Source organism: Rattus norvegicus, chromosome 1 (genome assembly GCF_021556685.1).
Source record: "Rattus norvegicus strain SHRSP/BbbUtx chromosome 1, alternate assembly SHRSP_T2T, whole genome shotgun sequence".
Taxonomy (NCBI): Eukaryota; Metazoa; Chordata; class Mammalia; order Rodentia; family Muridae; genus Rattus; species Rattus norvegicus.
The window spans coordinates 106,118,394-106,185,905 of NC_141534.1; the positions used below are offsets into that span (position 1 = coordinate 106,118,394).

The window sequence follows — 67,512 nt, forward strand, 5'->3', positions numbered from 1 at the left end:
TCATCAATAGACCAGGCCTGGGGTATTCCCCTCACTCCAAGGTATGGCTTTCCCATGAGGCCCTCTAAGTTGTCAGCGCCTGGGTCTCAGCAAGGCCCTTCTACACTGGCCACACCAGATCCTCTACACCAGGCTCCAAGCACTTCATGCCTCTCATTTGCAGTTGCCTCTCTCCCCAAGGCAGCTCCTCACTCTGGGGCTTTCCGGAGTCCCGCTCTAGACATCCATACCCTTGATTACAAGTCTGAGCCTGGATCCCTACACTGGTTGTTGATCCCTGCATCCTGTAGCTCCTCTCCACACTGCAAGTTCCACTCCCTTCAGAATCTTCCAGATGGGTGTTTGCTTTCTGGGCTCATGGTCGAAGCCCCGTACACGTTGCTTGCTGTTATAAGGCAGCATGGGGTTCTCAGGAGTGCAGAGAAAGGAAAGATCACCTCCTGTCTCTCCCCCTTGAGGACCAGTCCTTTTCTCCATGATGAATGCTTGCACACAGTCACCCCATGGGCTGTGTCCAGTATCGAGTGCCTACAGTCACCTCAATAGCTGTATCCAGGGTTGAGTTCTTGCACGAAGCCATCTTGCAGCTGTGCCGTCTCAGGCTTGTTCCCCGGAGAAGGGAGACAATGTGATGTCTCGGTCATCTACAGGAGCAGGGGCTCCCCAACATGTGGTATCTATAATGAAGAGTATACGATTGGTGTCTACAAACGGCACTGCTGAGTAGAGAGAGCCTGTGCCTGGGGGGTCCTGCAGAGTGAGCGTGGGCCCCAAAACTGCCTCACTGGGTGTCTTGTGTGGCCCCTCGAAATCAACCAGGTCTCCTTACACCCACCTCGTAGGGTCACCAGGGCCTAAGAAAGCACGGGAGCTTTCCTCACACCCAGAATGTTCAAGGAAAGTAGCTAATATCTCGTTAAGCTGGGAGAGGACTTGTGTGTGTTTGTGTGTGCATACCTGTGTGGGAGGCAGAGGACACCGTTGGCTGTCATTCCTCAGGCACTAGCTACCTTGTTTCTTAAGACAGAGCCTCTCACTGGTCTGGATCTCACCAATGAAGTAAACTGACCGGTCAGTGAGCCCCAGGGACCACCCTTCTCTACCTTTCCAGTGCTGGGACTACTAGCGTAGGCACCATGACTGTCATTTATTTATTTATTCATTTATTCATTTATTTATTTATTGTTAGCATGGGTGCTAGGAAGGACCCATCAGCCACAGAGGGCTTGTGCTTGTGCTTGTGCTTGCAAGAAGTCATCATGTCTAGTCCCTGCAAGATGGCATTGTAGACAAGAGGGTATTGTCTAGGAGGGCACATAAGGCTACATAGTGCATATATTATTATGTGCAACAAGTTTAATGAACCTGATGTTTCCCAGACTCAGGGAAGGGAATAGCCAATGAGACGGGACAGGCCTTGGTTCTTGGTTTTACTCCTAGCGAAGGGGCTCTTGGTGAGTGGCAAGGAAGTGAACAGGAAACTCTATTGTCAGTGAGAGCATGGTCAGGGGTGGGAGGAGGGTGATCAGACCGAGGCCTGAGAGAGCCAGTCCACAGAGGGCACCAGGCAAAGAGGAGCTGGTGCAGAGGTGCTGGCGTGTGAGCCCTCTGTGGCAGGAAAGCCCTAGGTGAAGGACGAAGGAGTTGAGCAGTATCAGGACAGTGCCAGGATGGGGACTACGATTGTTAGATGTGTTGAGCACCAAGGGCTGCCCTCAGAGATAACCCAAGGGTAATTGCTTGTCACTAAGTTCACTCCAGCTACCCTGAGGAGGCTGGCCCAGAGGGATGTGACAGTGCCCATGATCAGGCCAGCGAGGAGACCTGAAGCTTGCTTTAGGATACTGGGATAGCAGAAGTGATGGAAGGGGGTGGAGAGATGGCTCAGCGATTAAGAAGTGATGGAGGGAAGGGACTGTTGGAAATGAATACCTATTGTATGTAGTACTGTGGGGATGGGGGATGGGCTGGACCCAGGCAAGAGTAAAGAGATTTCCTCCATTCTCTCGTCAGCTGAGCCGATGGTGTGCTTCGGTATAAGCATGGCTGATGTAGAGCCACTGTGTGGGCTGGCAGCACGGCTGTGCAAACTCTGCTTGGCCTACCAGATGTGGAAGAGTTATCAAGCATCTGTGTGTCCAAATAAAGGAGGAGCTGGAGCAGAGATCGGACTGGAAATGTATCAAGTCCCTAAGAAGTCACTGCAGAGAGGGACCACCTGGGGGAGAGAGGGAAGAGCAGAGAGAGCTTGGTCCCTGAGCTCTGTGTCCAGGGTTAGGGGCCAGAAAGGAGAGGCAGACTAAGAAGCCTTCTGTGGTGATGGAGGACTTAGAGAAGTGCCCATGGAGGTGAAGAGAAGCACTCGGCAAGGACAGGAGCCAAGAGCAGACGCTGGATCGGCCCTGGTGTGATGGTGGTGGTGGTCTAGAACAGAAGGCTGAACCCTAGCGGGTGTTTGGGGAAAGAACAGGAAACAAAGGCAGAGGTGATGAGACATTTAACCATTTCGTGGACGTGAACAAGAGTAGGGTCTTTGCAGAGAGGAAGCTATAAGGAGAAGGAGCTTGGAGATGGCCATTTTTGAAGACAGGTGATACTTGGCAGTCTTAAATGCTGTGCAGAGGGAGAGTGTTATGCTGGAAGGAGTTATGCTGCCTAGAATCCCCCAGTGAGGGGCTGGAGGTGACAACAGCCCTCAGTGTTCACACAGCTCATCTCCCCTCACACGCTCCCAGGCAGCATTCAGGTACATACAACATTGGAGAAATTGTGGTAAGTGTCCATAACCCACTGTCAGGGACCTTCCTCATTTCTGACCAAACACCTGGCAAAAAACAATACACAAACAAACAAAACCTTCAAGAAGGCTGTATGATTTATGATTTGAAGAGGCACAGCCTGTCATGACGTCTAACATCTAACAGTCCATCTAACAGCAGTGACAACAGCTCTTTGATGCTTCTAAGGAAGCCCAAGTTCATACCACCCCAGTTGCCCAAAGACCATCTCCTAGGCCTTTAAATAGAAGCTTCAGAGGCTAGCGAGATGGCTCAGCAGTTAAGAGCACGGCTGCTTTGACGAGGATCCGGGTTCAATTACAGCATCTGCATGGCAGCTCACTACAACTCCAGAGAATCTGGCACCTTCTTCTGGCTTCCATGGGCACTGCACAAACATACAGGCAGGCAAAACAGCAGACATATAAATTAAAAGTAAATAACTTTTTTTAAAAAAAAAGTTAAAGATTCTCTAAACCAAAATGGCAACAGGAGCAACACGCTGTACCTGGGTGATCTCTGTAATCTCAGACTAGAGCAGGTTCTCTCCCTCCTCCTCCCCTCCTCTCTTAAGGAACTGAAGATTGAACCCAGGGCTGCGAATGTGCCTGGCACGTGCATTACCACTGAGCCACGCCCCCAGCCCCTCACTGGAGGATTCTAGGCAGGGGATGTATTCCTGGGCCACATTTCAGCTCCTCCCTGGGGGATTCTAGGCAGGAATTACCCAGACTTCTTTTTACTTATTTTGAGGTAGGGTCTTCCTAAGTTGCTCAGGCTGTCCTTCAACTCATTCTGTAAATCAGACTGGCCTTGAACTTACAGTCTTCCTGTCTAAACCTCTCGAGTAGCTGGGATAACAGGCCTGTAACACCAGGCACAGTCTTATTAAACGGACTGGTATGTTGGTCATCCTCAAGAATGCCCCATCCCCTGGATTTGCTGGCTGATCCTTCACAGTGTCTAACTTTGTCCTGAGTCTGACAAGAAGCAGCTTAAGCACTCACAGGAGGACTTGCTTGGCTCCCAGTTTGCAGGTCCAGTCCGTCATGGAAGGGAAGTCAAGGAGGTGACTATGTTTCATGGCTGTGCTTGCAGAGCGTGAGGCAGCCTGCTCACATGACTGTAGCTCTTCACATCTTGGCAGAACAGGAAGCAGAGAGAACTAGAGGCAGATTGTGTTATAAACGTCAAGGCTAAGGCATTCTCGTGCTCATGGGCTAAGGCAGGACAATCAGGGGTTCATGGTTATCCTCAATTACCTAGGGAGTCTGAGGCTAGCCTGGGCTACTTGAAACCCTGCCTCAAAGACAAGCAGAAGATGCCAAATGTCCATGATGTATCACTGTTTCCATAAATGCACTGTCATAATGGTGCCGGCCATAATAATGTGTATATGTACATAACACATATACACATGCATTCACATACACACACACACACACACACACACACACGCAAACACAAAACCTTTCGTTCTTTTTGACTCTCACATTGTCCCCATATTTGTGAGTGGGAGCCCATTCCAGTGGGCTCTCGTGTCCTTTTGGTGTGACTGACTATTTATAGCTGTGCTTTCTGGTACAGTAGCTTTCTCAAGGTTACTTGATATTTGCCCTACCCTAGAGAGGGAAGCAGTCATTTCCCCAAGACTTGTAGGAAATATCGTGGAACTCAGGTTCAAGGTGGTATGCCTGCTCGCTCCAGCCACACTTTGCACTCCCTAAAAATGGCTTCACATTGGCCAAGATAAAGTGAGAGAGCTCCGTGTTCTTCACTGCTGTCCTCACTGACTGCCGTGTAACAGCAGACCACACTGCAGTACTTAGTGGCTCCAAATAGCAAAACCACCTCATTCCGTCCTAAACTTCCTGTAAGTCAGGAATTAGGGAAGGGCTTGGCTGGGAAGTTCTGGTCTTTGATTCCCTAAGGGAGGGCTAAAGACCTAGAGCCTCTCAGTGAGCAGTTGAGCTTTCCCCCAATATGGCAACCTTGAGAATTTTATCAGCTCAGAAGCTGGCAAAAACCCAAGGAACGACAACCAGGCAAGTGAAGCAGACGCTGCAGCCCCCCCACCCCCATCTCACCATGAAAGTTGCAGGCCACTGGCTGAAAGGCCACATGATTTCTACTCAAAGCAGTAATTTGTTTTGCTGTGCAACACAGCACACACGTTGAGGGCAGAGACAGCTTCGGGGAGTCAGCTCCCCTACTTTCATCACGGAGGTTCCGTGAATCGAGCTCAGGTGACCAGGCCTGATGACAAGCCTACTCACTGAATCATCTTCCCAGCACCCCCTTTGCCTTTCTGATGTGTTTTGACACAGGGTCTTAATAAATAGTTCAGGTGTCCTCCTGCCTCAAACTCACAATGCTGGGCTTATGAACTGCCTAACTTGGTTTTGGTTTTGTTTATGTCAATGTGTGTGTACATATATGCCTGCGTATGCAGTTGCGTTTATGTGTAGTCATGTAGTGTGCATGTATGTGCAAGTATGTATATGTACAGGCATGTATATGTACAGGTGCATGTGCACATACAGTGCAGGTGTGTATGAAGGCATGTGTTTACATGAACATGTGTGCATATATGGGTGTGCATGTTGTACATGTGTAGGTGTGGGTATTTGTTCCTGTATGCACAGGTGTGTTTATGTGCATATGTGTGTGTGTGTGTGTGTGTGTGCAAGCATGTATGTAGTTGCATACATGTGCATGTGGAGACCGGAAGTCATTGCCAGATGTCTTTCTCAGCTGTTCTTTGCTTTTTATTTTATTTTTAAAATTGTATGTGTATGAAGGCTTTGCCTTCATGTATGTATGCAGATGCGTCACATGAGTGTCTGGTGTCCTCAAAGGCCAGAAAAGAGCATTAAATCCCTTGAGACGACATTAGGGACAGTTATGAACTGCCATGTGGATACTAGAACTTCACTGCTGAGCCATCTCTCCAGCCCCTCCAGAATCTTGTGAGCCAGGGTGTCTTGCTGACCCTGTTTTGGCTGAACTGGCTGAACTGGCTGCCCTCTCTCCTCTTACTCAGTGCTGAAATGTCTGGTGCCCACCACTGTGCCTTTCCATTTTATCACCACGGCTTTCCCACAGATGCTGGGATGAATGCAGGTGCAGAGACCTCGGGAAGTCCTCTAGCTGGTGTTTTGACATCATGTATATCTTCAAGCCTTTCTGACTGAAGGATTACTGCCACTGTGTCTTACTACACAGCTGGTCTGATGGTTTGGGAACAAAAATACAAACAACTTATGGGGGGCACTTTCGCTCATAGTTCCTGAGGAGTTTTAGTGTATACTACGGGGAGCTGGCATTGGGGGCTCTCAGTTTGTCCTGGGGAAGAGGCTTAATGTGGGGGTCAGTATATTCTGGGGGCTGATGTTGGAAGTTTCCGTGTGCTCTGGGGAAGAAGCCCAATGTGGGATCAGTGTGTCTGGGGGCTGATGTTGGGGGATTTCACTGAGTCCTGGAGAAGTTTGGTGTTGAGGGGTTTTAGTGCATCATGGGGGTCCTGATGCTGGGGTTTTCCTTGTTTTCTGAGAAGATGCCTGGGGTTGAGACAGGAGGCTGCAGCTATTCACGTGGCAGAAGCAGAGAACTAGACCTGCAAAGGCCAACCCCAGTGACCCACTTCTGCTAGCCATCAAAATGGTGCCACCCACTGTTGGTCAAAGCATAAGCCTGGGGGCGGGTTGGGACTTCTCAACCCCAAGCTATAAGGCCCACCCAATACAGATTCTGCCGTGTGAACCAGGGGTGAAGGGCTGAGGCTGTGACTCAGTCAGCAGAGCAGACACCTAGACTGCTCTCAACCCTAGGTTCTCAGCCCAAGTCACGGTGATACATGGCTGTCATCCAGCATCTGGAGAGTGGAGGCAGAAGGATCAGAAGTTCCAGGTCATCCTCCTTTACCTTGTGAGTTTGAGTCTAGCCTGGGCTACATGAGACCCTGTCTCAAGGTTGCCACTAATCAGGACGAGCCTCGGCCGAAGATTAGGACATGAGGGCAGAGCTGAAGGAGGACTGGGTGGCATGGAGGTTGGCATTGTGCCTGTCAAACCTGGACTCCATCCTCAAAACCGGGTGGCATGGAAGTTGGCGTCATGTTTGCTGTTCTTGGGTCTTCCTGCCTCTCTGTGTCTCCACTCCTTTCAGTCTTTCAGACAGACCCCCTACCCCCTCCACCACCACCCCCATTGCTGACATCTGATGGTCCCTTTCTGCCTGTTCCCACTCCGTCTTCAGCATCCAGGCCTGAATGTGAAGCCTCCTCTCCCCAGCCTGGGGGTCTCCTCAGCCCCACCCTCCACCACCCTCTTCCTCCTTGCCGCTCTCTTATTCTCTTCATGGTTTGTGCACCTTCTGGAACAGGTCCTTGAGTTACCCTGTCCAATGAGGGTGAGCTGCCCAGGCTCAGGGTCTTGCCCACCCCTCCTCTAGCACTTACAGCCACCCTCCTCCACCCAGACAGCAAGCCTGGGATTCCAGGAGAACCAGCAGCTTCCCCAGTGTCCTCCAGTCCTTCCCTGGGAACTCTGGCCTTGGGCCCCAGACCCCTGGTAACTAGTGGCTGGATGTTCAGGGGGTGTAGACCTTCAGCCCCCACAAGCCCATACATCAGGCAGCTGACCCTCAAGCAGAGAACCCTGCTCCCCAGCAAACAGACACAGATCTGTGGTGCTACCAGGGACCCTGGTCTTCACCAAGTCTCTCATCCTGGCTTTGCCAGGCACCTAGTAGGTTCTGTTCCTGGCTGGACCCTTCTCTCTTTGGTTGTCTTCTGTGACTTTCAGCTCTGCATGTTCCTCAGTACCCACCCCAGCTACTTGTAAGGCACCCACCCATGACCTCACCCTTCTGTGAGCTCTAGGTCACTCTCAAACATGTCCAGGCTCTCAGCAAATGACTGTGCAACCCCTTCCCTTCCAGCTCCCCTGCTGGCTGCTGCTTCAGAGCTAGGGTAAACCTCCTGTTCTCTTGGACTCCAAGGGTTTTAAGAATAAGGACCCAGGCCCTGAGAGAAGTGGTCCTTACTCTTCCCCCTTTTCCCTATCCTAAGTCAGTAGCCAGGCTTTTGAGAAGGGAGCACAAATAGGGAAAGCATCTGCCTACCTTTAATACTGGAAGAACTTGGGGTGTCTGGCTGCAGTGAAACTGCTTCCTCCCAGCCCTCCTGGGTTCCTCTGTCCCAAGCCCCTTCCTCAATGCTAGGCAGGTGAGAGCATCCGCAGAGAAGTGGAGAAGAGCAGCGCCCTTGTGACCTCTCCCAGGCATCCTGCCCCACCCCCTCTTTCCTAGGCTGGCACCAGCTTCACACCTCTCCATGTGTCCCAGCACCCTCTGCCCTCACCTGGGAAGGTGAGAGTGTAGGGGGCTGGGCCTTGCCTCTACTCTGCACAGGCGCCTGGTCACTGACAGGTCTGGGGTGGGGGGTGGGGGATGGGGGGCTCAGAGCCAGCACTCCTGATCTTTCTCCTCCTTGCCAGGCCCAAGACTGGCCCCACTCCCCCCCCCATGAGACTCCCTCCAAAGCCCCTCCTAGAATGGTGACCGATGAGTCTGGCTAACAGTGGAGCTCCAGAAAACCCAGGCAACGCTCTCCCTTGTCCTGAGCTCCCAACTCTCCCCAGCTGTACTGCCTCTCTTTACCACCCACCGGCAGGTCCTCCTCGGTTCCCTCCTGGCATCCCTGTCCTGCCTCTACCTTCTGGCTCCGCGACAGCATTAACCCTCATCCTTCCTACTTCGTTCCAGCCCTCTCCCTATACTTCTTTGGCTTTCCTTCTCTTCTTGCCATCCCATTCCTTCCCGGCCTCCCTGCCCCCAATCCCTGTGTCTCCTCCACTGCTCTCCAGCCTTCCCGCCTCCCTCTTCCCCACCTTCTCCGCAGTGCCCATCAGGTTCCCTTCATCCCATCCATTCCATGGAGGTCTCAGAGTTCTCTAAGTTCGAGCCCCGTTCCCCTCCTCCCTCCTTCACAACGCCGCTTACACTTCCTCTTCTATAACCCCTTCTCTCCTCCACTCCCCTTTCTCTCCCTTCTCCCTCCTCCTTCCCTCTCCTTCTCCCTCCCTTCCTCCTTTGCTCCCTTCCCCCTTGGCTCCGGCTCCCCTTCCCTCCATCCTCCTTTCCCCCCTCTCCCTCCCCGTGCCCCCTCCCCCTTCTCGCCGCCTCTCCTGCCCTCCCTCCCCAGCTTCCCCGGCCACTCTCCCCTCAGCGCCCTCCCTCCTCCTCTTCCCTCCTCCTCCTCCTCCCGCTCCCCACCAGCATCAGTATTCCGCTCGCGTCCGCGGGACTCTCGGCTTCTCTCGGCGGCTGCCGCACCGTCCGAGCGGGGGCCGGGCCGGGCCGGGGCCTGGGGGGGTGGGTGGGGGGAGCGGCGGGGCCGCGGCGGAGGCGGGCGGCGGCCAGGCTGGCAGGCGGCGAGCGCGGTGCGCGGGCGGGCGGCGGGCCGGGCGGGGGCGGAGCCGCGACCCCGAGGACGCCCCCGGCCCAGGCCCCGCGCCCCGAGCGGACCCCGCGGGGCATGCCGCCCCTCGCCGGGAGCCCGGAGCCCGCGGTGAGTCGGAGCGCGTGGCGCGCGGGGACGGGGCAGGACGGGGCTGGGGCAGGGCTAGATGGGGACACGGATCCAGGATGGGGCCGGACGGAATGGAGACGCAGGACCGGGATGCGGGCCGGGACCTGGACCGGCGCCCCCGGCGAGGCGACCGCAGCTGGCGGACCGGCTGCGGACCAGGGCGGGAGTCCGCTCCCCCACGCCCTCCTCCCCGCCGCCGGGGGGCGTGCGGGCGATGGGGAGGGGGAGAGGCGGGCACGGGGTTTCCTTGGTGACCGCGCCTGGCAGGAGCGGTTGCCGTGGCAACCAGGGAGAACCGGGGAGTTTGGGAAGTGAACATGGGAAAGCCAAGAGGGGGTGACTGGAGAGGGAGGCAGCTTTAGATCCCACTCCCCAGCACCGATCCTCCTCCCTCTGGCCGCGGGTCCCGCCTCTCCCTCTGCCCCAGGACCCCCTTTCCTTGGACCCGCATCAGGCCCCAGGGCTGCGGTCCTTGCATGTCTCCTTGGGACTCCAGCTTACTCGGTGCTTTTCTCGAGAGGACCTCCCCAGCCACTGCCGGCCTCCCTCACACCTGTTCTTCCAAGGCCTTCTAACTGCACTTCTCCTAATCCGAGCCATCTCTGACCCTCTCCCCAGACGTCTCTCCACCCTCCTTCCTGGAGAACCAGCTTGGGCCTGCGCTCCTCTAGGCCCCATTCTTCTCCTTGCCTTAAGCTCCTAACCTTGCTAGCTGATAACCCCTTTCTCTTCAACCCAGGTCTTTTGGAGGTCCCATTCTATGACCCTTCTTTGCCCAAACATCTGTCTTCCTTTCTTCTCACCTAGGGTACTCGGATCCCACCTACCCCCAAAACCTCAGGTTCTCTCCAGAACCACTCTGCCCGTTCTCCTTTCTCCTAGCTGTCAATCCTAGGCCAGAAGCTCAGGCTCTGTCCAGGGTCCCTCCCAGGTCTCCACCGTCAGCTTCATCAGACTCCACCTCTTGGGCCAGGGGACCAGCCAGTCTCTCCGCTAGATTCTGAGTCCCCCGATGTTCTTGAGCACCATTTCCTCTCTGAGCACTCCCACCTCTGGCCCTTTCTTGCCCTGCAGCCTCGGGTGACTTTCTCCTGGCCGGGGAATTCTCCCGGGGAGCACCCCAGCTGGGCAGTGGAGGAGCCTGGGGTGCCTCTCGCCCCCTCCCCAGCTGGGAGCTGCCGCCGCTCCTCCCTCCGCACCACCCATTGCTATGCGCCTCACATCCCGAGTCCAGCCGCGCAGACAGGAACTCTGGGCTCCAGTGGCAGCTGGTAGTAGCTGAGTAGGCTTCCCTCTTGGTCCAGGAAGCTCTCCTCCCCATACCTCTCCCAGGACCGTGACCAGTCTCTGTCCTTTGGAGTATCTTCTGCCTGCACTTTGCGGCTTCCTCTTCCCCTTCCGACTTGCCTCCTCCTTTCCTTGAGCCTTCTCTGATTCCTTCTGGTCCTCCACCTCCTGATTATTCAAATACACACAGAAGAAGGGAGAAGCCAAAGAGAAGCTCTGCGGGAGGCTGTTGGGAGACACTCAAAAGAAGTCCAGAGAGAGGAATGGCTTCTCATGCACACACACACACACACACACACACACACACACACACACACACACACGAGGATGTTGGTGTTGATTTCCCCAAAGGGAAAAGTCAGTTGGGAGAAAGGGACACACATTCCCACTAAGCCAATACAGAGAGCCAGAGTCACAGACTCAGCGAGCCTGGGACCCACGAACCACTCTGCTAGAGGTGGAGAATATTCTGCCATGCAGAAGCTGAGAGGAGTCCAGACCAACCCAGAGGAAATTGGAGTGTGCGAGGAACACACACACACACACACACACACACACACACGCCGTGGAAGAAGTCCTCACACTTGGAATCCTGTGGTCACAGAGACCTGGAGGGGAGGACAAAGGCAGAAGCCCTCCTGTGCACACATGCACATGCTCCTCTCAGAGACAGAAAGTGAGGCTCTGAAGCTGACTCTGCCTGTAACTGTACAAATGAGTAACCCCACTGTCCACACTGTTGCTATGGGCTATGATTGAAGGGAGTGTGCTAGAGGGATGCCAGGGTCTGGGGAGCTCCTCCAGCAGTTGCCCCTCATGCCCCTAAGAGCACCACCAAGGTCTGTCACCCCAGAGAACAGCTGGACTGAGTCCTTAGGCTTCTAAGGCCCCTGACTGCTGGCAGGCAGAGCTCAGGCACACTGTCGGGATCCATGTGGAAGCTGCTCTCTGCAGCATAGATAGCCTGGCTCAGGCTTGGACTTTCCTGCCAGGGCTCGCTACCCACAGCATACATTTCCCAGTGCCCACCCAACTTCTTTACCAGGGCTTCTGTGGCAAGGTGTTACCTTGTTCCACCTGTCTGCTTTTCCCAGGGGCTGACCTGTCATCCTCAGTCTGGGATTTCCCTGAATTCCTGTCAGCCTTCTCTAACAGCAGCACTGGGAAACCCAAACTCCATTTCTACTCCCTTCCCTGAGTCTCCCATATCCCTGCCTGGTCCCTGAGGCCTGTGGTTCCCTGTATTTGGCCAGGAGGAGGGTGTACCTACAATCCCAGCATTCATTAGTCTATGACAACCCAGGCAGGGCTACACAGTGAGAATCGGTCCCCCAAACAACAGGTGTCCACAGAGCAAGAAAGGGGTAAGGGGGGGCAGGGATTGAAGCAGCAGGAAAATGCAGTCACCTCTCGCAGCACCTGTGCCAATGGCAGAAAGAGTCCCTAACACAGATGCCCACGGTTGGAGTCTACCTGGAACCCTGCAAGATGCTACCGTGTCATGTGTAGCCTGTCTTCATCCACTGACCATCACTAGGGCACCAACTGCATGTCCAACAGCCTCATTCTCTGTGTCTGCTCACAGCCAATGGCATGCCAGGTTTCTCCGGGGGCTTAGAGGGCAACTGTACCTTTGCTTTGGGTCAGATTGGAGAACAGGAGCTTTGGGAACACACACACACACACACACACACACACACACACACACACACACACACACACACGGTCACTTGATCTCAACTCCAGGTCAGGAAGCAGATGTTCGCCTCTTGGTAGGTGACCGTGGCCAGTCAATAGTTCACCCATGTTCTCCCTGGACCCCTGTAAGAAGCACATGTAAGCTTGTGTCTACATTGCAGGGTTTCCGCATTCTTGCTGGGAAGAAGTTCCTGGTCCTAAGGCTAGGATGGCTTTGCCAGACAGAGGGTGGCAAGAGAGTAACTACAGTGGCAGGATACACCTTGTTGCCTGGAAACCCACACTAGGCTGTTGTCGTGGTATGTGGGGGAGGAGGGGCTGGTTGTAAAGACCTAGAGCTGGCCAGCGAGGGCCCTGCTATAGGCGGGCAGGAGTCCATCCCAGAGTGTGCTGATTGTGAAGCGGTGAGGTTTGGGCAAGTTAAGCTGAGTAAGAGCGGACAGGGAAGAAGGAGGGACAGAGATGAGCCTAGGGACTGAGGTAAGTCCCAGCATCCTGAGCGTAGTTCCAGAGCCCTTGTCTAGACTCTCCGAGGATGGTGGGATGAGGAAGGTGGGACGGTCCATGGAAGGGTGGAGCACTGCAGGGCAGGGCAGTAGAAAGCTGTCCTGGTCTTGCCTAGAAAACTCCAGGACACAAGCCTAGTGCAGTCGCAGCAGCGTTCGCAGCAGATCCAACCTACGAGCCAGCCTAAGCCAAGATTGTGTGGGGGAGTCCTCCCAATCCTGTAGCAAGTAACCCTGGCAGAGAGGCACTGCCACCCCATCCAGACTGACAGAAGAAACCGTGGCCCATAGGTGTGAAGCACCCACTCCAAGGTCAAGTAGCTACAGAAGGCCTCAGCCACTCTGTAGACAGCCGTGCAGAGCTGTGCCTCTGCTTTACACAGAACAGCTGAGGCCCGGCGTTGGGAATGTCATAGGACGTTAAAGACACATGGGCATTTGGACGGCTAAAGAGACATTATGGGTCTCAACCTGCCCTAGTGACACAAACCTGTCATCTCAGCTTCTTGGCCTTTAATCCCATCACTTGGGAGGCAGAGGCCAGCCTGGCAATATAAGAGAAACCCTGTCTCAAAAGACAAAACAACAACAGCAGCAGTATTCAGTATTCATAGATAGATAGATAGATAGATAGATAGATAGATAGATAGATAGATACATAGATAGATACATAGATAGATACATAGATAGATACATAGATAGATACATAGATAGATACATAGATACATAGATACATAGATACATAGATACATAGATAGATACATAGATACATAGATACATAGATACATAGAGATAGAGATAGAGATAGATATGGCACCTTCTTTGGGCTGGGGAATTGGTTCAGTGGTTAAGAGCACTTCTTGTGGTTGCAAAGGACCCAGGTTCGATTCCCAGCCCCCCACATGGAGGCTCACCATCTCTTTGGGCACCAAGCACGAATGCATTGCACAGACACACATGTGAGCAAAACACCCATACACATAAAATAGTAAAAATAGATCTATAAAAAAAAGGACCGTAGCATGGTTCAGAGGTAGATCCTCTGCCTAGAATCCCCCAATGAGGGCCTGGGATGCGGCTCAGTGGTACAGCCCCTGTCTAGAATCCTTCAATAATGCACGAGGGGCGTGGTTCAGAGGTAGATCTGCTGCCTAGACTCTCCCGGGGAGGGGCCGGGGATGTGGCTCGGTGGTAAGCTTTTGTCTAAAATCTCCCAGTTGGGCATGACTCAACAGTAGAATTCCCATCTAGAATCTACCAGCAAGAGAAGCTGGGGCACGGTTTGGTGAGAAAAGGCTTGCCTACAGGCAAGAAGACCTCGGTCCAATTCTTAGTGCTTTATGTATTTTGAGACGTATGTGTGTTTGTTTTGCCTGCATCTGTGGAACTGCACCACATGTGTATCTAGCACCCGAGGAGCCATTGGATGTCTGGAACTGACTTACAGAGGTCTGGGAGCCATGTGTGAGTCCTGGAAACTCCACAGGGCTCCAGGGCAAGGGAGCAAGCACTCTTACCCACCCATTTCCCCTGCCCTGCTTACGACCCTACAATTTTTTTTAATTGTTATGAGTATTTAGTTATTAGGGTGTGTGTATGCCTGGTGTGCATGTGGAGGTCAGAGGACAACTGACATCTTTCCTCTCTTTCCACCACATGGGTTCCAGGATGGAGCTCAGTGCCTCAGGTTTGGTAACAGATGCCCTCACCTGCTAAGCCACCTCACCAGCCCCACATCACAGCACTTTAAACAAGAAAGTTTCATAATTTGGGGCTCTCTGTCTCTCACGCTTGCTCATACCCAGAACCCCTGAGAGGACTCGGGGTTCCGGGCTGGCTCGGGCTTTGACAATAAGTCTATTAGGGATCTGTTTGTGGGAAGGAGACCAGGACTATGGTCCTAGGGGATCCGCTCTCCAACATATGAACATCTCTAACCCAGTCAGAAATGATGGAATTCCATATGGGGTAGGGGCTGAGTCATGGAATGGGGAAGCTTGGCCAGAGAAAATAAACTGTCACTTTTTCCAAGAGTCTGGGACAAGAAGGTTGTCATGAGTTTGAGGGCAGCCTGGGCCATCTTGTCAAAAAAAGAAAAAAACCCTAAATATGAATGGTACATTCAAATGTAGCAGTCACTGAGGGACCTGTACTGTGCCTGTCTTCCTTTGTGTTAGCTTTGTAGGGTGGGGTGGGGGACTTGGGGGCCATTAAAGAGCTAGAGAATAAGTCTGGGCTCAATAAGGCTCCCCTCCCCCAACCCTTCCTCCCAGGAGACAGTCTGAGAGATGGAAGAGGGTAGTTTCTTACAAAAAGATTTTATCAGAGCCCATTGAAGAAATGGGGTGTCCCCTATGAACAGGTAAGGCTTTGGCAATCCCTTTCCAAGGCCACATAGCGGGCTAGTCATGGTGGCGGGTTAAGTTCAAACACAGCCCACCCTGAGCCACAGCCCTGGACAGGGTGAGGCAGAGGGTTTACAGCACAGGCATGGATAGAGGGAGACAGAATCTCTGGCTGCCCCTCGGGGAAACACAGAACCCCACTCCTCCCGGCCTGCACACAAAGGAGCCGTGCGCAGCCTGGATGCTCATGTGTGTCTGGGAAAGGGTGTTGTTTCCCACGACTTTGGGATTTTTATTGCCTTCACTGTGACCTTTGGGTTTTCCCTTTTGAGACAAGGTTTCAAACACAGGGCAAGTTCACCTCAAACTCCCAGCTCTGCCTGTCTCCCAGATGCCGAGATGCTAGGTCTGAGACACCACACTCAGCTGCTAGAGCACCCTTCGTTTCCCCAAAACAGTCACAGGCCCCACAGCCTCCGCTAGAGCTTGTCCAGTTAACGCCATTTCAATATCCACTAGTTCCAGATTCAAATGTAAGTGCTCCCTCTCTTCCCCAAGGAACAGGTTTTGGAAGTCCTCATTCTACCAGAAAGCCCGCTTGTGTGTGGTTGTCCAGTAGGACTACATTAACCTTGGGCCTCAGAATACTCTTCTGTGAAATGGGCTGCCATGGCTCTGTCACATGGGTTTCTGGTAGGCCTAGATCTTCCCCCACAAGAGCCCTGTAGGAGACAATGTCCTACCATGCTATGGGAACTGAAGCAGAGGCAGCTCCAGCCAGGGCTGGGGGTTGGCTGTGCCAAGCCACATGTCCTGCTACCACTGATGTTTAAATCCTTCTCAAGTGAGTGGCGAGCTCAGGCTGGGCGAGGTCATGTCCACCCATCACCACAGCCCACAGAAGGCACAGGAGTGTAAGTTGAAGTATATTTCAACTGTAGTCACGGTTGCCAGCTGGGGAGGGCTCAGTGGCCAGCTGTGGTTGGTGGGCACTGGGTTCTCTCACGTGGCTTGGACCTTTCTGTTAACTCCAGAACTCCATTGGGCAGGGCCATGTCAGAATGTCATAGTTGCCCTGCCCTGTAACTGTAGGTCCCTGCCATGCTGCTGTGTCCCCATCCCTAACCTCCAGCTCTGTTACATAATAGTGCCGGTTTGTGCCCATTGCTCCATAGGGGCAGCAGGCAATGCCAGCAAGGGCAGATTGATGGCGGCGCAGGACAAGGGCCTATCACTCCCCCCACCCCATGGCTATTCTTTTGAGACAGAATCTTATGCAACCCAGGATGGCTTCAAACTCCCTCTGCAGCCCAGAATGACCTTGAACTCCTGATCCTCCTGCCTCTATTTCCCAAGTGCTAAGATGAGAGTTGTATGTCCCATGCCTGGTTTATTTGCTGTTATGGATGGAGCAGAGCCCCTGGTAAATGCCAGGTGAGCTCTCTACCAACTGAGTCACACTCCCAGCCTGTGTGCTTGTTTCTTATTTAGAGGGGGGGGTTGAGACAGGATTCCGCTGTACAACCCAGATTGGCCTGGAACTTAGAGCAATCCTCCTGTCTCTTATCTCCTGAGTGCCAAAGTCACAGGTTTGAACCATCACACTCAGGCTTCATCTTCCTTTTCAGAGTCTTCTGCCCTCTGCTGGGCTGTGCGTACCCACTGCCTGGCATGAGGGCAAATGCTGGGCAGGCGGCTATGCACTCAAGGCCCGTCTCTGACTTTACCTGCCCTGTGCGTCTCCCTTAATGGCTTTCAGATCAACAAAGGAACAGGGTCCTCCTCTTCTTCACCTCCTCTGCCTCTGGGTTTGATGGTTTTGCCTGTTGTCTTTTTATTCTTCTCCCTTCCTGTCACTTGGGCTCCAGCCTCAACCTCCACTGCCCCCAGCCTCCACTGCCCCCAGCCTCCACTGCCCCAGCCTCCACTGCCCCAGCCTCCACTGCCCCCAGCCTCCACTCCACCAGCCTCCACTGCCCCCAGCCTCCACTGCCCCAGCCTCCACTGCCCCAGCCTCCACTGCCCCAGCCTCCACTCCACCAGCCTCCACTGCCCCCAGCCTCCACTGCCCCCAGCCTCCACTCCACCAGCCTCCACTACCTCCAGCCTCCATCACCTCAGCCTCCACTCTGACTTCTAGCTTCTCCACTCCAGACAGAAGAGACGGGTTTGGGCTCCCAGGGCTCAATTATGCTGTCCCTGACTTCCCAGTAGCTTGCTGGCTAGAGGAGACCCCTCCTGCACACGTGTGACCCTCTGGCCTGCTGTTACTCAGTAGTGTATGAGCTCTCAGCATGAGAGCAGAGCTTGGGCCCTGTGCATTTGGGCATCTGACCCCTGTCACCTTCTAGTGGGAGACAGACAGCTGAGAGACCTGGAAATGGCTACATATAGAGGTTTGGTGACATGTCAGCTGAACAGAGACCAGATCTGGGAGGAGGAACCACCCCTGTGAATGTCCTGAGAGGTCGCCACTGTGTGCTGTAGATACTGGCTGTGCTGAGGGGTCACCTGAGTAGCCCTGGACACTCAGGACGCTGTTCTGCCCTTTTCTCAAGGATCCTTTGCTCCCATTTGAGAAGACATCAGTGCCCGGGGGTTATGTGTTCACTCTTACTCTGAAAGAAAGCCCTGGAGATGTGCGCAAGCAGGGAGCGGGCTGGTCTGCATTCATTTCCTTCCACCAGAGCCTAGACCACCTGTCCACCTCTCCCAGCCTTGCTTATGGCTGCTGTCCCAGGAGCTGTGGAGCCTCTCCTCCACCCAGAGTTGTGGAAGTCCTCCTTTAGCTCTGACTGCCACCCCTCTCACTGCCTACCCTGCAGCAGGCAGTTCCCTCTCTTGTCCTCACCTGATGAACTTACTCAGGCACAGGAGTGTGACCGACAGGAATGCTTCCTGCCTCCCTTTTCTTCTCACCCCGCCTCCCCTGGGTCCCCGAGTTTCCGATCTGCCATCTGCCTGAATCCTCTCAGGCACTGTGCCCAAGATGGAGCTGGAGCTGGGCAAGCAGCTGTGTCAGGAGGGCTTAGCATCTTGCTTGAGCACCTGGACCCTGGGGGTCTCTGGTCCCTGTCCTCGGCCCCACTCCAGCCTGCTCAGCTGTCTGGCTTCTCCATTCAAGGCCTGGCCAAGGCCTTGTCCCTAGGCAGTCCTGCCTGGCCGCAGCCAGTGTCTCTGAGTCAGCATCTCAACCTGGGAGCGGGGCTGTGGCTGAGCCTTCCAGGGGCCAGTGGAGTGTTCTGTGCTGGGCACCCTGGGGCTAGGAAGGAAGGACAGGGCTGTAGCTGACTAACAGTTGGCTACTTGGCCAGCTAAATCATAGCGACCTCTGTGGGACTTATCACTGTGGTCCCTGGATGACTCCTGGAGGCTCTCTCTCTCTGTCTCTCTCTCTCTCTCTCTCTCTGTCTCTCTCTCTCTCTCTCTCTCTCTCTCTTTCTCTCTCTCTCTCTCTCTCTCTCTCTGTGTGTCTGTCTGTCTGTCTGTCTGTCTGTCTGTCTGTCTGTCTGTCCTGTGAAGGCCAGAGGTCAACATCAGTGTTCCTCAGAGATCTGCACTGTGGACCTGTGGATTCTGGTTTCAGTGTTGGTTTGGTTTTGGCTTTTCTTCTTTTCAAACAGCTATTTATTGTTTTGTGTGTGCGTGCGTGTGTGTGCGTGTGTGTGTGTGGTCAGAGGACAACTTGCAGGAATCTCTTCTCTCCCCGAATTAAACTCGGATTCTCTGGCTTGGCCACAGGCAGCTTTATCCACTAAGCCCGCTCATCAACTTCATACACCTTGTTTTTTAACAGGGTCTCTCATTGGCCCAGAGCTCACTTATTTGGCTAGGCTGGCTCGACTGGCAAGCCCAGGGATCCTGTTTCCTCCTCCTCCTCTTCTTCCTCCTCCTCCTCAGTACTGGGGTGCAAGGGTACCCCCAAGTCTAGCTTGCCCACATTGCTTCTGGTGACTGAACTCAGCAAGCGCTTTGCCCATGGACCTCTCATCCCAAAATGATAGATAGATAGATAGATAGATAGATAGATAGATAGATAGATAGATAGATAGATAGATGATAGATGATGGATAGATAGACAGGATGGATAGATAGGTGTGTGTGCGTCTGTGTGTGTGTGTGTACGTGTGTGTGTGTGCGAGTGCGTGTGTGTGTGTGTGTGTGTGTGTGTGTGTGTGTGTATTGGCAGTACTTGCAGTGGAAGTTGCAGGAGGGCTTAGCATCTTGCTTGAGCACCTGGACCCTGGGGTTTTTTTGCACACTAGACAGGAGCTCTACTACACCCCCAACCCCTCAATGGGGGATCTAGACACATGCTTTACTGCTGAGCTACACCCCCAGCCCAGTTTTTCTTTAGAGACAGAATCTCATTAAGTTGCCCAGGCTGGCCTTGAACTTGCCATCCTTCTATTCAGCCTCTGCATAGCAGGGATAACAAGTCTGTGCCTCCATGCATAGCCTCTTTTTTAACTCTATAGTGGACCTTGACCCGGTGTCTAAACCTATCTGTTTGTGAAATGGGGAGTGCCAGCAGTTCTTAGAGGGCTGCTGCCTAGAGAAACAACTTTTTCTTCAAGAAACACTACAGAAGGGTGTGGTGTCCGTGCTGGTAACGTACTCACAGCTGCGTGCTCTGGGCCTGCTCGAATGCAGCCTGGGCCTAGAACTGGCGCAGGTGCACACTCAGAAAAAGCCTCTATCGCTTCTCGGCCGTTTGGCTAAGATCGAGTGTGCAGAAAACGCCTCTAGCTGCTCTCTGCACTAGTTTGGCCAGTGTGTAGCTCCATGAGCGGGTTCTGGTTCCAAGCAAAGATGAGACTCCCCCAGTGACAGGTTATTTAGAGGGGCGCACAGAAATGCACCCGGATCTAACCAGCCGGAAGGTACTGTGTCAAGGGGGAAGGGAGAGAGGGAGACCTGAGACACAGGTGTCCAGCCAAAGGCAGTGACCTCCTGCAGTCGAGACTTCAGGTGAATGGATGTCCCAGACTGGTGTTTGCCTGGACTGGGTGCAGGTGTGTCTGTGACAAGAGGCAGAGGTGTAACCTACCAGGAAAGGTGTGAGGCCCACATCGACACAGTGCACCCATCCCTTCCCTCACCTGGCATTCCCTGGCACCAGGATCTGTCACAGGTTTCAGAAATCAAACAGAGACCAAAGCAGATGAGACCCCACCCTTGGGGATCGTGCATTCCAGTAGATATGGTCTGAGAGTTTAGGTACCAGTAACCGGAGGGAGAAAGGAAATGCACCAGGCATCACCGTTCAGTGAGAAAGCAGTGTCAGCCAGAGTGAAGATACAGGCAGAGTGAAGAGCAACTGCGAAGCCTTGCCCCCCCACCCCCGTCTGGTGCTTCGCCCTCCCAGGAGGGAGGTCAGAGCAGAGGCTGACTGAAGAGTGAGGTTTCCAACCTCTATCTGTGATTCAGAAGTCGCTGGAGGGCCCTGAGCAGTAGGGACCTGGCTGGCCACTTGAGGGACCAGACACTATGGAACAGAGTCCAGGCGGGGGTGAAGTGACCGCCAGGAGCTAGCTGAGCCTGAGCTGAGCTGTAGTGTGAGCTTTCTAGTGTTGAGACAGGCAAGCCTGTGTCAGGGAACTACTCTCCCAGCCTCCAGCCGCTAGGGCAGGGAGCCTGTACTAACCTCCTCACAGTGGAGGACACCAGAACTCAGAAGCGAGGCCACAGGGCAAAGAAGCAGACTCAGGGATCCAGCTCCACCCCTTCCCAGAGCTCTAACCGGCACTACTTCCATTTGTGGCCCATGGTATGCTGAGCCTTGTACCCATACATAAGCACTTGGCATATGCTCCAGTGCTTAGCACATAGTAGGGGCTTCATAAATAGGTTTTAGCTAGAGTAAGGGGGAAAGGAAGGGATGATAGATGGGCAGAGATAAAGAAGTAGAAGAATGGATGGGTGGATGGATGGATGGATGGATGGATGGATGGATGGATACATAAAGGGATGGGTAGAGACATAAATGGATGGATGAACAGATAAATCAATAAATGGATGGTTGATGGATGGATAAAAAAATGGAGAGATGGCAAAGGGATGGATAGATGGATGTGTAGATAAGTGAACTTATGAATGGATGGATGGGTAGCAGAAGAAATGGAAGGATTATAAAGGGTGGGATGGACAAAGAGCGAAAAGTAGGTGAATGGAAGGATAGATATATAGATGAGAGGATGGATAGATGAGTAGAGGGTGAATATGTAGATGAATGGATGGGCAGATGGATGGACAGATGGATGAGGAACAGGTTGATGGGTGGATATATAGATGAGTGGGTTGGTGCATGATAGATAGATGAATGGATGGATGTATGGACAGATGGAAGGAGGAATAGATAGATAACAGGATACATGAAGTGAATAGGCAGAGTGTAGCTTCACAGCCTGTTCTGCAGAGGGCACCAGGAGGTGGGTATTAGTCTGTGGCTGAGGCAGGGTGGGGTGGCATCAGGGATAGCTTTCTTTGTGGCAAGAATGAGTGCTGGCCCCCACTGAAAGGTTGATGGTGACATGGGCCTAAGTTGGCTGGCATAGGTTGGCTGGGCTATTGGAATGGGGTGGAATCAGTGGCTGCATGAGGTAGTGGGGGGTCCTGGAGCAGATGCAGGACTGCCAGGATGAACCCCGATGAGGCAGGCGGGATGTCTTGGTCCAGCGGCATTGAGTCCATGCAGCCCAGCCTGGTTCTGCAGCCAAGGCTGCTGTGTGTGTGTGTGTGTGTGTGTGTGTGTGTGTGTGTGTGTGTGTGTGTGTGCCTGCCATGAGGCTCTAGCTTGGCACAGTCCAAACCCCTCTCCCCTGGCAGCCCAGCCGACAACCTTCCTCCCCCGCTTCCCCCGACCTTCCCTGACTGCCCAGAACCAACGGGTTAATTAGATAACGGAGCCTTTGATTAGCGGGGGAGGGGGAGGCCACCCCCCTGGCCGAGCTGGCTGGGAGGGGGAAGTTGAGTGAGGGTGGAGGGAAGGAGGGAGGGAGCGCCCTCCCCGCTGGAAGGAGAGAAAGAAGGAGGGAGGGGGCGGGGAGGGAGCGAGCTGGGCTCTGCACTGCCGTGTGACTAGAAATTGTAATCGCAGAGAAAGGGAGCGAGGCAGAGCTGGGAGAGGGACGACGAGGCAGGCCCCAGGACAGACAGACAGACGACAGTGGGAACCTGACTGAGCCAGGCTCCCAGCAATGACAGAGTAACAGGGACAGTGGAGGAGGAGGACAGACCGACAAGGGGTCTGGTGGTCCTCGGGGAGGCAAGACAGAGTCGGGGAGCTGGGGAGAGGGGCAGAGGCTGTGTCTGTGAGTGAAGAGAAAGGAAGCTGGTGTTGGGGGGACTAAAGTGGTGGGCACAGGACCAGAGGAGGCAAGGTTTTGCTCGTGTGGTGGCCAAGAGAAGAAGGCCGGGCTCCCCTAGAGGGTGGGGAGGGCGACAGACGGGGGGGGGGGTGCAGGGAGACCCAAGAAGCCCCTGCGCCCCCCCCCCAGCACAAGCTCAAAGGGAAGCAGTAGGAAGCTAGGGTGGCAGGGCCCCGGGGCAACTGCAGGCATGTGGAGGGGGGGGCCTGGGGCACAGAGAGAAGGCCATCGGAAGCCGAGCCGCCAGGGTGAGTGTCCCTCAGTATGTGTTCTCCGGGAGTGGGGAGACAAGGACAAGGAGATGGTGGTGGCAGGAGAGGCGGGAGGGGAGGGAAGGGAGCTGCTGCAGAAGCCTCGACGGGGTGTGCACTGGCAGCCTCGGTGGGGGAGGAGACCCGGGCGCTGGCCTGGGGGATGGTGGGCTCAGTGAGCACAGCACCAGACCCTTGGCTGGTCACTGCCAGAATATCAGGAAGTGGGGATAGTGGAGCAGTGTGGACTGAGGAGAAAGCTCACTAGCCACATGGGTGGGAACAAAGACCCCCGGCCCCTGCTGAGACAGGCCAGTGTAAGGCAGCAGCTTCTGGTGGCCAGCCCTGAGGCAGGGGGGCCTCTGTCTCTCGGTCTCTGCTTTGCTCCTTATGCCTCCGCTTCTCTGATTCTGTCTGTCTCTGCTCCTGGGCCCATCTCTCCATCTCTGTCTCTCTTTTTGTCTATTTCTCTGTTTCTGCCTCTCTGTCGTGGTCTCTGTCTCTTGGCCTCTGTCTATCTCTGTGACTGTTTTTGTCTTTGTCTTTTTTTTTTCTTCTCCCTTTTCTATCTTTGTCTCTGTTTCCATGCCTCTCACCATCTCTGTCATTTCCTCTCAGTCTGTCTCTCTGTCTCTCTCCATCTCTGTCTCCATTCCCAGCCCTGCCTTCACACACTTGCTCGAACACACCGCGGCAGCGGCACACATATTTCTATCTGGGTTAAAATCTTGGAGGCTGCAGAAGTGTGTGTGTGTGTGTGTGTGTGTGTGTGTGTGTGTGTGTGTGTGTGTGTGCTCATGCGCACCTGCATGGGGGGCAGGCAGCCCTGTGTCCATGCATTTAGAGAAGCCGTGTGAGGGTGTGTCTGTCTCTGCTGTTTGTGTGAGTGGGTGGGTGATGGTGTTTATGGGGACCCCCCTCCCTGTCTCATGGGGAGTCTATGTGTGTGAGCACTCGGGGATGTCATGTGGAGGGGGCCGTTGGGAGCCAGAGGGTAAGTCCTGAGGCCAAACCCCCTCTGCCATCAAGTGGGCCTTGACATGGCCTGACACAAAACCCAGCAGCTTCCGCCTTCCACAGGCTGAGCGGCTGATGCATAGGAAGGGCGCCTGCTGTGCTGGCTGCAGTCACTGTCCTTCCTGCGCGCCATTTGGTTAGCCTGAGTCCCTCCCCCCTGGGGCTCAGGAAAGCAGGGGACAGGCTGGGGGGTGGTGGTGACAATGACACTGACTTCCTGTGTCCCAGACCCAGACATGGGGATCCTTACTGCCCCATTCCCACTCCCTCAGCTCCCTCAGCCCTATCCTGCGACAGCCGCTGGCACGGGTCCCGCCACAGGCTGTGCTCCCATGGAGCACCTGCAATCTTGAGGCACAGGGGCACTGCTATAGTCTCCAACTGTGCTGCCACAGGGTGAGGGTGCCCCCACAGCCTCCCGCCTCTGCCAGAAGCCCAACTACCGCCCATCTTCTCTCGATTACTTCTCCTCCATGTCTAGGACAGGACAGACCCTGAGTGGAGGGGGGGATGACCCCAGGGTGGGAAGAGGGAATACCGAGATGAGCCTTCATGGCTGGTACTGTCACACCTGGATGGAGACCCGCAGGGGAGGCGTGGAGGGACGGGAAGCTGCCTCCTAGGAGACCTGCAACCTTTCAGCCTTTGCCTCACTGTCCGTCTGTTCCTCTATCTCTACACACTCACCTGTCTATCTGAAATCAATGCAAAGATGCAATTTTTAAAGTTATTTTTTTTTACAGTGCTGGAGGTGGAAGCAAGGGCCTTGGGCATGCTGGGCATGGGCCCTACACTCAGCCACATGTTGCCTTTTTAGTTTTGAACAAGGTCTCACTGCACTGCCCAGGCTGGCTCTAGCACAGGCTGGCCTGGAACTTTCAATGTTCCGGCTTCATCATTCGGAGCAGATGAAAAGGCAGCCCTGCAATCCCAGGCCTGGCAGGACCTAAGTTTGAATCTAGCTGACTTTGCCATTTACTAACCAAGTGACCTTGGGCACAAATGTCCTCTGGCCTCATTTATCCTTTCTGCAGAATGGCCCAGGGGAGGATGTGTCCTGCACAGGAAGGCCAGGTCCCTGTACCTTTGGCTCTGGTGCAGGGGTGAGGGCTTCCGTTGGAACTGAGCCTGATGAATCCTGGGCACCCTGAGTTCCTGTTGCTTACTGACCAACACGCTCTCTCTTCCCACAGCCCCCCAGCGTACCCTCGGAGTATGAACATTGAGGATGGCGCAGGCCCACATCCAAGGCTCCCCGTGCCCCTTGCTGCCGCCTGGTAGGATGTCCTGGCCCCAAGGGGCTCTCCTGCTCCTGTGGCTCTTCTCCCCACCCCTGAGGGCCGGTGGGGGCGGTGTGGCCGTGACTTCAGCCGCCGGAGGAGGCTCCCCGCCAGCCACCTCCTGCCCAGCAGCCTGCTCCTGCAGCAACCAGGCCAGCCGGGTGATCTGCACGCGGAGGGAGCTGGCCGAGGTGCCAGCCAGTATCCCCGTCAATACCCGCTACCTGAACTTGCAAGAGAACAGCATTCAGGTGAGCACGCCTCCGTCGCTGGTTGGCCCGTGGGTCAAGGCACAAAGGGTGCAAGCTTCTGCCCCACTTCTCATCCCTCTCATCCTAGAATTCCTGGTGTCTGCGCACCGCTTCTCGCGTCCTCGCCCCGCCCACCTTTGCGATGTATTTCCATGTAGGCTGTGTACGTTTTCCTGGGGTGCCTGTCACACCCCCACACCACAGGACAGGGTGCCTTGAGGTAGCCAGGAGAGGAACTTAACCATCGCTTGTGTTGGCCTGACATGGCATCTCCCAGAAAACCTCAATGCCTTCTTCTAGAAAGTGGGGGCTGGTTCCTTCCGGTCCTGGAGAACTGACTGGGTGAATGATGGGGGCCGAGGGGATCGGGGTTTAGGGTTGGTACTGGCACAGTGGTCGGTGGAGGCTGCAGGTGACTTTAGCTGTCTTTTGGCTGCTGCACACACTTCCCCATTCGGTGGGGCTAGGGGCTGTGCTGGTGGCAGAGTGAGCTGTTGGGAGCCGCCTCCCACCTCTGCGCTGTGACATTTGGAACAGGTCTTTCTACAGCGGGGAGGCTGAGGTGGAGCTGTCCTAAGTGTTGCCGAGTGCTCAGCAGTGCCCCAGCCAGCTCCCAGCTGTCTGCAGACAGCGTCTGTGAGCACAGACACGGTGCTCACCCCCTTGAGGATTTTGTTGTTGGTCGGTTGGTTCTTGGGTTTTGTTTTGCTTTTCTATCTATGTGTCTGTCTGTCTGTCTGTCTGTCTGTCTGTCTGTCTGAGATAGGGTCAGGAACTCACTTTGTATCTCTGGCTGGTTTGAAACTCTTTCTATAGTTCAGGCTGCCCTTAAGCCTGCTCTATAGCCCAGGTTGCCCCCAACATGCAGGACCCTCATGCTTCAGTCTCCTGTGTGTAGGGACTACAGTTGTGAATCACCATATTTGGCTGAAGGCCACTGCCTTAAAGGCATCAAGTCAACTCCAAGTCTTCATGTAGACTGCCTTGTATCCATGTCATCCAGGTGGGAGAGAGGAGGGCACCCTCAGAGAAGGTCCCAGACCCCAGTCCTCAGCAGAGGGCTCTGTGGCCCTACATAGCTCTTTCGAAGAGGCAGACTCCAAAAAGATTCAAAGCTTGGGGGGTCGAGGGGAAGGATGGGTTCTTTCTGGGTGTCTGGGGAGCAAGAATGGGCAAACCAGAGAACCTTGAGACGCAGTACCACCACTGTACCTGCCCTTATCCAAGACATCTCCAGCCCCACCTCACCATTTCTACCAGTTCACTTGAAGTCTGCCCCCCATCTCTGCAGCTGCAGCCTCAGCTGGGCTGTCCATGCCCCACGCTGGGGGCAGACCCTCTGCCACAAAATGGAGCTCATCAAAGGATGAAAAATAGCAGGAGAAATAAGAGCCCTCGCTCGTCACTGCTTAGGCAGTCTGCACGCCATTGCACACCACCGTGGAGGCTGCTGACCTCCCTGAAAGAAAGCTGGGGTGCAGAGCAGAAAGACCAGTGGGCCTGACCTCCATCAAGGGCCTGCCGTCTGGCGGGCAGGAGCTGCTCTAAGAGTAAGTGTAACACCGGCCTGGCATGGCAGTGTGCACCTATAATCCCAGGAAGGTAACTGTCAGGGCCACCCTGGGCTACACAGTGAGTTCCAGGCTAGCCTAGGTCACAGAGAGATCATGTGTCAAATCCAATCAACAAACCAACACACAACAAAAGAAAAAAGAATAATGGTTTTAATTATCCATATTTAAAAAAAATCAACACATCCCACCACCCAGATATAAATAACTGTTTACATTTGTTTTCATACCTTTCTGGGCTTATGTAAATGCATCTTTTAATTATTTATTGCAGAATGAATACAGATTAATTTAGGAAAGCTAGAAGATACACCTAGATAAACATATAGAGACAAAAGCTACTCACAGTCCCACAGGCTCAGATAGCTCTCTTTCCCGTCTGGAGTCCTCAAGCTGATGTCCCCAGCATGTCCTCGGGGTCCTACCTGGCCTTTGCTTGTGTGCATGCATGTGCGTGTGTGCATGCGTGCGTGCGTGCGTGCGTGCGAATGTGTGTGTGTGTGTGGTGTTTATGTGCATGTGGAAGCCAGAAGTAGATGCCAGGTGCCTTCCATAGCTACTCTCTACCGTCTTTTGAAGTGGGCTCTCTGTCTGGGCACAGATCACTAGGCTTACTGGTCAGCAAGCCTCATAGATTCATGTATCCCCCTGGCTTCCTTGCCAGCACTGGATGACAGATGTGCACCACCATGCCTGGCCTTTCCACTGGCACTGGAGCTCAAATGAACGCTGGTCTTTTGTACATCAAGCAGTTTCCCACCAAGCCATGGCCTCAGCCTGCTTTCTTCTCAGAAATGAGAACCACAGTGTTCAGTGCTGTCCTATGGTTGGGTTTTGGCACCTGGCGGTACAGCCAGGAACATCTTTCTCAGGGCTGTGTCATTGCTGGGCTTTTGTTTTTGCAATATTTGGGGAAGGAATCTAGAGCCTCCAATGTGTGCTCTACCACTAACCACTGGGGGATTCTAGGCAGGGGCTCTACCACTGAGCCACACCCCAGCCTCTCACTGGGGAATTCTAGGCAGGGGCTCTTCCACTGGGCCACGCCCCAGCCCCTCACTGGGGGATTCTAGGCAGGGTCTCTACCACTGAGCCACACCCCCAGCCCCTCACTGGGGAATTCTAGGCAGGGGCTCTCCCACTGAGCCCCACCCCCAGCCCCTCACTGGGGAATTCTAGGCAGGGGCTCTCCCACTGAGCCACACCCCCAGCCCCTCACTGGGGAATTCTAGGCAGGGGCTCTCCCACTGGGCCCCGTCTCCAGCCCTCTTTCACTTTTTATTTTGAGACAGGTTTTCACTGTTGTCCAGGCTGGCCTTGAACCTACTCTGTAACCTAGGCACGCTGTAAGCTTGTCATCCTCCTGCTTCTGGCCTTCTTGAGAATCTGAGATGTCAGGCCTGTACCACTAGATCTGGCTTAGTTTAGGGTTTCTGAAATAGATTCTCACTCTGCACCTCAAGCTGGCCTTGAACTCCATCTCCAAAGTGCTGAGACTACATACACACGTCACAGGCCTGGCTTGTGGTTTGACAAAAACATAGTATTCAGGTCATCAAGAAGGGACTAGTTAAACGGCTGGATGCCTCACTCTGGGGTGCTGTGCACTCAATACAAACAGCAGCAGAGGGGTTGGGGAGCTGGGCAGTAAGGCTCCATCCAAGAGTATTGCCTTGCCTTTGGTCCCAGCACCATGATATCTAGGATTAAAGAAAGACTGCTCACTTCTCAGTTGCAAGAGATGTTTGTGCTGCATCTTCCTGCTGGTCCAGATTCAACCCTTGTGATTTGTTCCTAGAAGTGGGCCTGCACTTCTAGCAGTGGAGCTCAAGATCAGAGAAAGACTACCCAGGGGTGTCATTTGAACACTGTCTGTGCCCTGTGCATACAGGCATGTGCACACACACACACACACACACACACACACACACACACACTCAACATGCCATCTTTAGAGACTACGCACACACAATATACCATCCTTAGAGACCACACACACATACACACACACACACACACACACACACACACACACTATTGACAAAACTGTCTTGTCAACTTGTTTTCATGACTAGCCTTGCCCCACCACCATTCCCTGATGCATCCTCAGCACCCAGAGCGACAGTGGTGAGAAGTAGTCTCTCAGCAGACATCAGAGCAGATGGAAACCTGCCCAGAGCTCTGCCCTCTACTGAGCAAGGGCCTCTGTCCCCTCGGTGCCCTCTTGTGAGAACCTGCATGGCTGAGAGATTCCCACCACCTGTTCCCACAGCAGCTTACCCTGGGAGTGTCATGCAGGGGGTGGGGGCAGAAAGGACCACACTGGAAACCTGGGACTCTGAGTATTGGCAGGATCCTCTCTAACATGTGAGCACCATGGTTATGTATGTAGGCCTGTGGGATGAGTCTCAAACACAGCACAGGGACAGTAAGTGGTCCCCATAGGCTGGAAGAGGAATCTTCTCATTTGATTTTATTTAGATTGATTGCTAAGTCTGTGGTGGTGAGGGTGGAGTGCAGAACATTTTATTTTTCTTAAATGTGCAGTTGCCCACTGGTCCCCAGTTGTCCAAATGGGCTGGACTCCACAATCTAATAGAACATGTGTCCCCAGCGTTACTCTGGTCTGGTGACAGGCCACCAGGCCCTGGAGAAGTTGGGGTGTGGGAATCAGAGGGTAGATGACCACCCCTCCATCCCCTCCTCTTTTCTGGAAGCTTCTCCGCCTGCCTGGGCTCCTTACTGAAGCACCCTACCCCATTCCCTCCCCCTCCTGCCCACAACCACCCTCACTCTGCCTCTGCCTTTCTCCTCCTCCTGCTGCTGCTGCTATTGCTGTGTGTGTGTGTGTGTGTGTGTGTGTGTGTGTGTGTGTGTGTGTGTGTGTGTGCATGAATGCGTGTGGTCAGAGGTCCATCCTCTGTGTCATTCACTGGGAGATGTCCACCTCATTTTTGAGACAAGGAATCTCGAAGGCCTAAAACTCACCAAATCAGCTAAGCTGGCTACCCAGCCAGTCCCTGTCTCCATTTCTCTGTGCCAGGATCAATACTGTGAGCTATACACCTTGGGTGCTCTTCATGTGAGTGCTGGGCACTGAAGTTAGTCCTGTGTGTGCACTCATTCCCCAGGCCCTGCAGAGTGAGCTCCATGGATGACTTCTCCCAGGGAAAGGTCTTAGGGCCATGTATGCATTTATCAAGTGCAGCTGCCTCCACAGAGGCTCTGTGCGGTCCTCGACCATGACCACTTAGAAGGTTCAAAGACTTCCCATTTGAGGATGGCCTAAGCCCATGCTCCCTCTGCACAGCTATCGCTAGGGAAGGAATTTCCTCACACCCTCTCTGTGAATTCTACATAGGTATTTACAATGGGGGTCTCAAAGAAGATTGTGAGACACTTTGGAGTGTCCCATATATGACATTGAACTCTTAGTAAGGTATGGAGCTACAGAACTGACTAAGAAGGCTGAGGCAGGAGGATTGCCAGGAGTTTAAGGTCAATGTGGACTACATAGTAAGATTCCATTTCAATCAACTGATCAGTCAATTTTACTGGGCTTTCAAAACATAGGAGGAACTCTAAACGACTCCCCTGGGTTAATAAAACTTCACAGGGAGGGGGTTTGGAGACGCGCATCAGCTGTTAAGAGAACTTGCTGCTCTTGCAGAAGACCAGGGTTCAATTGCCAGCACCCACATATTGTCTGAGAACCTAACTTTGATGTCCTTTTCTGACCTCTGAGGGCACCAGACACACACGTGGTACAAATGCACACATGCAAGAAAATACACATGTGCAAAGATATGTTAATGTTTTTGAAGGATTGTTCTTGCAGAAGACGTACACTCAGGTCTGAACACCCAAACAGTGGCTCACAGCCACATGGAACTCTAACTCCAGAAGAATCTGACGTCCTCCTTTGGCCTTTGTGGACACTGGACACGTGTGATAAACATGCACACACGCCAGCAAAACACCATACACCTCATGATAAATCCCCTTCGCTGTTTTTGGTGTTGTTTGTTTGTTTGCTTGTTTGTTGAGACAGGATTTCTCTGTGTAGCCCTAGCTGCCCTGGAACTCGCTCTGTAGACCAGGCTGGCCTTGAACTCATAGAGATCTGCCTGACTGTGCCTCCGGAGTGCTGGGATTAAAAGCATGTGCTGCCACCACCACCCAGCTATAAATAAATGTTTTAAAGAACCATTTCACAAGGAACGCACAAAAATACTACCAATGCTTCTCTCTCAAGGTTGCTCTTCATGGGGAATTTAACTTCTCCACGATGTCTTGTTTCCTAAATGTCTGCTCACTGAGAGCCTCCAATCTGCAATCAGGTCAAGACCAGAAGTAGCAGATGCAAAGCCTGCTGTGGTGGCCGAGGCCTGGCAAAGCCTGCTGTGGTGGCCGAGGCCTGGCTTCATGGGTGCTCAGGAGGCTGGGACAGGAGGACAGCCTGGGAGACTCAGTAAAACCATTTCTCAATATAAACTGTAAAAACATGGTTGGGTATAGCTCAATACCACTGCCCCTGCCGAGAAACCCCAGTGAAGGCTGGGTGTGGCTCAAGGGTAGAGCCCCTGCTGTAGAAGGGAGCAGAGGCTCATGTCTGGTCTGCCGCTGCATGGGTGCCTCCTTCCCACACCTCTCTTTGAGGAGCCTGGGAAAGGGCCACACATCTGCCTCCTGCGACTGAGCTGTGTGCTGGGTTAGGGTTTTTCTTCTCCTCCATTCTCTCGTTTTTCTTCTTTGAGGTAGGACTTCATTTACCTCAGGCTGGCCCTGAACTCAGTGCATTGCAGAACACAGGCTTGAAATCTTGATCCTTCTGTCTCCACCTCCTGAAGGCTGGAATAACAAAAAAACACCACCACACTTACTTTATATAGTATGGGGGACGAGACGGCGTGAACACTTCACCAACTGACGTTTCCCAACTCCAACCCCTGACATTCTTTAGTGTGTGTGTGTGTGTGTGTGTGTGTATATATATATATATATATATATATATATATATATATAGTGTGTGTGTGTGTGTGTGTGCAGTGTGTATGGTGTATGTGTCTGTGGTGTGTTATGTGGTGTTGTGTGTGTGTGTGTTGTACAGTGTGTGTGTGGTGTGTATGTGGTGTGTGTTTGTGGTGTGTATGTGCTGTGTATGTGGTGTGTGTGTATATAGTGTGTATGGTGTATGTGTCTGTGGTGTGTTATGTGGTGTTGTGTGTGTGTGTGTGTTGTACAGTGTGTGTGTGGTGTGTATGTGGTGTGTGTTTGTGGTGTGTATGTGCTGTGTATGTGGTGTGTGTGTATATAGTGTGTATGGTGTATGTGTCTGTGGTGTGTTATGTGGTGTTGTGTGTGTGTGTTGTACAGTGTGTGTGTGGTGTGTATGTGGTGTGTGTTTGTGGTGTTTATGTGGTGTGCGTGTGGTGTGTATGTGGTGTGTGTGTATATAGCATGTGTGGTGTATGTGTCTGTGGTGTGTGTGGTGTGTATGTTGTACAGTGTGTGTGTGTGCTGTGTGTTGTACAGTGCGTGTATCTGTGGTTTGGTGTGTGTGTGGTGTGTAGGTGGTGTCTGTGTGGTGTGTATGTGGTGTGTGTGTGTGGTGTGTGTGTGGTGTGTGTGTAGTGTGTGTAGTGTATGTGCCTGTGGTTTGGTGTGTGTGTGGTGTGTATGTGGTGTGTGTGAGGGGGTGTTGTGTGTATGTCTCCTGTTTGTATGTGTGCTCATGCATGTGTGGAGGCCAGAGGACAGCTTCAGACACCATTTCTCAGGTAGTAGCCACATCCTGTGAGGAGTCTCAGCTGTCAGCCCAGGCTCCCTGGGCAGTGACCTCCAGGGCTCCCCAGCCTGACGTGAAGGAACAAACACCTGCCACCACACCTGGTTTCTTTTCTTTTCTTTCTTTCTTTTTTTTTAATGGATTCTGAGAATCAAACTCTGGCTCTCCTGCCACCTGGGCAAGCACTTTGCCAACTGTGTTCCATTTTATAGCCCAGGCTGGCCTGCAGCTTCCCATAACCCACTTGCACGGTGGGTCTACAACCCTAAGACAGCATGCCCTTCCTTTGAGCTCAGTTCCATCCCATCCATCCCATGCCCTGACCCTGTAAACCCTGTGACCAAGATGTTCTTCAAACACAGGCACCTTCCTCCTCCTGGGACACCTTCCTCACCAGCTCATCTACCTATCAGTCCCCATGTGCTGTGTCAGGGACATATAGGGTCCATTCTCAGCCTCACACTGCCAGACCTCCACTTCGTCCTGGGTGAAGTGAGGATCACAGGTCCCCTGTCAGAGCTACTCAAGTCTGGGGCTTGGGAGTAGGGTGTGGCCCAGTCAGAGAGTGCTTACCTACAGCAGGGCAGTGTTCATCCCCCAGCTTGGCATGAAACAGGGCCATGGTGGCCCATACCTTCCATTCCATCTCCCCTCGGGCAGCTGTCACCCTGAACACTTGAGACGGCTGTGTCTGCCTAAGGGCCACGCACTCCTCACTCTAGACTTAGGCCCTGAGACTCCACCTCTATGAATGAAGTCAAAGCCAGAGCCATCTTTCCCAGCCTGTGAATTCTCATGGTGAGGAGAGGAAGGAGGAGGGGACCCACTAGCCCTGCAAGCCCTTCCTCAGCACAGACAGAGCACCGAGGCCTGAGAGAGTGAGACACTGAGGGGTGGTGCCTTACTCAGGAAGTAGAATTCCGGCTCAACCTTTTCAGCACAGCTCCTCGTACTTCCTAGTTCATAGCAAGAGGGGAACCCCCAGGCCCTGGCCCCAAGGAAGGAAGGAAGGAAGGAAGGAAGGAAGGAAGGAAGGAAGGAAGGGAGACCAGTCCAATCCTGGGTGACATGGCCCCAGCCATGTGCTAACCACCAAAGAATCCTGTGGAAGAGGAAGGCACCTTATCAAAGGATAACAGATAAATTCAAGAAGTTGCCATTGAAACACCTGGGGTTTTGTTTTTGATTTTTGATGTGTGTGTGTTCTGTGGGTGCGTGTGTGTGTGTGTGTGTGTGTGTGTGTGTGTGTGTGTGTGTGGTATGTGTGTGTGTGTGGTATGTATTGTGGTATGTGTGTGTATGTGTGTGTGTGTGTGGTATGTATTGTGGTATGTGTGTTTGTGTGGATGCATGGTATGGATGTATGTAGATGTGTGGGTGAGGAAATATGTGTGTGTTTGCTGTGGGTGTATGTGTGGTGTTTGTGATGTGTGTGTATGGTATGTGTATATGTGTAAGTGTATGTATTTGTGGGGTGTGGGGGGGATGTGCAAGTGTCTGTGTGTGCATGTTGTCTGTGTGTGTGTGTGTGTGTGTGTGTGTGTGTAGTATGGTGTGGTGTATGTGTGTTGCATGGGCATACATGCATGTGTACAGGTCAGACAGAGGCTTCTGTATATCAGGTGTCTTCTGTCCCTCTCCACCATTTTTACCTGAAGTTCATTTATGTGACTGGATTGTTTGGCTATTCAACCCCATGGATCAGCCTGCATCCTCCTCCCCAGTGTTCGGGTTACAGATGCACCCAGATTCTTATGTGGGTTCTAAAGATCAAACTCAGGACATTGTGCTTTGCATGACCAATGCTCAACCGAGTCAGCCAGCTCTCCAGCCCAGTGTCCTTTAAACTTGAAAACAAAAATTTGTGTCACAAAAACTAAAACAACCATAACTCTTGCAAACTTGCTCAACTTTTTTTCCCTGCTTCATTACATTCAGGACGTATGAAAAACAATTTATCTTAATAGCATTAGGATGAACGGTCCACTTAATCATTTTCCTACCACAGTTAAATTTTTAATAAAGGATCTCCTGACAGCTTGTTTTCTTAAAAGCCCTAGCAGAACACAGTGTGATTCACTCAACTCCAGCCCTGGTTACAGACTGCAGCGAAGTGCCTGGTGCTCTGAGAAGTCAGGCTGCAGGAAGGGCCGGAGTCTCCACTAGGAACTCAGCTCTTGAAGGAACCAGGCAAGAACCAGCAGTTCCTAAAGGACTAAGGGGATAGATGTGGGTAGCTAGGGCCTGTCATTCCAGACTCCTGGGCCTTCCTTTCTCTTTTGTCACAGCAATGTTAGGCAAGAGGTGGAGGGCTCCCTGTTGCAAGAGCCCATCACCATGGTGTCTGTCAATAGTGTTAGGATTCGCTTGAGGAACAAAATTGATGGGATGGATGGATGGATGGATGGATGGATGGATGGATGGATGGATGAAAAAATGGATGGATGGATGGATGGATGGATGGATGGATGAAAAAATGGATGGATAGGTAGACAGACAGACAGACAGGATGGCTTACAGCCTATAGTCCAGCTAGTTCAATAATGGCTCTCTACCAATGGAAAATCCAAGAACCCAGGAGTTGTTCAGTCCATGAGACTGGATGCCTCAACTGTCTGTAGACACTGGAATTCTGAAGAAATAGACCTTAATGCTAGAGAAAAAATGGACTTGCCAGCAAGAGCAAGCAGGCAGAGAGAGCAAGCTGCCTCCTTCCAGGTCCTCTGTATAGACTATGCCATTCTGGGCTTTCCCTGGGGACAGATGTGGACAGGAGAGACTCAGTCCTGACTTCAAAGAGACCATAGTATGATAATTAATTACCCATTATGGTGTAATTGTGGAGCTCCCAGCCTCAGTGGAATGATGGACCTCAGTACCCAATACTATCTGAAACAGATGTCTGCCTCAGATGTCCTCTGAGGTCTTTCCATTTCAAATGATCTAAAGAGGAAAAGAGGAAAAATATCCCTCCGAGTTGTGCCCAGCCATTTTAGTTTTAGTTAATCCCAGGTATAGTCAAATTGACAACCAAGAACAGCCATCGTAGCAGCCTAGTGACTCTGACCCCAGCCTCGGAGGACATCTGGAGGGCTTCAGATGTATTGGGGTACTGAGGCCCATCACCCCAGCATGCTGGAAGTGCCACAATTACACCATTACCATGGGCTCTGTGAGGTTGGAAATGTGTCTTTCCTGTTCATATCTGTCCTGAGGGAAGAACCTCTCAGAACATCCTTCAAAGCCAGTGTGATGGTGCCTGTTTGGGGTTCCAGGGCAACCAGGGACGTATGGCAAACCCGTCTCAAAAAAAAAAAAAAAAAAAAAAAAAAACCTAAGAAAGAAGATAGTGTTTGTCTTAGTCAATGTTCTATTGCTATGAGGAGACACCATAACCAAGGCCTTTATAACTCTTATAAAGGAAAACATTCAGTTGGGGTGGCTTACAGTGTCAGGAATTTTAATCCATTATCATCATGACAGGGGAACATGGCAGCATGTGGGCAGACATGACTGGCGCTGAGAGTTGTACATCCTGCTGAGAGTTGTACAACTGATCAGCAGGCAACAGGGAGAGAGAGAGGAGACAGACAGACAGACAGACAGACCCTGAGCCTGACCTGAGCATTTGAAACCCCAAAGCCTATCCCCAGTGACATACTTTCTCCTACAAGGCCACACCTACTCAAGCAAGGCCACACCTCCTCCAACTAGGCCACACCTCCTCCAACTAGGCCACACCTCCTGATCCCTCCAGTAGTGCCACTCTCTAAAGACTAAGCCTTCAAGTACATGAGCCTATTGAGGTCCGTTCCTGTTCAAACCACCACAGTGTTTCAAGGGCAACCACTAGAGAAAAGAGGCTGTCTATAAATTCTAAAGCAGTAGAGGGTAAATGGAATCATAAGAAACCCAGTCCACAGGAGAGGTGGAAAAGGATAGGTGCAAGCATGGTAGAAGCAATTCCTGTGTGTTCACGGTTACAATAGGAGCAAATGAGTTAAGCTTTTTAACCAAAAGGCAGAGACTTTAGGGTAGGGTTGGAGTTGAGTTCCTGGAGTGATTGCCTATCATGCAAGAAGCCCTGAGTTCAATCCCCAGCCCTGTGCAAAGCACTCACTTATAATTCTAGCACTTGGGAGGTAGAGTTCAAGATCTTCCTTGGGCACACAGTACGTTTGATGACCTTGACTGACTTCTTGAACTCGTGGCAATCCTCCTGCCTCAGCTTCCCAAGTGCCGTCACTGGGCTTCACTCTCTGGCATTGTCACCCGTACTGAAAGATGAGCAGGCAGTCCCCAGCATCCCTGGTGCTGTCTAGCAAGGGTCTGTGTTGGTAACTTTTCTCCCCATTATAACAGAGTATCTGACCAAAGCAGCTTCAGGGAAGAAGATAGATCTTGACTCTTGACCCACAGTTCTCTGGGTCCACGTCAGTAAGGCATGGTGGCAGGAGGGGGAAACAGCTGGTCACAGTGCATCCAGTCCACAGGTGCTCAGCTCACTCTCCCTTTTATTTAGTCCAGAACTCCCCAGTCTGTAGGAGGGTGTCATCCACATTCAGGGTAGGTCTGTGAATCCAATCTAGAGGCCCCCTCACAGGCATGCCCAGAGTCTTGTCTCCTGAGTGATTCCCATTCCTGTTAACCGACTACATTCCACATCACGGTGCCTTACTCTCCCTGGCCTCGTCACCTTCAAACCTTCAGTGCCGAATGCTGTGCACGCAGACCTCATTGCCACGGTCTCCTCACAAGACTCACAGTCCAGATAGGAACATGGCATGTCAGACCAGCGACAGCCAGTGTGATGGGACCAGTAAAACTGTACGTGATAAGTGGGAACGTGAGGGATAGGTGAGCAAAGAGATACCAGAGATGGCTTTCCTGAGAGTTCCAAGGATGAAGAAGAAAGAGACCGTCTCAGGAGAGTGCCAAGAACTCAGAGTATGACCAGTGAAAGGGACCCGCATGTGTCCCTCATAAGACTGGATGAGAGAATGCAAAGACAGGAGGGTGTGTGTGTGTATGTGTGTGTGTGTGTGTGTCTGTCTGTCTGTCTGTCTGTCTGTCTGTGTCTGTGTGTCTGTGTCTGTGTGCACCTGCATACTGCTGACGTCACTGCAGTCAGAACTGCACCTTGGATAACTCTGGCCACCAACTGGAAAGGAAGACGTTGGGGAAAAAGCAGAAGTCAAAGTACAGGACAGGTATTGATCGTGATCTGCTGAGTGGAACATATAGAACCAAGTATTCCTGTGGGATTGCAGTCACGACTCATCTGACCACCAAACACAGAGCCTCACATATGACAGGCAGGTGCTCTGCCACTGAGCCACACCCCCAGCCCCTCACTGAAGGTTTCTAGACAAGGGTCCTACCTCTGAGCCATATCCCAGCTCCTTTCTGGGGGATGCTAGGCAGGGACTCTTATCACTGAGCCACACCCCCAGCCCCTCACTGGGAGATTCTAGGGAGATCCACCACCACTGAGCCACACTCCCAGCCCCTTGCTGGGTTAAACACATATTAGGGCCAAGCTTCGTTATTCCCTGGTCTCTAAGCCTGCCCTCTCTGGCACACCCACAGATGTGGGCTTTACTAATCTCTCAGCATTTCTCTATGTAATCAACCTAACAGGTTTAAACACCAATTGGGATTGATGATCCCAGCACACACCTGTATTCTCAGCTACTCGGGCGGCCAAAACAGGAGGCTTGGCTCCAAGGAGAGACCTACAAAGCAAGATCCTGTCTCAAACACCTCCAAAATTTAAAACTTAATTGTCTATAACTGTGTGCACATAGAAGTAGACTGAGAGCTGGACAGACGCCTGGACACTGACGAGTACTTTCTGCCCTTGCAGAGAACCTGGGTTCAGTTCCCAGCATCTCCTTCCAAGGGATTCAGTGCCCTCTTCTGGTCTCTGTGGTAACACACACACACACACACACACACACACACACACACACACACACACACACACACACACACACACAGAGCGAGAGCGAGAGCGAGAGAGAGAGAGAGAGAGAGAGAGAGAGACATACAGACAAAATTAATCTTTTTCTAAAGAGGAAGAGAAAGGCTGAAAGGCTGACAGGGCTGCACTCCTGTATCTTTCAGACTTTCCTTGCTAAGCGTGTCTCCTTAGAAGGAGCGCAAATGATCCCCACCAACAGGAAAGAGGGGCTTGTGAACGCTTGTTCTGTTTGTGGTGGTTCTGACTTGGTATCAGTCCCATCAATGTGTCTTGAGGGACCCTCTTTCCTCTTCAGCCCCTTCTCTGTCCCTTATACTTGAAATCTCAATCCAGACTCCAGCCACCTAACCTACCACAGTGAGAGTTCCTGAGTTCTCTTCTTAAGGGCTATGGTATGGGTGGGGTTGAGACTCATAGCCCAGGGTGGCCTCCAACTCACAATAATCCCCCTGCCTCAGAGGGTGCTGGGATTAATTATGCTTGAGTCCCCCTGCTCTGTTTTCTCATCCCTCCTCCTCTCTTTCCCCTAAAACCACAACAGCTCCATGAATCATGAAGGTGCCTAGGCTGTTCACTGTCCTCATGAAATGTGCTTCTGGCTTAGCAGCACAAGTAAGGAGCTGGGGGGTGTGACTCTGTGATGGGATGAATCTGAGAGCCCTCTGGGCTCTGGGTTCCCCAGCACCAAGAAGAAGTGGGTGTCCCAGACAGGAGTTCTGATTTCAAAGGGGCTGATTTCAAACCCATTCTGCTGCAGAAGGGCAGCTCTCGTAAACCCAGAACCCAGACTCTGGTGGGTGACACACAGCCACATGGGCACCTCACACCCATGAGGGATACAACCAAGACATCCTCCAGAACAGGCAGCCCTGATCTGAGCATGGGAAGGATAGAGAAGGTAGTAGGCCGGTGCTCGGAGATGAGGGAATAGCAGACACACACAGGCTCGGAGGCAGGAGTGAGCCTGCCGTTCTGTGGAGCTCATCAGAACATTCAATAAGGAGGAAGGAAGAGGAAGGCTGTGGCTGTGGAGGATGAACTGCTTCAAGCCAGGACTGTGGCCCCTGAGGGGATCTTGAGCTAGGATGCAGTTGGTAGAGTGCCTGCCCGGAGTGCGGAAAGTCCAGGGTTGCAGCCCCCAGCACTGCTGCATAAATCACATGTTGGAGAGTAATCTCAACACTGGGTAGGTGGAAGCAAACGGGTTTGAAATTCAAATCATCCATGGCGACATGTGAATCCAAGGCCAGCCTTGGCTACATGAGACCCTGTCTCGATCATTTTTTTTTAAAGGTTTGTATGGGACATCACTGTCCCTGGTCATTTAGATATGCAGGTTGTTTGGGGTAGGAGGATATATTGTGGCAAGCTGTGAGTGGGGAAGTGTCAGGTTTGTGGGTCTAAACACCCTGGCAGGGGATGAGGAACGGGGGGTGGGGGCAGGGTGGAAGTGGAGGTAGGGATAGAGAGGAGGAGATACAGAGCTGCCTTCTGCAGGAGTTGCTGCGATGAAGGCTTTGGGTTCGTAAGCCAGGGCTCCTCCCCCTAGGGTGTCTGCCCTCAAAGCCCACAAGGGCCACAGTCACAATCCTGATGTGAAAAGAGGCTCAGGAAGCTCCGACAGCATGAGAGCATGTTGGTGGTCTCTTGTCAGCTAACTGCCTTCTGCTGCCCTCCCTTCCTGAGGGATCTCTGGACAATGGTCAGGTGACAGGTCCCGCAGCAAGGAAGCTGAGGAAGGGCTGGGAGAGGACTGCAGTGTTCATTACAACGGCAGCCTTGGTTTCTTTATCTGTCCATCAAAACAGCCAACAAGAGGGGGCAGGCCCACTCGGTCCAGCACCCTGCAAACCGGGTGGTGAGCCTCCTCTCCACCTTTCTGAACAGAGAAATGTCAGGACCGTTGAAGGGTGAATGATAGCTGCATATGGAAAGCATCATGGGCCACAGAAAAAGCACCAGTAAGTCAGGCATGAAGGCACAGGCCTGTCATTCCAGAGTCAGAAGCCTGCAGATCAAAAATTTGAGGCCAGTCTTGGGAGCTTAATGAAACCCTGTCTCCAAATACAAAGTAAAAAGACAGCAGGGGATGAAGGATAATGGTAGAACCCCTGCCTAGAATCCTCCAGTGAGGGGCTGGGGTGTGGCTCAGAGGTAGAGCCCCTGCCTAGAATCCTCCAGTGAAGGGCTGGGGGAGTGGCTCGGTGGTAGAGCCCCTGCCTAGAATCACCAGTGAAGGGCTGTATGTGGCTCAGTCATAGAGCCCCCGTCCAGCATATTAGAGGCCCAAGGTCTTGTCCTTAGCACCACATACTGATCTCTGAGTCTCATTCTCCTGCTGTGAACTGGAGAATCCTGCTGCTCCCAGGCTCATGAGGTGCATTGACACTGGTCTCCCCGCAGGTGATCCGCACTGACACATTCAAGCACCTCCGGCACCTGGAGATCCTGCAGCTGAGCAAGAATCTGGTGCGCAAGATCGAAGTGGGGGCGTTCAATGGGCTTCCCAGTCTCAACACACTGGAACTCTTCGACAACCGGCTGACCACAGTGCCCACACAGGCCTTTGAGTACTTGTCCAAGCTCCGGGAGCTGTGGCTGCGCAACAACCCCATCGAAAGCATCCCATCCTATGCCTTCAACCGTGTGCCCTCATTGCGCCGCCTGGACCTGGGCGAGCTGAAGCGTCTGGAGTACATATCGGAGGCGGCCTTCGAGGGGCTGGTGAACCTGCGCTACCTCAACCTGGGCATGTGCAACCTAAAGGACATCCCCAACCTCACAGCACTTGTGCGCCTGGAAGAGCTGGAGCTGTCGGGGAACCGGCTGGACCTAATTCGCCCCGGCTCCTTCCAGGGCCTCACCAGCCTGCGCAAGCTGTGGCTGATGCATGCCCAAGTGGCCACCATCGAGCGAAACGCCTTCGACGACCTCAAGTCGCTGGAGGAGCTGAACCTGTCCCACAACAACCTGATGTCGCTGCCGCACGACCTTTTCACACCCCTTCACCGCCTGGAGCGTGTCCACCTGAACCACAACCCCTGGCACTGCAACTGTGATGTGCTCTGGCTCAGCTGGTGGCTGAAGGAGACAGTGCCCAGCAATACCACATGCTGCGCACGCTGCCACGCGCCCGCCGGCCTCAAGGGCCGCTACATCGGTGAGCTGGACCAGTCGCACTTCACCTGCTATGCCCCAGTCATCGTGGAGCCACCCACAGACCTCAATGTCACCGAGGGCATGGCGGCCGAGCTCAAGTGCCGCACAGGTACATCCATGACCTCGGTCAACTGGCTGACACCTAACGGCACGCTCATGACACACGGTTCCTATCGTGTGCGCATTTCGGTACTGCACGATGGCACACTCAATTTCACTAATGTCACCGTGCAGGACACGGGCCAGTACACGTGCATGGTGACAAACTCTGCTGGCAACACCACTGCCTCGGCCACGCTTAACGTGTCGGCCGTGGACCCTGTGGCTGCCGGAGGGCCCGGTGGCGGGGGCCCAGGGGGTGGGGGCGGTGCAGGGGGTGCGGGCGGCTACACCTACTTCACCACGGTGACTGTGGAGACGCTGGAGACACAGCCGGGGGAGGAGGCCCAGCAGCCCCGAGGTACTGAGAAGGAGCCCCCGGGGCCCACGACTGATGGCGCGTGGGGTGGCGGCCGGCCTGACGCTGCAGCCCCGGCCTCAGCGTCCACCACGGCACCAGCCCCGCGCTCCTCGCGGCCCACAGAGAAGGCTTTCACGGTGCCCATCACGGACGTGACGGAGAACGCACTTAAGGACCTAGACGATGTCATGAAGACCACCAAAATCATCATCGGCTGCTTCGTGGCCATCACCTTTATGGCCGCCGTGATGCTGGTGGCCTTCTACAAGCTGCGCAAGCAGCACCAGCTGCACAAGCACCATGGGCCCACGCGCACTGTGGAGATCATCAACGTGGAGGACGAGCTGCCCGCCGCCTCCGCTGTGTCGGTGGCTGCGGCCGCTGCGGTGGCTGGAGGCGCGGGCGTGGGTGGGGACAGCCACCTGGCTCTTCCGGCGCTGGAGCGAGACCACCTCAACCACCACCACTACGTGGCGGCTGCCTTCAAGGCGCACTACGGCGGCAATCCAGGAGGCGGGTGCGGGGCCAAGGGCCCCGGCCTCAACTCCATCCACGAACCTCTGCTCTTCAAGAGCGGCTCCAAGGAGAACGTGCAAGAGACACAAATCTAAACTTAGGCGCGCGGGGACGCGGGGACGCAGGACGCCTGCCCGAGATGCTCCTGCTTACCCAGCAGCCCTGGCGGCGCCTGCCTGTCCTGCAATGGGAAAGGACCTGGAGATCAGGAGAGGTGGCCCCACCCTCCGCCTTGCCGTGTCCTCTGCCCACCTGCCCTGCCCGCCACCTTCCTGGGTTGAGGAGCTTCTTCGAGGGGTACCCTTTCCCCTCATCCCAACAACCCTTCTTTTATGGCTCTTTCTTTTTTCTTTATTTCTTTGTTTTTTCCCCCTTTTGCAGTTTGACGCCTGTCCGTCCCTCCTACTCCACCACCCTCAAAACACAAGAGACAGACAACTTCACCAGAGCCCAGGGGGCAACTCCGACAGTGTCCCCAACAGCGAGCTCCACTCGCGGCCCTGGCCGGCCCTACTCACCCCACAGACTCTTTTGATACTGAAGGGAGGTTTGCGTCAATCACTACCTGCTCTGTAATTACTTTAAAAAAAAAAAAAAAAACACGGAAAAAGTAAAAAAAAAAAAAAAAATTTTTTTTTTTTTGGTCATGAAAGTATTGAAGAGAAACAGAGCACAAAGCCCCTGAGGGTGGGACAAGGAGAGGATGGGCAGCCAGCGAAGCTGTCCTCTCAGGAGGGGATCGTGAATACTCCACAGCTCTGGGATTGTCCATCCCAGAGTCCAGAGAGGAACAGGCTCACCCAGCACACAGCAGCAGGTCCCAGCTACCCAGGAATGTACTGGGGGCACAGTAGCTGTCCTTCTATGTGTCTCCATCCCCATCTCTGGCTGTCATTCCTTTCTAACTCTGGTGCCTCCCCCATCACACGCACACAGCACACAACCCAAGCTGGAAGGAACCTGGGACTGCAAAGCTCCAGGGTATCATGGAACAACAGAACTGTGCGATATTAGGGTTCTGAGTGCTCTAAGTCCAAGACCACATGCTAGCAGGGCTGGGCTCCCTCTGAAGCTTGGGCAGGAAAGTTACACCCCAGCTTCTCCTGGTGCTCCATGCATGCTTCCCCAGAAAAGGGATGGCATCATGTTGTTCAGCAGCAGAACCTCTCCTAACCAGACCATCTGCAGGCATGGCTGTCCAGGAAGGCCACCAGTGACAGTCTGAAGGTCAGGGCAGCCACAAAACTTTCCGGGTGACACTATTGAGCAAGTGGTTGTGTCCCCACAAGAGTCCCCTCCATTTCACACACATCCCTGGCTACTCAGGAGACAAAGTTTGTACAAGGGAGGTACACAGAATAAACAGGTCTGGACCACATGAGGAACACTATAAGCAGACCAGGGTACATGGAGGGCAGAGTCACCTACAGGTCTGCAATTACAAAGGAGAAAAATGTACAGCCAGGCCAGGACCAGTGCTAGAGTGGGGACATTAGTGACATCTTAGAGTGGCCCATGTGTCCAAGGTTTAACCTCCAGAAAGCTAAAGTTGCCTGGGAGGTCTTAGAAGGCCTAGGGAGACAGAGAGATAGCCAGAGTCAGGAACACAGCACATGGACTCCTGGGCTGGCCTAATGCAGCCTGCCTGTCATCCACACAGCAGACCTAGACCCTTTGTGGACACAGAGGCCCCAGGGTGCACACCTCTACCAGAGATGGGCGAGCAGAGCCTCCCTTCCAACTCCTTGCACATTGTGTTCCTGCCCTTTTCCCTATCCCCACCTCTTCCTGACGTTTCTAACTGCCCCCAACCCTGCATCTTCTCTCTCCCTCCCCAGTGCAAGGTGGATTCTTTATCTGTGACAATTGTCAGGCTCTGGCCCTGTCTCCTTCCCCATCCGGCTCCTCTCTGTTGATGGAGTCTGGGACAGAGCTGTTGCGCATGCACTTTAGGCTCTCCATCTTTTCTGCTTTCTCTGCAACCATCTCGGCTAGGATCCTGGTTACCATGGCAACACTGCGGCTGAACCAGGTGGCAATGGGGGCAGGGAGCTGGCCTGCTGCAGCCTGCCATGTCCCATGCCAGGCCTGCCAGCCAGTGGCTGGGCTCATCCTAGGGACACTTAGCGACTCCCCCACCCACGCATGTCCCTTCCTCATGGATGGGATAGGAGGCAGGAGAGGGGGCAGGGGACCAGGATACAGATAGGCAGGAGATTGTGGCCTCAAGGTGGGATGAATGGTGAACAGTTAAGGTGAGCTCAAGGGCAATTAGACATTGGAGTGAGGGAGGGGACTCCAGCCAAGACTGAGGGGCATGGAGGACTGGGAAAGACAGGACACGGGTGGAACATGCAGGAACACATACATTCCAGCCAGACCTTTCCACTTAGACTTTAGAGGAGAAAGGAAAGATGAGAGGTCTGTAAGGGGCCTGGTGGAAGATCTAAGTTCCTGTCCCCAATTCTTCCCCTATCCCAAGCAAAATGCAGTCTCCATGACAACCTGCTGGCCAGCCTGAGGAAGGGGGATTGCAAAGGGAACTTTCTACCTCGGCAGGCATGGGAGAGTGTGGGCTTTACAGGAGGCAGTGGGGTAGTAAGCACACAGGGCCACACAAGGCTTCCAAGCCACCATGCCAGCCAGCACAGGAGGGCAAAGGGCTCAAAAAGGACACACATCCCCATTCTGCTCCCTCCTCAGTGGACAGAGTCAGGGTCAAAGTCCAAAGATCATTCACTGCTCAGGCCTGGTAAAGGGGCCAGCAAGCACAGCAGATCCCCACAGCAGGATAAAGGCCATGGACGCTAGTATGGTCCCTCGAGTTCCTCACAAGGTGGGGGTGGTGGGCTATGGCCGCCTCGGTAAGAGCTAGCCTGGGGCCTCCTTCTATGCCCCTGTTCCTAAAGTTCTAGAAACATCTCTGCTCCCACATATCTTTCACCCCAGCCTGCCAGCCTAGCCTGCCTTCTGCCCACTCATTGGGCCTCCCTCCCTCCCTCCTTCTTCTCTCTGCCTCCCTCCCTCCCTCCCTTCTTTCCTCCTTCTCCCTCTCTCTCCCATTTCTGCCTTTCCTCTTGCTCTCATCTGTGTGCGTGCATGTGTGCGTGCGTGTGTGTGTGTGTGTGTGTGTGTGTGTGTGTGTGTGGTATTTGTCTTCTAGGTCTCTGTCTCTGTTTCTGTGTCTCTGTGTGTATGTGGTGGTGGGGGTGAATCTGTATCTCCCCAGCTCTCTAGGTTTCTATGTATTCTGTCTATGTGTCTGTCCATCTCTCCTCTCTGGGCTTCTGTGTATTCTGTATGTCTCTTTCTGGGTCTCTGTTCCCCCACTCCATCTCCCTGACTTGGGGAGTCTCTGTCCTTTTCTTGGGTCTCTCTAGCCCTCCCTTCTCTGCAGGACAGTCCCTTGTGTCCCGCCTTCTGGCTCAGGGATCAGAACTGGGCCTAGAACTTGTTTTTGTGTGGAACCGTGACCCTGGACGAATGGCAGGGAGTGTGCCCCCTGCCCTGCAGCTCGAAGACCTCACTACACTTGAGGAAAGGTCAGTGGCCCACAGAAGGAGCCTTCCCAAAGCTGCTTCTGCCTCTCTGTGTCATATAACTCTTTGACCCTTTCTGAGTCTCAGTGCACATACAAATAAACTAGAATGCACCCACCATCCCACGTCCCTTCCAAGTCAGGATGAGCACTGATGTTCCTGCAAACCCTGAGGAGCCTAGGAGACGGGAGACCTGATTCTTCTCCAGGCCCTCCCCCTCCATGTCTTTCTTCCCAGGCACCCTGACCTTGTGGTAGAAGTGGCCCATCCAAAAATAATCCATGAATCTGGGGTACAAATCCTCCGTCATGCAAACCTTCTGGTGAGCCTCCTCACCCCTCAGTGAGTCCCTCCCTGTGCTGGCTGCATCCCACCCTCCAGCAGTGATCTGGATCTTGGCCTTGTCCCAAGGTGGGATCCCCCTCAGCTCTCGCTGACCAGACCACAGAGCGGCAGCTCCTGGAGGCTTCAAACCACTGGGGCCACACGGTGTTTGTGGCCCGAGGGGCCCTGTGGGGTTGTGAAGACATCAGCAGATTGGATGCAGCCGGAGGCCTCCAGGTGAGAACCATCTGGGCTGCAACCAGAGGGAACATGTAGGAGTCTCTCTCACTCTTCTGACCCTGCCATTGCTTCCAGAGCCTTCGAGTCACCATGGCCACACATCCTGATGGCTTCCGGCTGGAGGGACCCCTGGCTGCCGCACATAGTAGTGGGCCCCGCACAGTGCTCTATGAGGGCCCTGTGCGTGGGCTCTGCCCCTTGGCCCCCCGAAACTCCAACACCATGGCAGCCGCTGCCCTGGCCGCTCCCAGTCTAGGCTTTGATCGTGTCATTGGGGTGCTTGTGGCTGACCTTAGGTGAGCAAAGGGAGTAGGTGGCATAGCTGTGTACACTCAGGATGAACTGACTGCTCTTCTCTGCTGACTGCAGCCTCACCGACATGCATGTGGTGGATGTGGAGCTGACAGGCCCCCCAGGGCCCACAGGCCGCAGCTTTGCCGTGCACACCCACAGAGAGAACCCAGCCCAGCCTGGCGCTGTCACTGGCTCCGCTACTGTTACAGCCTTCTGGCACAGCTTACTGGGTGCGGCCAGGCCCCTCCAACGGTCCCTTGGCGTTTGTGCTCTGCAGAACTCACGTGTTGGGTGTCCCACCCCAGTTTTCTGTCTTTGCCCATCCTTAGTTCTCACTCCCAGGCTTTATGAGCCTCTCTTTCCCCGCCCCGCTTTTTCTCAGCGTCTGGGTCCCCCTCTAGGTCTCTCTACCCACAAGGTACATCTCTGAGTATCCTCTTTGGGTTGTACCACATTACCATTTTCAAAACCCACGTTCACCATGGCCACCTGCATGTGTCTGTGTTGTCATCCTAGTTTTTCATTCTCCCCACAGGCTGCTGTCAGCTTCCCTCCAGACCTGGGATCCGCCTCTGCTGAGTTTCCTCCCCTACCCTTGCTGTCACCTTGACTACTATGGGTCCCAGTAAACATCAGAATTCTGCCCGCTGTTCTCTTTGGCCTCTTTGGTTCCTTGTCCCCACCTCCATGTCGTCACGCTTCGGCTACACACCGTGTATGACGCCATAGCAGCAGCGTGTGAGCTCATACACAAACCAGCCCCCTGAAAGCTATCGCGAGATCATTGGTTACTACATCTCCCAGGAACCTCTAGGCAGCAGTGGGTCCTGAGAGAGAACCAGAAAGGGCTGCGCCGTCCGATGGGAGTTGTAGTCCCATGTGGCAGAGCGGCCCCGGCGGACTTCCGGACTGAGCGTTCTATTTAGTCGCCCTACGGAGGCCTTCGGGAATCGCAGTCCGGCGCGCGCAAGTTGCCGGGAGCTGTAGTCCGTTCCGCCTGCTCAGTCAGCGTGGTACCACCCGAAAGCCGCCTAGGGAATGCGAAAGCGGCCGGTCCCAGGGAGCGGAAAGGCCGGCGGGGTGAGGGCCAGGCGGGCGCCGAGCAAAGTAGGGTGGGAGCGTGCCTGGTTGCCAGGTGACAGGAGGGGGAGTTCCTGTTGCTTAGTGACTGGGAGAGGGCCTTGTCAGGTGAAGGGAGGAGAGAACCCTGGTTATTGACAAGGGGAAGTCTTTCGTTGCTAGGCGACCAGAAGAGACCCTGTTACCCAGAGACGAGAAAGGAGGAGTCCTCCATTGCTAGGTGATCAGAAAACGGACCGGGTTACCAGGCGGGTGGGGTTGTTCTGTTGCTTGGGAACCAAAAAGGTATTGTTTCCTAGGGACAGAAGGGGCGATAGTCCGTTGCTAGGTGATGATGATCCAGACCCTTTTGCTTGGAGACATGTAGTGGGGGTGGGTCTCTATTGCCAGGACAGCAGATAGGAGTCTATACACCACCCACCCCAGGACTGGGCTCTAAAGGTGTCTCTGTGCTCTGGAGACAGCCTAGGAACAAGGCCTTGCGTCCTTTTAAGCTAGCAGCAGTGCCCACCTCAATGGCCATTGCATAGGGACACAGGAATCTAGAGACCCGGATGACCAAGATCCTAGGTGCCTAACACCTCCTTGTCCCACCCCTAGCAGGAGCTGAGGAGGGCATGTCTCAGGCGCCGGAAGCGAGACCAAGATCACCCTCAGTGTATCACGAGCGGCAGCGGCTAGAGCTGTGTGCCGTTCATGCTCTCAACAACGTCCTCCAAGAGCAGCTCTTTAGCCAGGAAGCTGCCGACGAAATCTGCAAGAGGTGACTGCCATTAGCCTGGCCCTGGAAGAGCAGAGCTCCAAGAGGCACGCCTATAGGGGGGCCAAGGGCTCAGATCCAGGAGCTGTTGCCTGCTCTTCCACCTGCTCTCCCACCTGCTGCTTCTCAAAACCTCAGCCCCAGCTTTGGCCTCAACCTCTCTTCTCTGAGCCTCTGTCACAACCTCCCAGCTGTCTGTTTTTCTCCTCCTACCCATCCTACACACAGCCCCCCAACTGCCTGCCCCCTCTTCTGCTTCTACCCCTCTTTGGCTCCCCAGCCCTCTTAGGGAGTAGCCCAGGGCCTTCAGGCTGAACTCCAAGGCCTTGGGTGCTCTGGTCTTTGTCTGCCTTTCTGCAGTTTCATCTAAACTGCTCTCCTAGGCCCCAACCAGGCTGTTCCCCTGTTACACAAGGCTTTTTTTTTTTTTTTCTTCTTGGTCATAGTTTTAGTCATCACTTTCTTTTTTTTTTTTTTTTTAAAGATTTTATTTATTGTATATGAGTACACTGTAGCTGCCTTCAGACACACCAGAATAGGGCATCAGATCTCATTACAGATGGTTGTGAGCCACCATGTGGTTGCTGGGATTTGAACTCAGGACCTCAGGAAGAGCAGTCGGTGCTCTTAACCACTGAGCCATCTCTCCAGCCCTAGTCATCACTTTCTTAAGAAACGTTCTTAAGAATCTCCCCATTCCAACCACTAGGCCACAGGGTACTTCTATGGGCACACAGACACCCCAGGCTGTAGTCCATGCCCACACCCAGAGGCAGACCTTATCCTCAAACTTTAGAAGATACTCATTTCCCCTGCACCAGCTCTTTGTCCAGGGGCATGCTGAACAGCTAGAGCTGAGGCAGATGTACTGAAAGGAGAAGCTGCAGACATGATTGGTTCCCTCCTGACACTGCTCACCGAGGGTCCAGACCTACAGAGGAACAGGGCCACAGAGCTGGGGAGAGCTAGAGGGAAGGCTTGGGCACAAGGGACAGCTGGAGACAGGTGGCTGCTAAGAGCTGGTACTGAGACTATGTAAGGCCTACTTGCCACTGGAGGAGGTGGGAGTGTGTCCTGGGACGATGGGGCACTAGGGAGGGCTCTGAGCAGGGTAGGGCAGGGTATTACCAAAAGAAAGAGGCTCTCTGTTTTCAGATATGGTGGTATGAGTGGCTCTGTCACCCAGGGACTCTGAGCACAGTCTGAAGGCTCCTCTCCCAGAAGAAATGACATCTGACACTGGTCTGGAGAGAGACCATGAGTGGGAAGGATGGAGGGGCAGGGACTTTGTCCAGGGTACTTGGGAGTCATAGAGAAGTGGAAGTAGGAAGGGGGCAGGGCAGCTCAGGGCTTCTGGAGGTCAGAGGTGGGCTGGAGGGAGAGACTAGAGGCTGGGAAGGGTTTCTGAGTTGGAAAAGATAAAAGCTTCAGCCAGTCCAAGAGTGCAGGGCTCGGGGGGTGGAGGAAGGACAGGATTCAAGGCCTGATAAGCTGTATGGGGGTTGAAGAGAGAAGCGTCAAAGGCTAGGCTATGGGCCTCTCCTATTATGTGGGAAGGTGGAGGCCTTTCCAGGATTTCAAACCTTGGCTCTGCCCCCTCACCCCCAGGCTAGCCCCAGATTCCCGGCTGAACCCCCATCGCAGTCTCTTGGGCACCGGCAACTATGATGTCAACGTGATCATGGCTGCCCTGCAGGGCCTGGGCCTGGCCGCTGTGTGGTGGGACAGGAGGAGGTAGGGCCTAGGCAGTGGGCTGCGCTGGCTCTGGGCGTGTGGGATGACACAGAGGGTGGCTTGAAGGTAGACAGGGGAGGGGTTTTGCCAGGGAGGCTATGACAGATGGGGTCTGACTGAATGGTGGGTTAAACTTATAAACTTGGTACCAGTCAAAAGGGTATCTAAATGAGCAACTCATGATTAAGGTGGGAAAGGCATACGTTAGGTCAAGAGCAGTGGAGCCAGCCTGGACTGCATGTGGAGATCCTGGCTCAAAGGGGCCAACAACAAAAAGTTGAGGAGCTGGGGCTGCATTGGCAGAAGGCCAACCCAGCAGATACGAGGTCAGGATTCCTACTCTATAACCTGCTGTAGTGCTGCACATCTGGGACACCTGAGACCCTGCCTAAACAAATGGAAGCTGGAGTTGACAGGTAGAGGGTAATAGGTCAGTGGGTGAATAGACAGTCAGTCATTCTGGGGAAGGAGGCAGGTTCCAAGTGCCTCTGTGACCCACAACCCAGACCTCAGTCTCTGGGGCCTCATGCTGTATCCCTCCCCTCCTCAGACCCCTGTCCCAGCTGGTCCTGCCCCAGGTACTAGGCCTGATCTTGAACCTACCCTCTCCTGTGTCGCTGGGGCTGCTGTCCCTGCCGCTGCGCCGGCGACACTGGGTGGCCCTGCGCCAGGTGGACGGCATCTACTATAATCTGGACTCAAAGCTACGGGCACCTGAAGCCCTGGGGGGCGAGGATGGTGTCAGGTGAGTGGTGAAGGCAGTGACAGGATGGGACAACACTGGAACTGCCCTGCAGGGAGATGGACCTGCCTGGGCTGCTGAGACCTCAGTCTTCCCACTTTCCCCTCAGAGCCTTCCTGGCAGCTGCCTTGGCTCAAGGCCTGTGCGAGGTGCTATTGGTGGTGACCAAGGAGGTGGAGGAGGCTGGCTGCTGGCTGCACACAAGCTGATGTACTGCCTGGGAAGGGTTGCCTGCTGCCGTTCCTGTGTCCAGTGCCTGAAAAGAACCTGTAACTTCAGGCCTCAGGAGGCCTGTCCTGCCCCAGTGTCCCCGCTCCCCTGACCACTGCTGCCTCAATAAATCTGCTCTTTTGTTATCCCTGCCTGGGCTCAGCTCCTGGGGTTGCTCTTGGTCACAGGCCCATGCCCATATGGACACAGAAACCAACATGTCGCCTCCCAAAATCAGAATGAAATAAGCTGAAGCAGGGACCACTCCACTTTAAGGTTTAGACCTTCAGTGAGAAGGCAGGCAGGACAGTAGTCCCCAAAGATGACCATGAGTCCAGCAGCCTCTGACCTGTCCCCTGACTTCCCGGGTGCAGAAGGAGCTGGGCAGCTGATAGGACTGGCTGTAATCGGCTCCCCTCAGGAACAAAGGTCCTGCATGTGGTGGGTCGCTGGGTGAAGTCATGGGGTCCTTAAAAGCAAAAGGAGGCCAGCCCAGCAGAGCCCATTCAGGATTTCTGACCTCCAGAGGAAGAGAGTCAGCAGTGAGGTATTTATCTATTGCTGTGACAGTGGCTTAGACACTCCCCACAGCAGCCACAGGACGCTGGCACAGTGGCTGTTATTTTCTCAGGGTGTGCCGGGCCCCCTGTGTAGGGCCATTCGGGCTCAGCCTCGAGGCAGGTGAGGGACAGACTAGGGTGGTTGGAGGGATATTCTCCTGAGGCACCAAGCCTACAAGTGGAGCAAGGAGGGATGTCTCTGTCACCGTCACCCAAGCCAAGGTCGAGAGCCTGCTAGACTTGAGGCCCCAAACTCAGAAGTCACCCAGGGTTCTGCAGCCCTTCTGTCATCACAGTTATTTGGGGACGTGTTGACAGACAGGTCTATATGGGGCAGAATGGAAAAGGGCTGGAGCCAGGAGGGCCCAGAGAAGAGCACCCTGAGCAAACGAGGTAATAGGACCAGAGTCACCCAGGGGAAGGAAACAGCCAGGATCTGGCCCTGAGCCCCAGGACCTGCAGGGAACAAGAGGAGAGACTGTCCTCAGCTGATGGGACAGGTCTGGGCAACAGAGACCCAGGAGACCCATTCAGGGATTACAGGGTGAGGGCAGCTTGGGGCATGACACCCCATCTTGGCTGAGATCTACCCTAGTAATTAGTTCATCTGAGGCACGCAGGTCACACCCTGACACCACGCTAGTAAAAGGAAGGGATTCAAGGTGCTGCCATCATGGGAAGGACATGCAGGGCAGCCAGAACATCCCGTCCGGGGACGGGACCTTTGCTGCCCTCTGGCCTTTGCCTTCTGCAGCCTTCTAGTTCTTCCCAGGGGCTCCTGTCTTCCTGTCTGTCTCCTGTGTGTCAGAGTCAACCCTTTCAATCTCCAACACTCATGTGTGTGTGTGTGTGTGTGTGTGTGTGTGTGTGTGTGTGTGTGTGTCCTCCACTCCCTTTTGAGACACAATCTCTCTGTACAGCCCAGGCTGATCTCAAACTTGGCCTGATCCTCTGGCTTCCACCACCCAAGCGCTAGAATTACAGATGTATTCCACAACACCCCACTCCCCCTTCTCTCTTTATGGCTCTCTGAAGACCCTCTGGGTCGCTGGGCCTCTTACCTTCTCTACGCCTCTATCTCCCTCCTTCCTGTCCACCCCTCACCCCTGCCCACCTGTTGCCTGTCTAGTCCCGGGTAGAGGACAACTGGCAGGGCTCCCTGAGTGTTTCTATTCTCGGCCTGAGTGGTGAGCCTGTGACAGCCCAGGTGCACCCTCCACTGTGACCAAATAAGGTCCTGAATGAGGAGCCTCTGGAGGGCCGGGTGCGGCCTTCACACTGGTTCGATGCCTATTTGCCCTTAGTGCAGACTTGGTGCCCCCAACTGACACCCCACTCCTGAGAGCCCTAGCATGCATGACAAGGCCTGTCCTGAAACTAGGGGTTCATGAGGCTTCCCTGCTGAGGGTATGGGCCTCCATGCTGACCCCCAGGGGCCTGGGGCACAGGCCATGAGAGGGGAGGTTGTGTCACGGCTGCCTGTGCAGCTGTTGCTGCTGGTGCTGACAGCTGAGGCTCGATTTAGCTGCAAGGCCAGGGTCTGGCCAGATAAGGTGTGGATAGAGACAGGGCCCGCCCCTATGGTGCCCCTTAAATTGCAGGGCTTTGGCTAGGGTTGGGGGTGCAGACACCATGGCCAGGTGAGAGGGTCCTGCTGTGCTGGGGCTCAAAAGGCGCCCAGTGTCTCTCCACCTGTCTGCTTGCCTCTCCTGACTGGGCTCCTGCCTTCCACACTCTCCATCCTCTCCTGTGCCACCTCACTCTGCCTGTTTCTTCATATCTATCTCTCTATCTCTCTCTCTCTCTCTATCTCTCTCTCTCTTTCTCTCTCTCTCTCTCCCTCTCTCCTTCTCTCTCTCTCCTTCTCTCTCTGTATCTCTCTGTGTCTCTCTTGTGTGCATCTGTCTCTGTGTGTCTCTCTCTGTCTCTCTGTGTCTTTGTGTCTTTGTCTGTGTCTGTCTCCCTCTCTCTCTCTCTCTCTGCCTCACTTTGCCTGTCTCTTCATCTCCATGTCTCTCTGTCTCTCTCTGTGTCTCTGTCTCTGTGTCTCTGTCTCTTCATCTCCATCTGTGTGTCTCTCTGTGTATCTCTGTCTCTGTCTCTCTCTGTCTCTCTGTGTATCTCTGTCTCTGTCTCTCTCTGTCTCTGTCTCTTCATCTCCGTCTCTCTCTGTCTCTGTCTCTGTCTCTCTCTCTCATGTGTATGTATCTGTGTCCATCTGTCTCTATGTGTGTGTGTGCACGCACGCACATGTGCATATCTGATTCCCCATCTCTATCTTTCTCTTTCTGCCTCTTTCCATCTGTTTCGCTCTCTGCCTCTGTCTCTCCATCTTTCTCGCAGATTTTCTATCCCCCCTTATTTTTTTGCCTTTCTCCATCTCTGCCTCTCTCAGCCTAATTTTTCCTGTCTCTGATGTTCCTTCCATGTGTCTGTCTCTTGACCTGATTCTCCTTCGCTCTTCATTTCTCTTTCCGTTTCTGACAGTCTCTCTCTTGTCTCTGCCTTTCTCTGTCTCTTTCTCACTGTCTGTCTCTCTGTCTCTCTTTTATTCCTGTCTCTATCTCAGCTTGCTTGTTCCCCACCCCTTCCTCCCTATCCCCTATTTTCAGGTCTCTCTTCCTCCCTTTCTGACTCCCTCTCTGCTGGGGCCTGAGCCCTGTGTTCTCTCCTGAATAAAGCTGGTTCTGTCCTGGCTCTCCCTTCTCTGCCTCCGTCTTTCCTTCCCCCTCTGCCCCCACTCATGCGGAGCCCCAATCCTGGTTAAGGGGCTCATTACTGGCAGCAGGGGCAGCCCCTCCTGCCCCACACAACAGGACAGAGGGGTGGAAACCAAGGACTCAAGACCAGAAAGGCAGGGAGAGAAGTCAGCCCAGATGAGGGACAACAGGTCATGGGATGTCGAGGCCAGGCAGCACCCTACACCAGGCAGACCAGGCTCCCCTCCCCCTTGGGCCAGGCTGTGCCAGCACCAGGACAATGCACCCTTGTCTCCTGTCCTGACAGCTGGGGGCTCCTGCCTCCGCCTCCTTCAGAGGGGCCAGTGGCTCTCAGCAGGAGAGTGACCCTGGGGACCAGGCCTAGGGCATCTACTACATCCAGCCTCCTGTCCTTGCCTGAGCCCAGGACCCTTTCATTATTCTGGTCACCCTGGTGTTCGGCCATCCTCTCTGTGCCTTGCCTCTACACTTCCTGTCCTAGCTCTGCTGTGCCTCCACTATGTCCTTTCTCCCCTTCCGATTTGCATGGCCCCTCCCCACTAGAAATCTTATGAGCACCTACTGTGTACGGGGGTCCCAGACTCCAGACTCCTTTCCCTCTTGTCCCTGCTCCCACACACCCCACCATCATCTCTTTCATCATCATCCTCTCCTTTCTACCCTCCTGGGAGAAGGAATGAACACACCTTGAGCCCCTACTGTATACTAGTCACTCCACTCACTTCTTTACCTCATCACACCCTCCTTTCCCTTCCCCCCCTCCCTTCCCCTCCCCCTCGCTGTTTTCTCCACTCTCTTCCAAGACAAAGAACGCATTTATTGAGCACAGTTCTGGTATGCGTTCTCTCTCTTGTCCTCCATTCTTCACTGACAATGGTCTCTGCCAGCCTCTGCTTCCTGCTTCTCTCTGCCTGGGAAATATGGGCATACATTGGGCACCAGCTGTGTGCTAAGCTTTTTATAAACACTTCCTTCTGTCCTCTGCTTCCTACTGGCTCTCCCACCCAGGAAGGGAAGGGGCACTGATTGAGCACTGACTGTGTGCCAAGCAATCCACACCTATGCCTCTCTTGGCTCCCTAGCTCCTCCTCTGCAGAGAAAGCAACAACTATTTCAGGCAGAGGGGCGAGGTGCCCATTGGGAGCACAGCTAGGGTGAGGATGGGCCAACAAACAGGCTTCAGAGCTAGGCAGGGACCAGCACTCTCCACCAGGAACTGATGCAGAAGCAGTGGAAAGATGGTGGAAAGGAGTGGCTTCTTTTAACAGCTAGCCTGGGTTACCTCCTGTCCTCTTTGTCCCCTCCCTGCACCCCTCCCACGACTCTCACTCTGTGGCTCTGTCACTCTCTGTCACATGCCGTCTTCCTTTGACCTCTTCCCATCTCTGCCCACATGATATGACTACATGAAGCTCCTCGCGTCCAGCACAGTACCTGACGTGTGGGAACTCCTGTCATCACAGACTCAGACACTGCAGCCTCCCCTCCTTCGCTTCCTTCCTCTTCCTCCTCCTCTTCCTCTTCCTTTCTCCTTGTTTTCCTCTTCCTCTTCTCCATCTTTCTCCTCTTCCTCTCCATTTCCTTCTCCTCCTGTACTTTCATCTTCTCTCTTTCCTCCTCTTTCCTCTTTTATTTCCTCCTTCTCCCCTATTCTCTTCCTCCTTTCCGTTTTCCTCCTCCTCTTCCCTACCTCCTCTCTTTCTGCATGTTCTTCTGCCCCTCCTTCTCTCCTCCATCTTCTCCTCCTATATCTCTTCTTCCTCCTCCACTTCCATCCCCAATTTCTTTAGCTTCTTCATTCCCATCTTCTTTCTGCTCCTTTGCTTTCTCCTTCTCCTCTTTCTACAACTCCTCCTTTTTTCTTTTTCCTTCTTCCTGTTTTCTTACCCATCTCTCCTCCATTCCGCCTCCTCATCTGCCCCTTTCTCCTCATCCTCTCTCTCTCCCTCTGCTCCTATTGTATCTCTGAATTCTCTGCTCCTCCTCTCCCACCTCTTCTTTCCTTACCCTCTCTTCCTCACCCATGTCTTGTTCTTCCTCCATTTCCTCCCTCTATTCCTTCTCTTCCTCCAGCACATCTTCCTCATCTATATATCCTCTTCCTTTCCTCCTCCTCCTCTTCACATCCTCCTGTATCCTCTCTCTCCTCTTTCTCCAATTTCCTTTTTATCTCCTTCCTCCTTCTTCTCCATCTCCTTTCTCCACTTCCTTCTCTTCTTTTCCTTCATCTTCATTTTCTTTTTTCTTCCTTCCTTCTTCATTTTCTCCCTTTCCTTCTTCTAACCCTCTTCCTCTCCCATTTCTTCTTCTTTCTCCTCTATTATCTCCTCCCGATCTAACTTCCCTTTTTCCACCTTCTCTTCCTTCTCGCTGCTTCTCTTGCATCTTCACCTCCTCCTGTTGCTACTCCTCCATTTCCTTCTCCTCCATCTCCTCCTCTTCCACCTCTCCCTTTCTTCTTCATCTTGCATCGTTTCCTCTTTTCTCTCACTTCCTCCTTCTACATCATCTCTTCCTCCTATTGTCTCCTTCCTTCTCTTTGCCCGGTCCATCTTTCTCTCCTTTACCTCCTCTTTTTCCTCCTTCTCGTCCATCTTTTTCTCCTCTTTCTCCCTCCCCTACTCATGTTCTCTTCCTTTTCCTTCTCTATTTCCTCATCCTCTTTGTTTTTCTCTCCTTTCTCCTTTCTTCCTCCTCTATCACTTCCTTCTTCTCTTCCTCTTCTGCCTTCATTTCCTTTCTTCTTTCTCTTCCATCCCCTCTTCCTTCTCTTTCTCCTCCCTTCTCCTCCTGCTCCACCTCCTTTTCTGTTCTACTTCCTCCTCTTCATCCCCGTCCTCTTCCCTTTCCTCCTACTGTCTCATTCTCTCCTTCCTTCTCTTTCCCTATCTCTCTTGCTTCTCTTGTATCTCCCTAATCTCATCCTTCCTGCCCCCCATTCTTCTTCATCTCCTTTTCCTCCTTCCTCTCCATCTCATCCTTCTTCCTCATCTTCTTCCGTCTTCTCTTCCTCCCCTTTTCCTCTGCCTTTGTCTACTCCTCTTCCCCCTTCCTCTCCCTTCCTTCCTCTCCCCGTTCTCCTGCTTTCTCCTCATCACCGTCCTATTTCATCTCCTCTCTCTCCTGCTCTTCCTTCTACATTTCCTCTTCCTATCTACTTCCTCCTCCTCAGCCTCCTACCTGGACTTCATTTCTTCATTTTCTCTATCTCCTTCTTCTCTCCCACACCCCTTTACTCCTCCATCTACTCCTCTACCTTTTCTCCAGCTCCTCTTCCTCTTTCTTTCCACCCTTATCTCATTTCCTCCTCATCTCACTGTCGTCTCCATTGTTTTCTCTGCCATCTTTCTCAATTTTGTCCTTCTACAGCTCTTCCTGTGTCTCTCCCTCCTCCGCCCTTGCTTCCTCCTCTCACTTTACCTGCTTCCTGCTCTAGCGTCTCTCTCCAGCCCCTCCCCCACCCTCTCCTCCCCATCCACTTCTCTATTCCCTCAGTGTCTCTTGCTCTTCCCCATCTCCCTCCTCCTCCTCCTCCTCCCCATTCTTACCATCTTTCCTCTCTTTCCTACACCTCCCCCTCTTCCATATTCTTCACCTTTACCTCCTACTGCTCCTTTATCCCCATCTCCTATGTCTGTCTCCCCCTTCCACCTCCTTTTCCTCATTCACCTCTTTCTCCTCTGTCTTCCTCACCCACCCCTCCCCTGTTCTCTAACTCCACAGTCTCCTCACTCCTGTTCTTCCCCATCTCCCTTTCCATTTTCTTCTCCATCTTCTTCACTATCCTCCTCTATGGCTTCCTTCTCCTCATGTCCTCTCCAGTCTCCTCCATCGTTTCCTCTTCTATCTCCTTGCCCTGCTCCTCCAGCACCTCTCCTTTTCCTTCATCGCTTTGTTCACCTACGCCTCTGCCTGCGTCTCTCCATTCTCTCCCCTTCATCCCCTTCCTCATCGCTGCTGTCTACTCTCCCTCCTTCGCATCCTCCCTACTTGCTTCTCTTCTGCCTTCCCTTCCCCTCACCCCCCTGCCTCAGCGCCTGCCCTTTCCTTCTTTACCTTCACCTCACTTGTTCCTCCCACCTTTCCTTTGCCTCACCTTCTCTTCCATCTCCTTTGGCTTCCCTTCTACCTCCTCTTCCTCCTTTGTCTTATCTTTCCTACTCTTCTCACCTCCTCCCGCTGCTCTGTCGTCTCTTTCTTGTTCTCCTCACCCTCAACTGTCTTACTTTTCTCGCCGTCTATTTTTCCTGCCACTCTTCCTCTTCCACCTCTTTCTCCTCCATTTCTTCTTCTTCATATCCTAATTCTTTCCATATCTTCCTGTATCTCCTCTTTGTCCATCAGCTACATATCCTCCCCACCCTCTATTTCCTCCTCCATAGCCTCTTCCTCCATCTTTTTTTTTCTTTTTGTCGGAGCTGGGGACTGAACCCAGGGCCTTTTGCTTGCTAGGCAAGTGCTCTACCACTGAGCTAAATCCCCAACCCCCATCTTTTTTTAAAAAGATTTATTTATTTATTATGTATACAACATTCTCCCTTCATGTGTGCTTGCAGGCCAGAAGAGGGCATCAGATCCCATTACAGATGCTTGTGAGCCACCGTGTGGTTGCTGGGATTTGAACTCAGGACCTCTGGAAGAGCAGTCAGTGCTCCTAACCACTGAGCCATCCCTCCAGCCCCTCCTCCATCTTTCTTTCTCCTATCTTCTACTTCCTCTTTCTTTTCCTCTCACTTTCTCTTCTATCTCCTCCTCTACTTTTGAGTCCCCTTTCTCCTTCCCATCCTCTCATGCACACCTATTCCCTTTCCCCCCACCTTCCTTCTCCTCCACATCTCCCCTCTCCCTCCATTTCCCCCCTTTTCATCTCATCTTCTTGTTCTCCTTCCTACTTCTCTTTTTTGCTTCCTCTTTTCCCCCTCTCCTTCTACCTTTTCATTTACTGTCCTCTCATCCTCCTTCTCTCCGTCCTCAACCTCCTTTCAATTTTGGTTTTTCCTGTGTCTTCTTCCTTGTACGCCTCGAGTTCTTCCCTTCCTGTCTTCTCATAGTCCCCGATCCCTCCACATCGCCTCTTCCCACTTCTCCTGCCCCTTCTGTGCCCTGTTTCTCCCTTGTTAATCCCTCAACTGCCTGCTACCTCTCTCCTCCTCCCATCCTCCAAATCAGTCTCCACTTCTCCTCCTGCTCCCCCTCTTCCTCCCACTTCTTCCTTCTCCATATTTTCCACCCCGATCCTCCTCTACTTCTGTGATTTTTCTCTACCTCGTCATTGTTCATCCTCCCTCCTCCTAGTCTGCTTTTACCTCCATCTTCTCCCCAACCACCTCTTCCCCTGTGTCGTCCCACTTCCTCCTTCCCTTACGGATCCCTCTCTTTTCCCCTTATATTCTTCCTCTTCCCTCTTTTCATCCTCTTGTCTTCCCTTTGCTGTCTCCTTTTCCAGCTTTTTCCTAATTCTCCTTCTGTGACTGCTTTCCTTCCTTGCCCCCTCTTTCTCTTTTGTCTTTCTCCTCCCTGTCCTCTCATTCCCCCTTCACACGAGTCTTCCTTTCCTTCCTCTGCCTCTTCTGTTTCCTCTTTTTATTCCTCATCACCTTGCCATTTTCTAAAATTCTCTTCGTCATCTTCTTCCTCTTCCTGTGACCTCTTTCCCCCTTCCTTCTCCTACTTCTCTGGTTTCTTACCCCTCCACCTCCTCACCTTCTCCTCTCAGCCTCTCCCTGCATCTCCTCTCTCTTTCACTCTTCTCCCGTCTTCCTTTCCTTCCTTTCCTATTAATCTTTCTCCAACTTCTTGTCCTGTCTGCCTCTCCTCCTCGCCCTCCTTGCCTTCCTTCTCTTCAGCCCATCTCTTTTCAAGCTCCTTCTGTTCCTCCTCTCCCTTTCTCTGCACCCTCTTCCTCCACTTCCTCATCTTCTCTCCTCCTTCCCTCTTGCCCGTATCTTTTCCTGCCGCTCCGGCTCGCCCATCCTGTTTCGCTTGCTCTTCCTTTGCCGTCCATCATTCCTTCTTCCTTCTGACTTATTCCCTTCTTCCCTTTCCTCAGCCCTGTCCCCCACTCCCTCTTCTTCCCCCTCCCACTTTGTGTTTTCCTGTGCTCTCCCTTCCCTTTGCCTACTCATCGTCTCCCATTTCCTGTCCATCTTCTTTAGTCCTGTACAACCCCTCAGTATCATCTTTTAGTATTTTTCCTTCCCTCTTTTTTTCTTCCATCAATCCTCTCCTGCCTTCCTACCCATCCTTTATTCTTACTTTTTCTCTTCTTTTCATCATGAATTCAACTCTTCTTTTCCCTTATTCAATTTCTCCTCCTCTTCCCTGCTTCTCCTTCATTTCTCCTATCCCTCTTCATCCCTTTCTCTTCATTCCCCTCTTCTACCCTTTTTTCCTTCTATTCTTCCACATGCATCTCTATGGTCTTCCACACATCCTCTATCTTCTCTTTCCCCTTCCCCCTCTACCTCCTCTGTCTTCCCTCTACAGTGGTTTCCTCTACAGTGTCTCATCCAATATCTCCTGCAGTTCTTCCTTCTCTCCGACATCTCCTATTGCTCCTGCTTCTGTTTCCCCAGTTATTTCTCCTCTATCCCCTCCTCTATCCCCCTCTCCTGGCTCCTCTATCCCCTCCTCTACCCCCTCCCCTTTATCCCCCTCTCCTGGCTCCTCTATCCCCCTCCTTTCCTTTCACCTTCTCCATCACCTTTATAACCCCTTCTTCTCCTCGGTTCCCTCTATTCTCTCCTCTTCTGCTCCTCCTCCGTCTTTTCTACTCCTTTCTCTTTCCTTTCATTTATGTCCTTTCCCCCTTTTTGTTTCCCTCCAACTACTCTCTCTTTCTGACCACCTCTTTCCCCTCCTCCTCTATTCCCGCATCTTCCTTCATTCCTCCTCTATTTCTCCTCCACTTCCTCTCCTCCAGCCCATTTCCTGCGTCTACCTCTTCTCTTCCTTCCTTTCCTTTATCTCATCCATTCCTTTTCTTTTGCTGTCCTCAACCCCCTCTACCCCAATCTACTTCCTTTCTCTCCTAATCTCATCTATACCCCTCTTCCTCCCTTCCCTCCTCTCCTCCACCCCTCCTTCATCCTTTTCCTGTTTCCTCCTTCTCCATTTCTTCTGCTTCCTCCTTCACCTCCTGTATCCACTTCTCTTCCTCCTTCCCCTTCCCATCCATTTCTTTCTCTTCTTTCCTCCCCTTCTTCCTCCTCTTCCTCCCCTATCTTCCTCCTGTTTACATCTGTTTATAACTCTTCTGTCCTGGCCCTCTCCTTGGGCCTGTGCTTGTCTTCATCTCTCTCTCTCTCTCTCTCTCTCTCTCTCTCTCTCTCTCTCTCTCTCTTCCCTCCATCATCTCTTCCTTTATCCTCCCAACTCACTCTACTCTACGGCCTTCTCTTCCATCACCTCCCAGTCCCCTGCTTCCTTCTCTGCCCATCTCCTCTTCCTTTCTTCTCCTTCCCCTCATATCCCTCCTTTCCCCTCTCATTTCCTATAGCATCTTCACACCTTTCTTTATCCCCCTCCTTTTCTATATACCTTACACACGCTAATTTCTCCATCTCTCCTCCTCCTCCTCCTCCTCCCCCTCCTCCTCTTCCTTCTTCTGATTCTTTAAGAGAGGGTTTCTCTGTATAGTCCTGGCTATCCTCGAACTTACTCTGTAAACAAACTTGGACTGGAACTCAGAGTCCTGCCTTCCTCTGCTTCCTGAGTTCTAGGATTAAAGACATATTCCAAGTACCCTGCTCATTTCTCCATCACAACTGGCATTCCTGTTTCCTGGCCCCATCGTGCCCTCTCACCTGCTAGCCCTGTCCTAGTCTCAGAGGATGTAGGGCAGGATACCCAGGGCTTGATGTCCTCCTAGTTCCCTCCCCACAGTCCAGGCTTCTGTCTGTCTCTGGGTCCTAATCTGGGGACATAAAATGTGATCAAGAGTGCTCAGTCCACTTTGATCCCCCCACCCCCTCCACCTGCCCGTCTTCCTTGCTCTCTTCTCTATCCCTACTTTCTTCTCCTCCCTGGGCTGCCCATTCCCCCTTCCTGGGCTCTCTGCCGTTTGTTTTCTGTCCTTGCCCTCATGTTCTCACTGTTCTTTCTGGAATCTTCTGTTCCCCATCACTATTCTCTTTCTTCCTCCATTTTCTTTACAACCCAGACTCTGCTACCAGTGCTGTAACATCATCCCCTCCCCTGATGTTTTGTCTTTCCTCACTGAAACTTAGAAGCTGCCTTTAGCGTCTCTGCTGTTTATCTCCCTTGACCATTCAAGCCCTCTTTCTTGTCTCTGCTATTCTGTCTCTCCTCCCCTCATATCTATTCTGATCCATGGTGCTGATCTCCCCTCACCCCCTCCTCTCTCTCTCTCTCTCTCTCTCTCTCTCTCTCACACACACACACACACACACACACACACACACACACACACACACTGCTTCCTCCTCACTCCCTTTCTGGGTGTCCCTCACCGTGCTCTCCTCTGTCCCTCACACTCCTATGGTATTCCTTCTGGCCTTCCTGTCACTCCTTCTTGCATTGTCTCCCCATCCTCTCAAGGTGTGCATGTGTGGGGGGGGTGCAGAACAGAGGTCTACCCTAGGTGTAACCCATTTAAAACTTGCTTAGCGGTTGGGGATTTAGCTCAGTGGTAGAGCGCTTGCCTAGCAAGCGCAAGGCCCTGGGTTCGGTCCCCAGCTCCGAAAAAAAAAAAAAAAAGAATTATTTATGGGGCTGGGGATTTAGCTCAGTGGTAGAGCGCTTACCTAGGAAGCGCAAGGCCCTGGGTTCGGTCCCCAGCTCTGAAAAAAAGAACCAAAAAAAAAAAAAAAACTTGCTTAGCTTGTATGTGCATGTATGCATATGGTGTGCTCACCTATGAGGACATATGTGGAGCTAGGAGGTCAACATCTGGTGCCCTCTCTAGTTTTCCACCTTAATTTTCGAGACAAGGTCTTTCAGTGAACTTGCGACCTGCTGATTTGGTGAGTCTGGCCAGCCAGAAAGCCCTGGGAATCCCCAGCACCAGGGTTACTTCCAGATGCCTGCCACTGTGCCAGCTGCAGTGTGGGTACTGGGATTCAAACTTGGATCTTCCTGCCTGCATAACAAACGCTTTGCCAATAAACCAATCTCCCATCTCTCTTCCTGTTTTTCTTCCATCGTCTGACCTTTGACCTCACTTCCTTCCTCTTCCTGTTTATTCCCTTTCTCCTCTGCACCCTCCTTCTCCCCAGTTTTTAATGCCAAGGACCTCTAAGTGGGCTCCTCTTCTGCTCTCCCTGCCCCCTGCCCTGGTGCTGAGATCCTCAGGCCCCAAGAGGGAGGTGGGTCACCAGCGGCCACAAAATGTCATGGCAGGAGGCTGATCCTGATGCATGGCCAGTAAGTCCGAGTCCAGGTGTGGCAGGGGCTTTGTGACACTCTTTTTTTCTGTTTGTCCTGGATACTGGACACTGCCTGGAGGAATGAGACCTGGGAGCAGGAAGCAAAGGATGAGCTCCGAGAGAGGGAAGAGAGCTGCCTCCAGACACAGCGGTGAGTGGCAAGGCCAGCATAGCATGTAATCCCGAACTGGCCAGCAATGGGCTCTGGGACTCCTGTGAGACTGATGGAGGCTGATGAGACTGCTCTGTCCCCTGCCAGGCCCTCTATGTTCTTCAGGCGTCAGCAATGGAAGACCTCAGATGACTTGTTTTCCAGATGAAAACATCTGTACAACACCTGCAGGACACTGGAGACCAGCAGCTGCTAGGACAGAGGCTTCTTAGGACTGACTTGCCTGAAGGACCAACACTGCCCAGCATCCGCTGGTGTGTTTGGAAAGGAGCTAGTGGGACTCTGTCGCCACCTGCTAGCTCAGAGTGGAACTGCAACCCAGCTGTCTAAGGCACTGCAAACTGTTCCCAGTAAAGAACAGTTGGGGTGAGGGGAGCTGTGGAAAAATCTGTAGAAATAAACGTTTTTACTCCTAACACAGTACCATTCACAGCAAGTGTTTGTTTGTCTGAGACAGGGTCTCATGCTGCCCAGGTTGACCTTGAACTCCCTATGTAGCCAAGGATGACCTTGAACCTGATCCTCCTGCTCCGACTTCTCAGTGCTGGGATTACATTCTGTGCCATCGAGCCTGGCTTCAGATTCTGACTATGGTCTTACACCCGTTCACACTGAGTCACTCAACGATGAGTGTCCACATTCCAGGGAGTGGGCCCACGTGTACCAGGGGCTAGAACAGAATGGGTCTTGATTATGCAAACACGACACAAGACGGAAGGTAGGTACAAGCCACTGTGTGTGTTTCAGTTAGGGTTTCTATCACCGTATTGAAACCCCATAACCAACAGCAAGTTGAGGAGGAAAGGGTTTTCTCGCTTACATTTCAACTTCGTAGTCTACCACTACGAAGTCAGGAAGGAAGTCAGGACAGGAACTCAAACAGGGCAGGAACCTGGAGGCAGGGGCTGATGGAGAGGCCAAGGAGGGTGCTCCTTACTAATTGCTCATCATGGCTTGCTCAGCCTGTTTTCTTATAGAACCCAGGACCACCAGCCTAGAAACTGAACCACCCACAGTGGGCTGGGCACCCCCACATCAATCACTAAGAAAATAAAGCTGGGCATCGGTGATGCAGGCTTTAATTCCCACACTTGGGAAGCAGAGGCAGGAGGATTTTTGAATTGGAGGCCAGCATGGTTTACAGAGTGAGTTTCAGGACAGGCAGAAATACACTGAAAAACCCAGTCTCAAAAAAAAAAAAAAGAAAAGAAAAGAAAAGAAAAGAAAGAAAGAAAGAAAGAAAGAAAGAAAGAAGAAAAAAAAAAGCAAGCACTGTCTCAACTGAGGTTCCCTGCTTCCAGATGTGTCTAGCCAGGACAGTGGAGGACAGCTAGAAGCCCAAGAACAGCTCCGGCCCTTGTCAGAATGTTTCCAAGGGTAAGAAGCCTCCAGAACTTCAGGAGCTACACTGGGCAGCAGAGTTACATACAATATTAAAGTAGCTAAGGACAGGCTAAGGGCCAGCCTGAGGCTGGGAGCCAGGAAGGGGAAGCTTTCTGGGGAACAGAGAAGGGTGTCTATGCACAGGACAAGGAATGTGGGGTAGTCCAACCCCTGAGCTACCCTTCATCTTATGCCTGAGGCCGCAAGCTGGGGTAGACAAAGGGGCTGTGGCAGAGGGATGGGGGTGCCTGACGCACTAATTATGGGCATCAAATGCCAAGCCACGGTGAGGTGGGCTGGGACTTTGTCCTGTGGGTGCTAGAAACCATGAGAAGGCAGCAATGAGGTCGGTTTTGGTGGAAGAAGCCCAAGATGGGGTGGAAGGTGGGTGGAAGATGCCATGGGTGGGAAGGCCAGGGAGACAGCTAGACTGAAGGTCCAGGAGGGAGTGCGTGAAGCTCCCGGTCGGTGTCTTGCCACAGCGGTTACCTCCACAGCAGCCTTTAGGGAAGAAATAGTGGAGTAGGGTCTGGTGCAGAGCAGGGCCCTGTCCTGGGCCAGTGACAGCATTTCTAAAACAATATAGAAGCCACTGCGCAGGGAGCTGGGTGACAGATGAGGCTGCAGTCTGGAGGACCTAGGGACAGGGAAGCAAGGCTGCTGGAGCCACTGGTAGGAGTGCAGCTGAGGTAGCGTAGGAATGGGCAGCATGAGTGAGCGTGCATATGAGCACATTCAAACTCAGATCTCACTCAGCAAATTGTCTGGGCAAGCGTCCTGCAGGTACAGTGGTAAGAAAACAATGCAGGAGACTCACCACGATTGGCTGCAAACAAAGTAAGCTACAGGCTTTCACAAAACACCCTGCGGGACCGCTGCTGCTGTCTGTGCAGACAGCAACTGCCTCCCAGGAGGTGGCAGGGGACAGAGAGACTAGAAGGCTTTATATGGAGCTACTGCATCCACATCCCCGGACACCCTGGACACCGAGCTCTTCAGGCAGCAACAAGAATTAGTTTAGCTGGGACGGGGCGCAGGGAGCCTGACGGAGTCAGCAGAGGGAACACAGCAGCACTGGAAACAGCCTGAAGCAGAGGGAAAGCCGCCAGGTACAGTAGCCATAGCTCCACCCACTAAGATGTGGAGATGGCTCTGCAGGTGACTGCAGGCAAGACACTGTCTTCCAAAACATGTCCACAGTCTTAAATTACTCCACGCACACTTGCCATGACCTGCATGTAAGGCCAGAGGGCAGCTTGAGGAAGTCAGTTATCTACCTGCACCATACAGATCTGGCCTGAATTCAGGTCATCAGGCTTAGTGACACCTTCACCTGCTGTCCCAGCAGCCCCAAACACAGGCGCTGCATGAGAGCACATCTCCCAAACCCACCCACCCGTCTCCCCCTCCCCAAAATGAGAGGCCACACAAGTGTCTCAGCCAGGCTTCAGTCATGGACGTGATTACCTAGTTGCATCCATTTTCTGTAAAGAAGGCTTCGTCCATTCTTTTTGGCT

General features: G+C 53.2%; 5 protein-coding genes and 1 non-coding gene across 17 annotated transcripts; 4 read left to right on the forward strand and 2 right to left on the reverse strand.

Moving 5' to 3' along the window:
• Positions 1-2,857: 2,857 nt before the first annotated feature.
• On the reverse strand, positions 2,858-9,847 carry LOC108349570 (uncharacterized). The gene is made up of 4 exons (XM_087603468.1): positions 9,749-9,847; positions 9,054-9,629; positions 3,785-3,942; positions 2,858-3,165 (listed from the first exon to the last, which is right to left on the reverse strand). Exons 1-4 carry the CDS (start codon positions 9,845-9,847, stop codon positions 3,120-3,122), a joined length of 879 nt encoding a protein of 292 aa, XP_087459594.1. The 3' UTR covers positions 2,858-3,119.
• Lrrc4b (leucine rich repeat containing 4B) lies at positions 9,061-43,480 on the forward strand. Of its 2 annotated transcripts, none has more exons than XM_087555692.1 (3): positions 9,061-9,348; positions 25,037-25,374; positions 41,120-43,278. In XM_087555692.1, the coding sequence occupies exons 2-3, from the start codon at positions 25,072-25,074 to the stop codon at positions 42,944-42,946; spliced, it is 2,130 nt and encodes a 709-aa protein (XP_087411818.1). In that variant the 5' UTR covers positions 9,061-9,348; positions 25,037-25,071; the 3' UTR covers positions 42,947-43,278. The 2 variants fall into 2 exon arrangements, with proteins under 2 accessions (XP_087411818.1, NP_001258010.1); NM_001271081.1 differs by lacking the exon at positions 9,061-9,348 and adding an exon at positions 22,779-22,823 and having other exon boundaries at positions 41,120-43,480.
• Positions 43,481-45,555: 2,075 nt separating this feature from the next.
• Positions 45,556-47,893, forward strand: Aspdh (aspartate dehydrogenase domain containing). 4 transcript variants are annotated; one of them, XM_087654592.1, is made up of 7 exons: positions 45,556-45,687; positions 46,249-46,393; positions 46,628-46,712; positions 46,802-46,951; positions 47,030-47,250; positions 47,324-47,478; positions 47,784-47,891. In XM_087654592.1, exons 2-7 carry the CDS (start codon positions 46,335-46,337, stop codon positions 47,825-47,827), a joined length of 714 nt encoding a protein of 237 aa, XP_087510718.1. In that variant the 5' UTR covers positions 45,556-45,687; positions 46,249-46,334; the 3' UTR covers positions 47,828-47,891. The 4 variants fall into 4 exon arrangements, with proteins under 4 accessions (XP_087510718.1, XP_087510724.1, NP_001009643.2 ...); XM_087654598.1 differs by having other exon boundaries at positions 45,590-45,715; positions 46,232-46,393; NM_001009643.2 differs by having other exon boundaries at positions 45,632-45,715; positions 47,784-47,893.
• A 315-nt stretch (positions 47,894-48,208) lies between these two features.
• Positions 48,209-51,920, forward strand: Josd2 (Josephin domain containing 2). 8 transcript variants are annotated; one of them, XM_087654606.1, is made up of 6 exons: positions 48,252-48,328; positions 48,491-48,548; positions 48,929-49,091; positions 50,697-50,822; positions 51,373-51,567; positions 51,674-51,920. In XM_087654606.1, the coding sequence occupies exons 1-6, from the start codon at positions 48,287-48,289 to the stop codon at positions 51,771-51,773; spliced, it is 684 nt and encodes a 227-aa protein (XP_087510732.1). In that variant the 5' UTR covers positions 48,252-48,286; the 3' UTR covers positions 51,774-51,920. The 8 variants fall into 8 exon arrangements, with proteins under 8 accessions (NP_001099726.2, XP_087510732.1, XP_087510761.1 ...); XM_087654635.1 differs by having other exon boundaries at positions 48,932-49,135; XM_087654608.1 differs by having other exon boundaries at positions 48,932-49,091.
• Positions 51,921-59,464: 7,544 nt separating this feature from the next.
• Trnaa-agc69 (transfer RNA alanine (anticodon AGC) 69) lies at positions 59,465-59,539 on the reverse strand. Its single transcript has one exon. It is a non-coding gene; the product is annotated as a tRNA-Ala (tRNA).
• Positions 59,540-60,314: 775 nt separating this feature from the next.
• On the forward strand, positions 60,315-65,035 carry LOC147996797 (uncharacterized). Its single transcript, XM_087607246.1, has 2 exons — positions 60,315-64,591; positions 64,700-65,035. The coding sequence occupies exon 1, from the start codon at positions 61,329-61,331 to the stop codon at positions 62,550-62,552; it is 1,224 nt and encodes a 407-aa protein (XP_087463372.1). The 5' UTR covers positions 60,315-61,328; the 3' UTR covers positions 62,553-64,591; positions 64,700-65,035.
• Positions 65,036-67,512: the final 2,477 nt, after the last annotated feature.

Coding starts and splice junctions, on each gene's coding strand:
- LOC108349570 (XM_087603468.1), bottom strand. CDS start 9,847: ATGCAAGGACCGCAGCCCTGGGGCCTGATGCGGGTCCAAGGAAAGGGG. Junction 3,943..9,053: donor CGAGCGGAATACTGATGCTG/GTGGGGAGCGGG, acceptor ATCTGCCTCTAG/TTCTCTCTGCTTCCTGTTCT. Junction 3,166..3,784: donor GGAGCCAAGCAAGTCCTCCT/GTGAGTGCTTAA, acceptor ATGTTTGTGCAG/TGCCCATGGAAGCCAGAAGA.
- Josd2 (XM_087654606.1), top strand. CDS start 48,287: ATGCGAAAGCGGCCGGTCCCAGGGAGCGGAAAGGCCGGCGGG. Junction 48,329..48,490: donor GGAGCGGAAAGGCCGGCGGG/GTGAGGGCCAGG, acceptor TTTCGTTGCTAG/GCGACCAGAAGAGACCCTGT. Junction 48,549..48,928: donor GAGGAGTCCTCCATTGCTAG/GTGATCAGAAAA, acceptor TCCCACCCCTAG/CAGGAGCTGAGGAGGGCATG.
- Aspdh (XM_087654590.1), top strand. CDS start 46,095: ATGTATTCTGTCTATGTGTCTGTCCATCTCTCCTCTCTGGGCTTCTGT. Junction 46,713..46,801: donor TCCGTCATGCAAACCTTCTG/GTGAGCCTCCTC, acceptor CCTTGTCCCAAG/GTGGGATCCCCCTCAGCTCT. Junction 46,952..47,029: donor ATGCAGCCGGAGGCCTCCAG/GTGAGAACCATC, acceptor CATTGCTTCCAG/AGCCTTCGAGTCACCATGGC.
- LOC147996797 (XM_087607246.1), top strand. CDS start 61,329: ATGAATTCAACTCTTCTTTTCCCTTATTCAATTTCTCCTCCTCTTCCC.
- Lrrc4b (XM_087555692.1), top strand. CDS start 25,072: ATGGCGCAGGCCCACATCCAAGGCTCCCCGTGCCCCTTGCTGCCGCCT. Junction 25,375..41,119: donor TGCAAGAGAACAGCATTCAG/GTGAGCACGCCT, acceptor GTCTCCCCGCAG/GTGATCCGCACTGACACATT.